This window comes from Phocoena phocoena, chromosome 1 (genome assembly GCF_963924675.1).
Source record: "Phocoena phocoena chromosome 1, mPhoPho1.1, whole genome shotgun sequence".
In the NCBI taxonomy this organism is placed as follows: Eukaryota; Metazoa; Chordata; class Mammalia; order Artiodactyla; family Phocoenidae; genus Phocoena; species Phocoena phocoena.
In genome coordinates, this window is record NC_089219.1 from 20450559 (window position 1) to 20516410 (window position 65852).

The 65852-nt window shown below is 49.8% G+C and overlaps 3 protein-coding genes across 4 annotated transcripts; 2 read left to right on the forward strand and 1 right to left on the reverse strand.

Annotated features, from left to right (window-relative positions):
- The first annotated feature begins 2926 nt into the window (after window positions 1-2926).
- CEP85 (centrosomal protein 85) lies at window positions 2927-28721 on the forward strand. Of its 2 annotated transcripts, none has more exons than XM_065886225.1 (13): window positions 2927-2981; window positions 6566-6718; window positions 13420-14111; window positions 14938-15071; window positions 15484-15601; window positions 16672-16857; window positions 21276-21428; window positions 21650-21804; window positions 22935-23049; window positions 23983-24033; window positions 26682-26789; window positions 27944-28169; window positions 28561-28721. In XM_065886225.1, exons 1-13 carry the CDS (start codon window positions 2927-2929, stop codon window positions 28719-28721), a joined length of 2307 nt encoding a protein of 768 aa, XP_065742297.1. The 2 variants fall into 2 exon arrangements, with proteins under 2 accessions (XP_065742297.1, XP_065742303.1); XM_065886231.1 differs by having other exon boundaries at window positions 14944-15071.
- A 2751-nt stretch (window positions 28722-31472) lies between these two features.
- SH3BGRL3 (SH3 domain binding glutamate rich protein like 3) lies at window positions 31473-32965 on the forward strand. Its single transcript, XM_065890398.1, has 3 exons — window positions 31473-31654; window positions 32241-32408; window positions 32522-32965. The coding sequence occupies exons 1-3, from the start codon at window positions 31487-31489 to the stop codon at window positions 32585-32587; spliced, it is 402 nt and encodes a 133-aa protein (XP_065746470.1). The 5' UTR covers window positions 31473-31486; the 3' UTR covers window positions 32588-32965.
- Window positions 32966-33631: 666 nt separating this feature from the next.
- UBXN11 (UBX domain protein 11) lies at window positions 33632-55769 on the reverse strand. Its single transcript, XM_065882930.1, has 15 exons — window positions 55726-55769; window positions 51464-51569; window positions 50689-50717; window positions 50016-50111; window positions 47481-47581; window positions 46979-47033; window positions 46436-46512; window positions 44442-44550; window positions 37087-37301; window positions 36708-36785; window positions 35633-35750; window positions 35405-35508; window positions 34095-34168; window positions 33880-34020; window positions 33632-33799 (listed from the first exon to the last, which is right to left on the reverse strand). The coding sequence occupies exons 2-15, from the start codon at window positions 51532-51534 to the stop codon at window positions 33643-33645; spliced, it is 1425 nt and encodes a 474-aa protein (XP_065739002.1). The 5' UTR covers window positions 51535-51569; window positions 55726-55769; the 3' UTR covers window positions 33632-33642.
- Window positions 55770-65852: the final 10083 nt, after the last annotated feature.

Consider the following 65852-nt stretch of genomic DNA (forward strand, 5'->3'; position numbering starts at 1 on the left):
TTAAAATTATTTATTCTGTACTGTTTTACTCCTTGGAGTTCTTTTTTTTAAAATTAAGGTATAATTCACATACTATAAAATTCAATTTTATGTATGTCCAATTCAGAGGTTTTAGTATATTCACAAGCCATCATCACTATCTAATCTCAGAACACTTTGATCACCCTAGTAAGAAACCCCATACCATTAGCAGTTGCTCCCCATTTCCCCCTCTCCCTGCCCTCCTCTTAGTCCCTGAGAACCACTAATCTGCTGTCACTATGAATATGCCAATCCTGGACATTTCGTATAAATGGAATTATACAACATGTAGCCTTTGGTGTTTGTCCTCCTTCACTTACTATAATGTTTTCAGTAGCAGGTATCAGTGCTTCATTCCTTTTTGTTGCCTAAGTACTTCGTTCCTTTTTGTTGCCTAATAATATTCCATTGTGTGGATGTACCACATTTTATTTATCCATCAGCTAATGGACATTTGAGTTCTTTCTATTTTTTGGCTATTATAAATAATGCTACTATGAAGATTCATGTACAAGATTTTGTGTTGACATATGTTTTTATTTCTCTTGAATATATACCCAGGAGTGGAACTAGAGTCATAGGATAACTCCATCTTTAACTGAGAGTTCTTTTGTCATCCCATTTTCAACCCCTCTGAACTTGGAAAGGTCTCAGAATCCAATGGGCCTACCATTTTGTTATATTTTAAAGAAAGGGGGACTTCCTTGGTAGTCCAGTGGTTAAGACTCCGCTCTCCCAATGCAGGGGGCATGGGTTCGATCCCTGGTGGGGGAACTAAGATCCCACATGCTGCAGCCAGACCAAAATAAAATAAAAGATCCTTAATTTAATCACATCTGGAGGAAAAAACCCTTTAGAAAAAACAGAAAGGGATTAAAAACAGCATTTTGATATTGACGATTCGGTATGACTAGCAGTAGGGCATCCTTCTGTGTCACGAATAAAACACTGAATAATACTAGCCATAAATGGAATCTTTTTTTTTTTTTTTTTTTTTTTGCGGTACGCTGGCCTCTCACTGTTGTGGCCTCTCCTGTTGCGGAGCACAGGCTCTGGACGTGCAGGCTCAGCGGCCATAGCTAACGGGCCTAGCCCCTCCACAGCATGTGGGATCTTCCCGGACCAGGGCACGAACCCGTGTCCCCTGCATCGGCAGGCGGACTCTCAACCACTGCGCCACCAGGGAAGCCCCTGGAATCTTTTTTTAACTGAACAAAGTTTCTCTTACCCAGTATGTAGAGACCTGGGATTTCAGGGGTTGGTACAATTTCTGTTGTAGATACAGTGAATTAGTGAGGGTTTGTGTTGTTGTTACTAAGAGGAGACTATAGAGGTCAGTAAAGCACATCAGAGAAATAGTACCATATAGCTTTTTTTTCCCGCCCCCCCCCCCACCAAAGTTAAATTTCACCTGTCAGAATTGTGTTCTGTTGACAGGGTTTATCCCAAATTCTTCTGGGGCTCTTATAAATTCAGAGTTTCTAAATTCGTACTTTATCTTCTGAGGACTGTACTGTGTCACTTTTTATTAACATAAACTGTTAATATGCCAAGTATAACAAAAACATTAATTAAGCACTTAATATGTGTCAGGCACCATTGTAAGTTAATTATAAATGAATTAGAATGAATTAGGTCCTGGCTTTATCCTCATTTTTATATGAAGGAACTGAGGCACAAAGATATTAAGAAATTTACCCAAGGTTACACAGCTAATATGTTGCTCGTGTCGGGCTTCAAACCCGAACTGTCTGATCAAGAGTCGATACTCTGGGGACTTCCCTGGTGGCACAGTGGTTAGGAATCCGCCTGCCAACACAGGGGACATGGGCTCAAGCCCTGGTCCGGGAAGATCCCACACGCCGCGGAGGAACTAAGCCCTTGTGCCACAACTACTGAGCCTGCGCTCTACAGCCCGCATGCCACAACTTCTGAGCCCGCATGCCACAGCTACTGCAGCCTGCATGCCTACAGCCTGTGCTCCACAACAAAGAGAAGCCACCACAATGAGAAGACTACACACTGCAACAAAGAGTAGCCCCTGCTCGCCGCAACTGGAGAAAGCCCGTGCGCGGCAATGAAGACCCAAAGCAGCCAATAAATAAATAAATAAATTTATAATTAAAAAAAAGTCAATACTCTGAACTACTTCTCTTACTCTGTACTGCCTCTCAGTTACTGTTCATTTACAAGATATTATTTGCTATTATTAGTTACAGTTAATTAAAGCTTTTGTTTACATAGATAGTAATCAGACTTATGCTGAATTCTCAGAACCTACCATTAGAATAAATATAAATGTTTTAAGGAATGGGGTAATGGGAAAAACCTCATGTTCCCAGCTGAGTATTGAGGTTCTGCTTATGACCAAAAAATCTATCTTTGTACATCATATGACTAACTTTCAATACTGGAAGGAATCGGGGAATTCATTTTACGTTAATCATAATTGAAGTTATAATACTTCACTGTTGGTTTGGTTATTTAGTTTTTTTCCCACCTCACTCTTCCATCCTGTTCCCAGGTTATTTAGTTTTTTTCCCACCTCACTCTTCCATCCTGTCCCCATGGGTAAGTAGATCCATGGCAATGTTTGTTAATTAAAAATAACATTATTTAAAATTTTTGCAACGATTGGATGGGCTCTAGACCTAATAGGATCAGTATTGGGAATCTCTATTTGGTTCTAGGTTTTTTCTTCTTGCTTCAGGAGAAGTAGAGTGGAATATTGGGAGTTGCTTTGCCTTAAAAAAACATCCTCAGGAGTAAAACATGTGGAAGAATACTTGAATACTCTGTGTGTTTTTGACAGTTTCAGCTGAATGAGAACAAGTTACAGGGAATTAAAAGATAGTGGCGAGTCTGACTGGTTCCTTCATTCTACAGCTGGCTCAAATAACTGTTGATGGCCATGCAGGAGAAATACCCAAGTGAGCGGTTCTCTCATGCCACATCACCAGGTGAGTAGTCAAAGTTTTCTGGGTTAAATTATGACCTTTGATCTATTATTTTATAACAGAAATTTCCTTAAAAGGAAATACTGAACAAACAAGCATTCACTGAAAGGCTGACGCTTAAAGAACAAAAATGACATGGGGCTACATTGAATAGAAAAATAGGTCTCTCTGAGAGAACAACTATTTATCTCTGGTCCTGTGTAGCTTCCAACAAGACCACGTGATTGATTGGGAGAGGAGGACACATAAAGGATTGGAACAAAGTGACTTTGGAAGATAGTTCCATTTGAAATCAGAAAAACACAGCATAAATTACTGTGTTCTATGTTGTCTTTGTAGTCCTGTGGGTGGGTCAGTCATCTGTTAGCCCACAAAGATTGGAATTCTTCTTGGATGCCAACAGTCTCACTTGTGTTGTCACTAGAGACTCAGGAATTTATCTCTAGAATGGATTTACAGGGTTTTGAAAGCTCAGTAGATATCCTAAGTTGATATGTTAAAAGTTTGTGTATGTATTTAATATATATATTAAAACATGTAAATATATACATATACTCAATAGACAATATTAAGTAGATATGGTATATTCAAATAGGAAGTAGCATTTTAGAAAAATAACTTTTGAATTTGGGGGGATTTATGAAGAAAGAGTACATTTGATGGAACTAATGGTATGTTTTCTTTAACTTGAAAAATCCCACAGTGCCTTATAGCAGACATTTGGTAGATATGTTCTCCTAGGCATACTGCCTTGCATATAATAAGCACTTCTAAAAGCATTTGTTGAATCAATTCAAGGTTCATTCAGCAAATATTTATTGAACATTGCTATGTGCCACGCACTGTCTTAGGATTGAATTATACAATTTCTTATGACACTTATGTGTATAGTGCACCTTCTTGGAATGTAGAAATTCCTAACAAAGCTCACTGCTTTTCTGATGGCTTTGTTTTCAGTAGTCTCTCATTTCCTACTTTTTTTTTTTTGCCGTACGCGGGCCTCTCACTGTTGTGGACTCTCCCATTGCGGAGCACAGGCTCCGGACGCGCAGGCTCAGCGGCCATGGCTCACGGGCCCAGCCGCTCCACGGCATGTGGGATCTTCCCGGACCGGGGCACAAACCCGTGTCCCCTGCATCAGCAGGCGGACTCTCAACCACTGCACCACCAGGGAAGCCCAGTAGTCTCTCATTTGATTGATAATGGTCTTAATATTTGATAAGGATGCTGCTGATATGATGTGATACCAGCTTTCAGACTTGAATTTTGAAATAATCAGTCTCTATAACTACACCAAAACATTTTTATTTTAGCAAATATCACTTTTAGAATTGATGTTTGGAGTGGGTGAACAGAAAAGTGGTAGTGGTGAAGAAGATTAGTAGTAGTAACAGGGAGTGATTTCCAGTAGGAGGCCAGGAACATGGTAATTGAGACCCTCCATTGATTTTCACTATTTCAAAAGACCTGACAAATTGTACACTGACTAGAGAGATAATGCCATATAGACTCACCACAAGGTCAAATTTCTTTGCTTCTGGCTAGAATTATGTTAATTTAGTATAGTAACACTGGCTAATCTTATGCTGATCAGATGCTCTGATTTTTGGCTGTGTTTTCTATTAAAGATTGTTACAGGGACTTCTGTGGCAGTCCACCTGTTAAGACTCTAGGTTTCCAATGCAGGGGATGCGGGTTCGATCCCTGGTGGGGAAACTGTGATCCCACGTGTCACGCGGCACAGCCAAAAAATTTAATTAAAAAAAGAAATTGTTACCAATTACTGTGTGTATATAGATTCTTTCAAATCAGGCAGTCCACTGAGACCCAAAGAATAAAAGGAGTTCTTGGGGAAAGTGAGGTTGTCTTCAGTAGAAAGCAGAAGTAAGAGTAGCAAAAAAAGGGAGCAACTGTAGAAGAAAGTAGGTTCAAAAGATGGGAGAAGGGCTTCCCTGGTGGTGCAGTGGTTGAGAGTCTGCCTGCCGATACAGGGGACGCAGGTTCGTGCCCCGGTCTGAGAAGATCCCACATGCCGCGGAGCGGCTGGGCCCGTGAGCCGTGGCCGCGGAGCCTGCGCATCCGGAGCCTGTGCTCCGCAATGGGAGAGGCCACAACAGTGAGAGGCTCGCGTACCACAAAAAAAAAAAAAAAAAAAAAAGATAAGCACTAAATTCAAATATCATTTGCTTCCCGCTAAACCATAGAGTCTGTAGAACCACATTTTCTGATTTCAGCTCAAACTCTGACACTTTAAATGGATAAGTAGCTACCATTACCTGTTTGTTTGTTTACATGGATCATCAGGTAAAGTTTAGAAAAATTACAGTGGTTTTTAAAAAATAATTTAATTCTTTGCCTAGTGTATTAGTAAACCAAGTATTTATTGAACACTTCGTATCTCCCAGCCCTCAAACAGCAGGCTGATAAAGTCAAATAAATCTCATCAGTCTTGTTTCATCTTATCTGCTCAGAAACTTTAGTAGTTTCTTTGCATTGCCCTGCCCCACAAACTCTTCAGATTAACTTATAAGACTCATCTTGATCTGGATTTACCTTAACCACAAGGGTACGCTGATGCAGTCAAAGCAGTGGTTTTCAGCAGGGGACTGGATTGCCTGTTACCTTGCAGAGCATTTGGGAACATATGGGATGTTTTCAGGTTTTATAGTGATGGTGGGATGGAGTGAGAGCTGCTGCTGGCATTTAGTTGACGGGGAGGGACTAGGAATGCTTAACCATCCTGTAATATGTAGACTATACATTGAAGAATTGTCAGGCCCAGAATGCCAAAAGCACCTGTAGGAAATCCTGTAGGAAAGAATGTGGGTATTGGAATCAGAACAACCTGGGTTCAAATCTCAGCTCTATCCTCTGCCAAATAGGGGTTATAATACTTTTCAGTGAGTAGGTAGATGAGATCATGTTTGTAAAGTGCTGTGGCTTCTAGATTGCAAAGAATGGAGCTGCTATTAACTATTACTGTCCCAGTACCCCGGATTCTTGGTAGTTTTTATTTCTGTCTTTGAACATTCTCACCTCTTATGCTATTTCCATTTAAAATTAACTGGGCTTCCCTGGTGGCACAGTAGTTAAGAATCCGCCTGCCAATGCAGGGGACACGGGTTCGAGCCTTGGTCCAGGAAGATCTCACATGCCGCAGAGCAATTAAGGCCGTGCGCCACAACTACTGAGCCTGCGCTCTAGAGGCTGCAAGCCACAACTACTGAGCCTGCCTGCCACAACTGTGGAAGCCCGTGCACCTAGAGCCCATGCTCTGCAACAAGAGAAGCCACTGCAATGAGAAGCCCACGCACTGCAGTGAAGAGTAGTCCCTGCTCGCCGCAACTAGAGAAAAGCCCGTGCGCAGCAACGAAGACTCAATGCAGCCATAAATAAATAAATAAATAAATTTATTTTTAAAAAAAAAACTCCCTAAAATTAACTAATTCAGAGTAGCTGAAATAGGCACAGGAGAAAGAAAGGTGTGGGGTGCCACTATTCTCTAATAGGTTTAAGCGATTTTTAAAAGTCTTGTGGGGTTACCTGAGCAGGTTCACACTAAAGGTGGGAAATGCCACTTGTTTCAGGTTCCAATGTGATTCAGAGGGGTGGTTCCCTGGGGACTGAATGGCAGACCCCAGTTATCTCGGAGGCCTTTCGGAGCCGCTTCAGCCGCTGTTCAAGTATAGCCGACAGTGGGGACACAGCCATTGGCACATCATGCTCAGACATTGCGGAGGGTAAGTTTGGATTAATGATTTGATTACCAAAATGTGTTGTCAATTTCAAATTGTATTCCACATATATTGTCATTTCCAGAGTATTCATAAGTCAATCCATTCAGTCAAGGAGTCTTCTTGATTCTTCTTATCCTATGCTCCTCACAGCCGGTCCCTTTCTCTCAACTTCTACTGTTTGTCCTGTCTGAAACAACTTTCTAATAGGTTTCTTGGCATCAGGTCTTTCCCTCTCCTACCAGATTAATCTTTCTAAAAGCCTGATTTCATAGTTTCCCTTTCCTGCAAATCCTCAGTTGTTTATTTTACTTGGAGGATAAAGGTCAGAGTCCCCAATTCTGTGATATGGCCCTATCCCATTAAAACATATTTCTTACTGTCACCAGGTATGTTGTCTTAACTATGCTACGTGCAGAACCTTTTTTTGTTGCTGTTGCTTGAGCTCTTTCCTTCTTTAATCTGGGCCCCTTTGTGCTGTTCTCATCTCTTGCCCCTCCCAGCTATGCTTATCTTATCTTATGATTTAATGACACGTCTGAAAAAGCTTTTCCAATTTCTTCCTCCCATTACTGATCTTCCTTTTTGCAATTTTATATCCTTATTTTTTTCTGTCACTTGTTTTTGCACTTAAGTATTAACTGTCAGGCTGTACTTTACAAGAGTATTTTGTTTCTTCATTTAGATGCTGGGTTCCTAGGAGGGCAGAAAACCTAATGATAATAATTAATTACTGTTTATCAAATACTTTATGATGCATACTGTGCTAAATTTTTTTCTACATTTTTTCATTAATACCTTTAAGAACTCTATGAAATATTTTATTTCCAATCTACAAATGAGAGAGCTGAATTTCAAAATGATTAAATGAGTTGATTAAAGTCACAAAACTAATTACCTTGGTACTTGGTGCATCTGATAAGATGTCACACCCACTAGGATGGCTATAATCAAAAAGATAATAACAATCGTTGGTGAGAATGTAGAGAAACTGGAACCTTTGTACATTGCTGGTGAGAATGTAAAATGTTGTAGCTGCTTTGGAAAGCAGTTTGGCAGTTCCTTAAAAGGTTAAACATGGAGTTGCCTTATGACTCAGCAAATAGGTATATATACGCAAGAGAATTGATGAAACCATACACCCACACAAAAACTTGTACACGAATGTTCATAACAGTGCTATTCTTCATAGCCAAAAATTGGAAACAACCCCATGTCTATCAGTTGACAAACAGATGAGTAAAATGTGGTATATCCATATGATAGAATATTATTCAGCTGTAAAAAGAAATGAAGTACCAATACCCCCCACAAACTGGATTAACTTTAAAAACATCTATGCTAAGTAAAAAAGCCAGGCGCCAGACCACATATTGTGTGAAATATCCATAATAGGCCAATCTGTAGGGAGATAGAAAATAGATTTAGTGGTTGCCTAAGGCTAGGGAAGTTAGAGTAAATGCAGCATGACTGCTAAAGGGTAAAAAGGTTTCTTTGGGGGGTGATGAAAATGTTCTAAAATTGATTGTAGTGATGGGTACATAATTCTGTGAATGTACTAAAAACCATTGAATTGTATGTTTCAAGTGGGTGAAAGTTGTACAGTATGTGAACTGTATCTCAGTAAAGCATTTAAAAAAAAAGAAATGTTTGGAAAAAATAAAAGAAAAATGAAAAGGAGAAAAACAAACGTATCAACTACATCTACTACTAGTACTGACTCCTGGACACCTGGCATTTAATTTTTTTTTTTTTTTTTCCACACCACGTGGCATGGGGGATCTTAGTTCCCCGACCAGGGATGGAACCCACGCCCCCTGCCGTGGAAGTGGGGAGTCTTAACCACTGGACCACCAGGGAAGTCCCTGGGATTTAATTTTAATAGTTTGACAGCTGTGTGTGTATGGGCCCAGTGTCAATAAATATTGAGTTAATGGAATCATAGACTTTAAGGTAGACAGAACTTTAAAAATCACTTAATCCAGTTTTTTGCAGGTGAGTAGCAAAAATTCCCTGAGGGGCTAAGTAACTTGCCTGATGTCACACAGCTAGTTATCAGATTCAGATCTCCCACCTGTATTGTTCTTTCCATCACTTGTGTAATCAAAAGTGTTAACTGTCAATGCAGTTGTGACTTGTTAAGGTTTTGTCTACATGTACAGTCATGGGACCTTTTTCATTCTGACTAAATAATAGGACTTACAAAAATCAAACAATGGGGGATTTTTTCCCCCCATTGAATTGACTGGCTATATCTCATTCAGTCAAATTGTTACACAGATTGTGTGTGACTCGATGTGTGCTTTTTATTCCTTTGGGGAAATATATATATTAATTGCATAGTACATTCTTTTTTTTTTTTACGGTACGCGGGCCTCTCACTGCTGTGGCCTCTCCTGCTGCGGAGCACAGGCTCCGGACGTGCAGGTTCAGCGGCCATGGCTCATGGGCCCAGCCGCTCTGTGGCTTGTGGAATCCTCCCGGACCGGGGCACGAACCCGCGTCCCCTGCATCGGCAGGCAGACCCTCAACCACTGCGCCACCAGGGAAGCCATTCTATTTTTTTTTTTAATAAATTTATTTATTTTCATTTTTGTCTGTGTTGTGTCTTCATTGCTGTGCAGGGGCTTTCTCTAGAGAGCGGGGGCTACTCTTCACTGTGGTGTGTGGGCTTCTCATTGCAGTGGCTTCTCTTGTTGCGGAGCACGGGCTCTAGTCACATGGGCTTCAGTAGTTGTGGCACGCCAGCTCAGTAGTTGTGGCTTGTGGGTTCTAGAGCACAGGCTCAGTAGTTGTGGCGCATGGGCTTAGTTGCTCTGCGGCATGTGGGATCTTCCCAGACCAGGGCTGGAACCTGTGTCCCCTGCATTAGCAGGTGGATTCTTAACCACTGCACCACCAGGGAAGCCCATCTTTTTTTTTTGGCTGTGTGACACGGCTTGCAGGATCTTAGTTCCCCAACCAGGGATTGAACCTGGGCCCCTGGCAATGAAAGTGCCTGGTCCTAACCACTGGACCGCCAGGGAATTCCTGGTAGTGTGTTCTTTTTAAATTGTAGTAGCCTTGACGTAGTGGCCAAAGCCATCGGTCTAGAAGTTTCTTTTAAAAGAGTGTAAGGTGTCTTTTCTGCTGTGTTTGATATATACCGTGATCTTAATCTTATTTCTTGCTCACTTTGTTCATGAATGTAGCTTGGTTTATTTGGAGTGCAGTTGACAAGAACACTTATGACTGGTATAAAATATAGTTCGTTGGGTTTTTTTTTCTTTTTTTAAAAATTTTATTATATTGGAATATAGTTGATTTACTGTTAGTTTCAGGTGTACAGCAAAGTGATTCAGTTATACATATATCTATTCTTTTTCAAATTCTTTCCCATTTAGGTTATTACAGAATATTGAGTAGGGTTCCCTGTGCTATATAGTAGGTTCTTATTAATTATCTTTTTTTTTTTTTTTTTTTTTTGCGGTACGCGGGCCTCTCACTGTTGTGGCCTCTCCCGTTGCGGAGCACAGGCTCCGGACGCGCAGGCTCAGCGGCCATGGCTTACGGGCCCAGCCGCTCCGTGGCATGTGGGATCTTCCCGGACCGGGACACGAACTCGCGTCCCCTGCATCGGCAGGCGGACTCTCAACCACTGCGCCACCAGGGAAGCCCATTAATTATCTATAGTAGAGTGTATATGTTAATGCCAAACTCCTAATTTCCCTTCCCCATCACACCTTTCCCTTTTGGTAACCATAAGTTTGTTTTCTAAATCTGTGAGTCTGTTTTCTGTTTCGTAAATAAGTTCACTTGTAACATTTTTTTAGATTCCACATATAAGTGATATCACGTGATATTTGTCTTTCTCTGTCTGACTTACTTCGCTTAGTATTATAATCTCTAGGTCCATCCATGTTGCTGCAAAAGGCATTATTGCATTCTTTTTATGGGTGAGTAATAATCCATTGTGTATAGGTACCACATCTTCTTTTTTTTTTTTTGGTACCACATCTTCTTTATCCACTCATTTGTCAATGGACATTTAGGGGTTTATTTTTTTTCTGGCTTCACTGTGCAGCTTGTGGGATCTTAGTTCCCTGACCAGGGATTGAACCCAGTCCACGGTAGTGAAAGTTTAAAGTCCTAGCCACTGGACCACCAGGGAATTCCTCATTTAGGCTTTTGATTCTACCCTTCTCTAAGGTGTTTTACCTTGAAGATTCTCAAGGGACAGGATAGAGGTGGGTACTGGAGAGCTCAGAAGGCTTTCAGTTTTTTGATAAAGACTGAAATTGTCACTGGCTTAATTCAGACTACCATACTTCATAAACCAGTAAGTGATGTAGGCAGAAGTGATCAAAATTTAGCAATAGCTAAGTCTACCTCTTACCAAGGAAGGGAGGTTGCTAGAAAGAACAAATTGCTTTTGGCAGGGATGGGGGTTGAGGGGCAGGGAGTGTGTTTGAGGAAAGGAGAGATTTAGAAATATATCCTTGAAGTGGCAAAAACCCAGTGATTTGGGGAATTGTAAACTTCTCATAAAAATCATGTATCCCATACACTAAATTTGGAAAGCCTTTGAAAATTGTAGATGATAGTGACCCTTTTGAAAATGTGTTGCCATTTCGTTTCAGAATGCTCTAAAACACAAACCAGACTTAGCAAGTGTGATGTAACTTGACATTTTATAGCACTTTTTGAGGATTACAGTTTCCTAATATAAATAGATAAACCCAGTAGATAAGTGACAAATGCTGCCAAAGACCTCACTTCATCATCCGTAGGTGGACCACACTCACCAGAAAATTAGAAAAACCATATTCTCTTGGGCAGCTGGTACCTTTCTTCTTGGCTTTGTTTTTGCCATTACTGCTAGGCATTATGGACTCAAAACAATTTGGTGAGTCTTTAGAGAGAGTGGTGCTGTGGATGGAGAATGGAAGGAGGTGTTGCTGAGTTCAGCATAGTAGCAGCCCTCACAACCACAGTCTTACTGTCCTCTGTTCCATAATTATATTTTGGGAGTGGGGACACTTGGTGAGAGTGGATATTATGGTGCCATTATGGAAGATTTCAAATAGAGACCTTACTAGTCTTAGAAGTCTTCATCACCACCAGTCTACCTTAACCCTGTTGACTAGTTCTGTATTTAAGTTTTGGGACATCAAAAACTGTGTCCTTTGACTCTGAAATGTCGTTTCTTGGTCCTGAGAAACTGATACATGTCGTCAAAAATTACTGGTTGTTTTGTTTCTTGTTTGTTCTTAGTATGGCATTTTATATATCCCACGATCATCTGAGTAGAGGAAATTAGAGACTATGCATATATTATAAGGGATAATTTGGCTTGCCTGTCTTTTTTTTTTTTTTTGGCGGTACGCGGGCCTCTCCCGTCGCGGAGCACAGGCTCAGCGGCCATGGCTCACGGGCCCATGTGGGCTCCGCGGCATGTGGGATCCTCCCGGACCGGGGCACGAACCTGTGTCCCCTGCATCGGCAGGCGGACTCTCAGCCACTGCGCCACCAGGGAAGCTCTTGCCTGTGTTTTTAAAGAGCTGCTTACAAACCCATATGAGAAGATGATAGCTGATCTATACTCATATAATTCTGGAAAAGGTTAGTGTCTGTCCTCATTAGCTGAGTGTGTTCTGTGTTGGTTGATGGAAAATGAAAAGAAACAAATCGGAGGTCTACTCTTCTCCGTGGTAGACATGCTTAGTTTGGAAAAGAATACTAGACATAGTTGAAAAAGGAAGACGTTTATATTCCTTGTCCCCCTCACTCAGTTTTCTGCCTGCTGAAGGTAACGTGTGTGTTTCCTCATATTCCTGTATTGTTCTTCACTTGCAGCCCACTGTCCTGTGTTAATTCTGTGACCTTGTAGTCCTCTTCAGAGTAGCACTTGAAAGTTGGAAATATGTAGAAATATGAACCTTCTACAGCAGGGCCAATCAGCGAGTTGTTTCCCAAGACTAGGCAGGAGCTAAAGGAAACATAAGTCCAGTCTGAAGGAAAGTGAAAAATCACAGTTGTATACAAACAAGTGGGTAAATAAAAGGCAAAATATAAAAAAGAGGATTTCACTGTTTACCACTTGAGAGTGCTCACTGTGCTAGAATGAAACCTGAGAGTTACTAAGAATAACTTCACATATCCCGGCAGTCGGGTCTGGTGTGTGGGAGAGAGAACAGAATCCTGATTCAGATGCTGTGCTCCCTGCCCTAGATACAAAGCAGCACTATCCAGTTCGCCTTATTTTTCGGATAGTTTAGATTCATTGCTCACCTTCACAGGGGAGCTTTCGGAGATCACAGAGGATTCTGGCAGCCCTTGGAAAAGACATTTTTATTAGATTGGATTAGAGTTACCCAGCTCTTAGAAGAGTAGGATCTAATCCATTTCCCTTAAGTAAGTGATTTTTTTTTTTAAGTTCCATTTTCAGCTTTGTTGACTGGCAGGATTTTTTATTCAAATACAAAGGACAGAGTATAAGTTAAAAGTGAAGCCAGTGTTGCCTTTTGTTGGTTTGCCTTGTGAATGGCATTTGAGGTCCTAGAACACACATCTCCTGTTTAGGCTGCTGTGTTTTCTGCCTGATACTTGTGATGACAGTGCCCTTCCTGCGTGGTCTTAGGACAAGCAGAGAATGTCTGGCATAGCAGCCAAAGTCAAGAAAGCTTGCTGCCTCTATTTTGACTTACGGAAGACTGTTCTCTCCGCAGATTTTTGCAGCTCAAGTAGCAGTCCTTCTTTCCAGCCCATCAAAAGCCACGTAACCATTCCAACAGCCCATGTGATGCCTTCTACTTTGGGGACCTCTCCTGCCAAGCCAAATTCTCCTGCCGGACCCTCTTCTTCCAAACTTCCTTTGTCAGGGTTGACTGAAAGTGTGGGGATGACAAGAAATGGAGACCTTGGTGCAATGAAACGTTCTCCAGGCCTATCTAGAGATTTCATGTATCTTTGTGGTGCTGCCGGAGAGAATGGAGTTGAGCAGTCCTGGTTTCCAGCAGTGGGCCATGAAAGAGAAGAAGAGGCAAGGAAGTTTGATATTCCAAATATGGAGTCTACCCTCAATCAGTCGGCAGTGATGGAGACGCTTTATTCAGATCCCCACTACCGAGCCTCCTTCCACAACCCAAGAACCGACACAAACAAGGAGTTATACAGAGTGTTGCCTGAGACCAAGAAGGCACCAGGCAGTGGGGCGGTATGTGAGCGGAATGGACCACACCCTAGTGGCAGCGGGGTTCTTCCTTTGGGACTCCAGCCTGCTCCTGGGCTCTCCAAGCCTCTACCTTCTCAGGTGTGGCAACTGAATCCTGACCCTTGGCATCCCCGTGAGCGATCTTGTGAGCTCAGCACTTGTCAGCAGCAGCTGGATTTGATCCGTTTACAGATGGAACAAATGCAGGTAGAGACCCTTCTTCCCTTGGATTTTGCAGTTTCTGTGCTGATCATAGAACTGTATAGGTTTTGTCCTATAAGTTTTGACTCCAAAGAAAGCATTTGTAAAAAGGAGGAAAGATGTTTGTAGTTAGGAAATGAAGTCTTGTGAATGTCATCAAATCTGTTGGTGGTCTAATTAAACACCAGATAGTTTCTCCAAAGCAGAGGGTTATAAAGGGAAACCCAGAGTTAGGACACCAACACTGACTGTGTGTGTATGTATTTATGTACCAGTCACTAGGCTAGGTACTTTAACATACAGAATCTTATTTAATCCTTATAGCACTCTGATGAGGTAAATATAGAAATTTACCAGTTTCTTAGAATAAGTAATCTGTCCAGGGTCACAGAGCTGGTGAGTGGCAGAGTTCTAGGGTTCAAAAACTATCTTTGAATCCCAGGTTCTTTCCACTATAACACTTTTGGGTTAAAAAAAAAAAAAAAAAAGTCTTGTGCTGCTTAAGAATGGGAAGAAATGAAGCAGGACACATTCTCCTTTCCTGGTTGGTGAGGACATCTTAGCTCCTGTTTAGCTTTTGTTGCCAGATAATGAAAGACAACTGACCTTTTCTTAGAAACTGGAGCCTTTCTGAGCAGGGAGTGTCCAGCTGGCAGAAGTCTCCCTAGCAGGTTCTTTCCAGTCATACATCAGAGCTAAAATTATTTCATAAACAGTGGGCCTTCTCAGACTGAGCCAAAGTAAGCCTTGACTGCAGACCCAGCTGTAGCTCAGGTGTTTTCAGGTGCCTATAGGTCAAGATTAAGCTGCTCTGGGCCTGCTTGTCTTTCAGCTTCAGAATGGAGCCATCTGCCACCATCCTGCTGCTTTTTCTCCTTCATTGCCCACATTAGACCCAGCACAGTGGATCAGCATCTTGAACAGTAATGAAAACCTTCTGAAGGAAAAGGAGCTCCTTATTGACAAGTAAGGGGGCAAGGGGTGTCATAGGGCTAGCCTCTGCTGTCCTAGCCCCCACTAAGGAGGTCTTCCCAAGGGCAGTGCATCTTCCTCTGTTTAGGACCCTGCCTTGCCTCATGGTAGAGCTAGGTCAGTAAGCAGCCTAGTCCAGTATGTGAGTAATGTGATAGGCCAGTTGCATATCTCTGCAGGGGCTGTGGGGAGTGCCTAAAGGAGGCAGCTGACTCTTCGCAGCTGATCTTTCTTCATTTCCCCTGTCAGTTTTCTCATTTGCTCTTCCTCCTTCAGGAAACAGCACTGACCAGAATCCAAGGTCTTTGCTTACAAAGTGTGGTTTGTACGTAAGGAAAGTGGGGGCTCATATTGCAAGTGGATTTGTGTCAGGACCCTGGACCTCATTCTATTCCGGTTTTTGCAGGCAGAGGAAACATATCTCTCAGCTGGAGCAGAAAGTGCGAGAGAGCGAACTACAAGTCCACAGTGCTCTTTTGGGCCGCCCTGCCCCCTTTGGGGATGTCTGCTTGCTGAGGCTGCAGGTAAGCCTTGGCAGCCAGGATGGCATTCTGCTTGTCATAACCCAGTATCTTCCCTGTGCTTGGCACTGTTAGGCATCCAGGAGATAGAAAATGAACCAAGTGATATAAGGTGTCCCTGCCCTCAAAGAATAAACATCTTAAAGTATCTCCTGTTCTGCCCTTGTGGGGGCAGAAAAGGCTTGAGGGTAGATAAAGTGGAAGTCCAGTTGCCTTGGTATCAGGACATACTTGGGAGAAAAGGAAGGCAGAGCAAGGTACGTAGTAAGACCCTAGAACTGAGTGATGCTTTGAGAAGTCTTAATATACCAGCCCTGGCCAAATGGAGGGGGAAGCAGAGGTAATGCAGGATTTAGAGCCATTCCCACTTTATTCTTCCATGTCTAGGAGCAACTGAAGGAAACCATGCTCTCACTTAGGTCAGTAGCCCTAAAAGAAGTTGGCCAAGCTTCTTCTGTAATTTGGGCTTTTGAGTGATGTCTGTTAGACAGATTATAGTACTGTACTGGCTTTGCCACCTAGTGGGCCTGTTAAGATAGTGTTCCATCTTGTAGAATCAGAATGTTAGTGTGAGAAGGGCCGTTAGATAAAATCTAGTTCGGTCCTCTAATTTACTGATGAGAAAATTGAGGCCCGAGAAGGAGGAAGAATTTGCCTGAAGTCATACAGAGAATGAGTGGAGGAGAACCAGGCCTTGAGCCCAGGTCTTCTGATACAGTGTCCTGTATTCCTTTGTTATACTACAACTCATCAAGTATTGCTTTAAGCCAGTGGTTCTGAAATTTGAGTATGCATCTGAATCATCTGGAGGGCTTGTTAAAACACAGATTATTGAGACCCATCCCCAGAGTTTCTGATTCACTGGGCCTGGGAGTTGGGCTTAAGAATTTGCATTTCTAACAAATTCCCAGGTGGTGCTGAAGCTGTTAGTTCTAGGACCACACTTTGAGAAGCACTGCTTAAAGAAATTCTTAGAGAAAGGTGATATTTGACCACAAAGTATACTAGGTATAAGTAACGTGTATGGGACTGTCAGGGTAATGAACAGTTATATATTGAGAATCTCTCTGCAGGAATTGCAGCGAGAGAACACTTTCTTACGTGCACAGTTTGCACAGAAGACAGAAGCCTTGAGCAAAGAAAAGATGGAGCTTGAAAAGAAACTCTCTGCTTCAGAAGTTGAAGTCCAGCTCATCAGAGAGTCACTCAAAGTGGCATTGCAGAAGCATTCAGAGGAGGGGAAGAAACAGGAAGAAAGGGTGAGCTAAGGAGCTGTTGGCTTTCTAATTCACAAAGGAGTTGGCAGTCAGCCCTCTCCTGCCAGACCCTAAACTGTTTCTGGCCCCTATTCTTGGAACCTGGAGGAGCCAATTGGGTGAAACCCCCTACATTGACTTCTTATGCAGGATTGGTCTGTTAGAAATGGAACCCCTCCTTTCTGCTTCATCTGCACAAAACTACCACAGAGAGGGAAAGCCGTATAATCCCTCACTGTCCCAGGTTGTGATGGGCTACCAGCTGGCCTGGGTGGAAAATCAGCCTGGGCAGTCATACGAGATTGTGCTGTGGCAAGATGTACCTGTGGTACATCATTCAGCCTGGTTTCTCCTCACTCTACCTAAAAAGTAGGTGAAGAATCCCATATATGCAGATATTTTGGGAGTTTTAACATTTTTGCCAGTGCTCTTAGAATTGCTTAGGGTGAGATTGGTTATCATAGAAGGAGCTAAATCTTTTGGTTCTGTTCACAGGTTGCACTAATGCAGACATTCTTGGGGGACCAGTTAATAATGTTTAGTTCTGGACCACTTGCATCAAAGTCAGCTAAAGCAGTGTTTCTTAAACTTTAATGTGCTTAAGAATCATTTGGAGATCATGATAAAAATACAGATACAGATTCAGTAGTTGTGGGAGGGAAGGGGGCCCTGAGATCCTGCATTTCTAATAAGCTCCCAGGTGATGTTGGTGCCATTGGTACAGCATAGACTTAGAGGCTTGTTAAAAAAGAAACTTTTAATCAAAATAATACATGTATCTAAGTTAAATAACCAACATGTTATCAAATATCAAGATATTTATAGTAAAAATTAGTGGTTCTGTGCCTAGCCCCACTCCACAGAATTATCTGTCCTCAACTCTTTTCTTTCTTTCTCCTGATATATACCTCTATATTTCTGAATAGTATTCTTTTTTTTTTTTTTTTTTGCGGTATGCGGGCCTCTCACTGCCTCTCACTGTTGTGGCCTCTCCCGTTGCGGCACGCAGGCTCAGCGGCCATGGCTTACGGGCCCAGCCGCTCCGTGGCATGTGGGATCTTCTCGGACCGGGGCACGAACCCGTGTCCCCTGCATCGGCAGGAGGACTCTCAACCACTGTGCCACCAGGGAAGCCCTGAATAGTATTCTTTTATTGAATTTTTTGCTGTTTTTGTTTCATGAATGCAATATCTTTTCTCTGATGATATTGATTATACCTTTTGGGATATCTGCATCTGCTCATAGTGTTGTTTCTTGTTTCCTTCAGGTCTTTTTATTTTGGTGTCTTTCATGTTAGAGGCTTGGTGATCCTTGAATGAAAGAGTGCTCATATTTAAGAATGTAGTATTTTAGGGACTTCCCTGGCGGTCCAGTGCTTAAGACTCCACGCTTCCACTACAAGGGGTACAGGTTCAGTCCCTGGTTGGGGAACTAAGATCTCACATGCCATGCGCTGCAGCCAGAAAAGAAAAAAACAAAAAAACCCCCACAACGTATCAGTAGTATTTTGAAGCTCTGGGTTCATGGTTGTTGCCCGGTGGGCTTCCCTGTGGGATGATCAGACTTAGTCTGCCCTTTGCACTTGGGAACCCTCAAATATCAGTATCTGAATGTCTCATCTCACTCTGTCTAGGAAAGAATCTTCAGCCTGCTGCCTGGTGGGGAGACTGGGGACAGGAATGATTTTGGCCTTTGGGTTCTCAACACTGAGAAGGAGATTAGGTTTAAAGTCCCACAGTTCTATACATAGATTTTTACTTATACTTATTTTCAACACAGTGCTTCACACACTCCCTCTCTCTGTCTCTCTCTCTCTCTCTCTGCTGTGACTGATATCCCTGAGCTTGACTCTCTCTCAGTTGCTTTCTCCGGAAAATAAATCTCCAGTCTCCTTTTGGGGAAACCTAGGGTGAGAATGGTATCCAGCTAACCTGAATATAGACTTCTAGTGAATCCCCCTATTTTTCAGGTCTATGGCTGATACATACCTCCCTCAGGTATCTGGTGCTTCAAGTACAGGGGTTCTTGCTGGTTGTGAAGGGCACATTGTTTTCCAAGTTGTCTGTAACTCCTACTGCAGATTATAACTCCTTTGCTCCAAGTCATTTATCCCCCCATTTACTTTTATCTTCTGAAAACATGTTGAAATATCTTGTATACTTTTGTCTCCTCTTTTGACTTTTAAAAATCAGTACTTTATTTTTCTCCTGTTGTTTAGATGTTTTGGAAGAGAGAAAAGATAAACATCTCTGGCCAGTCTACCATTTTTTTAATTCACAGTTGTTTATCAGCATTTTTAATAAGCTTCTCAGGTGATTCTGATGCATATTAAAATGTGAGGGGCTTCCCTGGTGGCGCAGTGGTTGAGCGTCCGCCTGCCGATGCAGGAGACACGGGTTCGTGCCCCGGTCCGGGAAGATCCCACATGCCGCGGAGTGGCTGGGCCCGTGAACCATGGCTGCTGAGCCTGCGTGTCTGGAGCCTGTGCTCTGCAACCGGAGAGGCCACAACAGTGAGAGGCCCACATACCGCAAAAAAAAAAAAAAAAAAAAAAAAAAAAAAAAAAAAAAATGTGAGAATCTGGAGAATCACATGGAGCTTAAAGATTGTACCTGGGGTAAAGGTTTTGACTGATTTTCAGGGATCCCTCTTAGTACTGTGTTATCTTTGGATTAAATTAGGCCTGTGCCTCTTTGGCATCAGTAGATCTGCCTTACCTTTTCTCTGCTTTCTCTTACTTCCTCCAGCTTCCTTTTTCATGAGCCAAAGAAAAAGCCATAATAGTGAAGAAAAAGTTTCCATTCAACAAATCTTTTTTTTTTTAATTTATTAATTTTTGGCTGTGTTGGGTCTTTGTTGCTGCGTGTGGGCTTTCTCTAGTTGCGGTGAAAGGGGGGCTACTCTTCGTTGCAGTACACGGGCTTCTCATTGCAGTGGCTTTTTTTGTTGCAGAGCATGGGCTCTAGGCGTGTGGGCTTCAGTAGTTGTGGCACGCGGGCTCAGTAGTTGTGGCACATGGGCGTAGTTGCTCCACGGCATGTGAGATCTTCCCAGACCAGGGCTCGAACCCGTGTCCCCTGCATTGGCAGGCGGATTCTTAACTACTGCGCCATGAGGGAAGCCCCATTCAACAAATCTTAATTGATTGCCTGCTCAGTGCCAAGCATTGTGCTGTGTGTTGGGGATATGATAGTAAGCAAAATGGACACAGCCCCTCCTCTCAAGGAGTTTAGAGTCTCATTAGCTCTTCCAGATGATTGCTTAGCTTTATATCCTATGTGGTGCTTAGGGAATAATGCATTACCTATCTCAACAGAACAGAACAGACCGGCTGTATGTCTGCTGTATATACAGTTATATTTACTTTTGCAGTTCAGTTCTGATGCAGACCACTTAGAGTTAGCATCAGATTCCACAGGTTTAAGGGCATGGTCCCCCAAAAGACTATGCTTATTTGTTACTTCTGATGCCAGCTGCAAGTTTTGGGTTCCCTAGACTGCCTATATACTTCTGACCACCTGGCTATAAATCCAGGGGTTCCCATGACCCCTTCAGGTTCAGTAATTCACCAGAGCAACTCAGAACTCAGGATTACAGTTTTATTATAAAAATACAAATCAGGACAAGCCAAATAAAGAGACAAATAGGATGAGGTCTGGGAAAGTCCTCAAAGCAGGGCTTCTATACCTTTTCTCCCTCGGAATCAGAGCATATCATCCTCCTAGCACATCCATGTGTTCACCAGCCAGGAAGCTCCACTGAGCTTCGGTGTCCAGAATTTTTAATTGGGGTTTTATTATGTAGGCATGATTGAACTCAATCTCCTGTCTTTGTCCCCTCTTCACAGGGAGTTGGGCTCAACTCCATCGGTCTTTATAGTGACCAGCCTGCATTCTGGGTCATCTCATTAGCATAAATGCATTTATGGTGGGCTCTGGTCCACTAAGAAAAACAAAGATACTCCTTTTCTATTATTTGGGGTATTCTAAGAGTTTAGAAGTTACCTCCCAGGAAGCTGGACAAAGACCAGACAAATTTTTTTTGGCTGCGCTGTGCAGCATGTGGAATTTTTCCAGCCAGGGATCCAGGGATTGAACTCAAGCCCCCTGCAGTGGAAGTACAGAGTCTTAACCACTGGCCTATCAGGGAAGTCCCAGATTCCTTATTATACGGTAGAGCTACCAATTTTTGAAAACTGCCAAAGGAGCCCCCCTTCCTTGCCCTTGATTAGAAAGTTCTTGTGTGTTAACTCTGCATTTTATGCCCTAATCTAAAATGGCAAAATTTTATCAGCTTCCTGCATTCATTGTAGTGGAAAACATTTATAGCCCTAAGGGCAAAGACATCACTTCAAAAAAAGTTGATGTTTAGGGTTGTAGAGGAGTCAATGGAGACAGATTCTCGACATTTCTTCCCAATAGGTCAAGGGTCGTGATAAACATATCAATAATTTGAAAAAGAAATGTCAGAAGGAATCAGAGCAGAACCGGGAGAAGCAGCAGCGTATTGAGACCTTGGAACGCTACCTGGCTGACCTGCCCACCTTGGAAGACCATCAGAAGCAGAGCCAGCAGGTAGCAGCAATGTCTGGGCATACCTGGGGCAAGAAGGGAGTGGCCAAGCAGGGGGGCTTTCTCAGCCTCTGCTGCATGCAGTTACCTTGTGGCTTCCTGAAAGGAAGATCCCAATGGAGTCATGTCCACACTCATATCACAACTGAACTGCAAATTTTTTGAGATACCCAGACAGAGTCTTCCTTGGCCTGTTGACCTAAGCATGGAATCCTGTCTTTCAGCTTAAGGATTCTGAGTTGAAGAGCACAGAGCTGCAGGAGAGAGTGACTGAGCTGGAGAGTTTGCTGGAGGAGACCCAGGCAGCCTGCAGAGAGAAGGAGGTTCAACTGGAAAGCCTGAGACAGAGGGAAGCAGAATTCTCCTCCACCAGACATAGGTAAATACCCCTGTGGGGTTGAGGAAAGGAGTGGAGAGCTATGTTCTGGTCTACCCCACTCATTACCTGTGTGACTTTGGGCAAATCACTTCACTTCTCTGAGCTTCATTTTCTTTGGATTGTAAGTAATAGGAAAGCTGTTTATGGACAAGGGCTATGTCTTTGAGATGGAATGTGGGGGGTATAGTGGTGCAGTGGGGTGGGATTTGTCACTGTATCCTTTGAAAGGTTCCAATCCAGTACCTGGCATAATACTACTAGATAATAATCCTTGAATATGTATGTATTGAATGAACGGGAGCACTTCATAAACTGGAAAATGAGTATCTCTATATTTGCAAAAGTAGATCCTGGTGCTGAGGACTGGAGGTTATCCACATTTTGAATCTTGCAAGGTAAAGCCTACCAGGAGCATCTGTTTCTTCTCCTTAGCCCTAGGGATTGCTCTCGATTGCCACAGCAGGTTCTGAGAACAAAACAGGATGCCGTAATGTACTCTCAGGGTGTCTTGGGAGCCTCCTCCATGTTAATAGAAGTTTCTGAAAATGTAGTGGCTGTGTCTCAGCAGCCTCTTGGACCAAATCCAGCTGCTAATGGGATGGATTGGATTTCTCATCCCATATTCAACCACAGTGACCCTGTTGTTTATTTCAGCAGATGGGCCATGATGAAAGTGATTGTGGGGATCCATGGGAGGAGACCACTGGTTGGAGTCAGAAGCGAGGTTAGGGGACATAGCTGGGTCTGCCCCAGACTGTATGTGCAAAGAAAAAAGATTTTTTTGGTATTTTCTAAAATTTCTGCATTGTATACGTGTGACTTTTATAATTTAAATACAGGTGATGAATGTTTACTTTTAAATATCAAAACAAAGAATAAAAAAACCTTGGGCAGGTAGAGAATTGGTAGCACATTGTATAGATGCTGACCTCTAGGGAATGGAACTAGCATAGACTGAGCAAGCAGCTTCTGTGTGGCACTCCCTACGTTATACAGACCTAAGACATTATCCCCACCTATGGCTTGGAAGGGTGTAAATGTCTTGCCCCAAAACATACAGTAAATAGAATCAGGAATCAAAGCCACATCCCTCTAACTTCAGAGTTCTTTAAGAGGCCACTGTTTTTCAGCCTGCAAGATAAGCAGTGTGTGGAGGCGGCCAGTGGAGAAGATACAGCTCAATGGGGAGAAGGTCCCCAAGTGGAAATGGAGTCCTGGCAGAAGGAATGTGATTCCCTTCGAAAGGTGACTGAGGGTGTCCAGGCTGTAAGGGGGTAGGCTTAGGAAAGAAAAGATTGGGTATTGGTAGGGAACCATGAATTTCTGACCCTGAACCCTCTAGGATCTGCTGCTGCCCAGAGTTTTTCTCTCTTTCTGAGAAGTCATCCCTGCATAATAAATTTACATTTTAGATATTCATCCTTATGACTGGCAAGCAACGTTAGGGAAGGACATGCCTCTGAACATCCAAATTTATATGATCCAAAATAGTACACTGAAGCTTGGTGCACTTCATTCATGGCTCAGGCCCTATTCAGAACCTCTTGCACTGGGCAAAGTTCTACCCAGTGAGGGGGCTCTAATTCAGCAGAGAAGAAGGAGCTCGGGGCCTAGCAGTGAGACTGGTTGAAGGTCAGCAAAAAAAAAGACCCAGAAATGGTTCAGAGAGTACCTGAGGTCTCAAAGGACAGGAAACTAGGCCTGTTTAGGTTCTCTCCTCGAACAGTCAGTGTGACCAAAGCTATAAGTAATGATAACTGTCATAGCCCTGGATAGGACAAGCTTCATTAAACTGAATTTTCAGTCATGTCCTTTACCAAAGAACCAGAATATACACTGGCTGTATATGAAGTTGATTCTACTGGCCTACAATCATCAGGGTGAGGGTGTCTCTCTCCACCCGACTTCCCCATGGTGGTCATAGATCCACACTACATTCCTCTTTGTTTAAGTCTCTTCGTGACTAGAGCACAGGAGTGTGAAGCTAGTTAGCCAGGATAGGGAGTCTGGGTTATTTTTCTGTAGGTAGAGCTAACTTGTCTTCACTCTGTTCTCACTATTGACTGGCTGTAGCCAGTTGGGCTAAGAGCCAGACCACAGATCCTAGTACAGCCTCTTGCCCTCTGACCTCACTATCAGCATGTGCTTACAGCCTTCCTGGATAACTTTGCCTTTCAGATTGTGGAGAAGCAACAGCAGAAGATTGATCAGTTGCGTTCACAAGTACAGGTGAGCTGGAGTCCTTGGGACATGGTGGGCAGGACTTAATGATGGAATTTCTAGAATTCAACCAACACTATTCTCTGCCATGCAATTTACTCGGTGTTAGGAGCACAAGAATGAGACCCAGTCAGTGCTTTTAGCCTACATTCTTGTTGGGAAGGGGTTTTAGCACAGTACTGTTAGAGCATCCATATTATCCTGGGGGAGCATAGAAGAGTCAGTGGAAGTAGGGAGGTCAAGGAAGGGTTTCTGGAGATCGTGAGCCTTCTTTTTTTTAAAAATTAAGTAATTAATTTTTGGTTGCATTGGGTCTTCGTTGCTGCACACGGGCTTTCTCTACTCGGGCCAAGCGGGGGCTACTCTTCGTTGCAGTGTGCAGGCTTCTCATTGCAGTGACTTCTCTTGTTGCGGAGCACAGGCTCTAGGCACGCGGGCTTCAGTAGTTGCAGCACACGGGCTTAGTAATTGTGGCACGTGGGCACAGTCGTTGTGGCTCGCGGGCTCTGGAGCGCAGGCTCAGTAGTTGGGGCGCATGGGCTTAGTTGCTCCGCGGCATGTGGGATCTTCCCGGCCCATGGCTTGAACCCATGTCCCCTGCATTGGCAGGTGGATTCTTAACCACTGCGCCACCAGGGAAGCCCTCATGAGCCTTCTTGAAGGAGGAGGAAGGGTTAGCCAGTCGATGAGGAGGCACAGGATAGGATGGTATTTCCTGATAGAAGGAACAGCATGGGTAGGAACATGAAGGCATGAAACAGCAGGGTTTGCACATGGAGCTGCAAGCAGTTTGATATTGTTGAAGTAAGGTGGTAAATGGAGAACTGGGCTATGGGAGGGCTGGGACTGTTCAACTAAGTTAGCTTTTATTCTTTAGGTAGGTGATGGGAATCTACTATAGTATTTAATTGGGGCGTGATGTGGTCAGGTTTGCAACTCAGGCTTGAGTGTGGAAGAATATTGGTACTTGGAGAGTTACAAGGCTGGAGGCCAGTGGACTGTAGCAGAAATCCTAGTGAGAGATGATGAAGGATGATGCCTAAGGCAGCATTGCAAGATGGAGTTGTGAGGGGACAAATTTAAATGAATTTTAGGAGGTAAAATTGAGAGGAATCAGTGACTGATAGAATGTAGGAGGTGGAAGAATAAGGAAAAATCAAAGACAACTCCTGGTTTCTATTTTGGGCCAGAGTAGGAGTGTCCTTAATTGGGTTCTCCAAGAAATCCTAGGTACAGATTCTCTTTGGACTCTAATAGAGGTTTTCACACCAAACAGGAGAGATGCACGTCCACTGAGGAAGAACTGAAAGCTGCAGTCCTACCCTTGCCATTATGTGGGTCTATTTAGTTCACATATTTCAAGTTCTGTAAGGAGATAGTCAGCCTAGTGAGTGTTTACATCCATTTATTATGATGATGATGATGATCAGCTGCGCTGCTCGGCTTGCGGGATCTTAGTTCCCCGATCAGGGATTGAACCCAGGCCCTCGGCAGTGAAAGTGAAGAGTCCTAACCACTGGACTGCCGGGGAATTCCCTACATCCATTTAAAATCCCAGGATTTTAGTAGTTTTTAGTGGATCTCAAAGTGTGTTTCTTGGAACTCTGAGGTTGCACAGCATTTAAAATAGTATATTTACCCATGATGAGACTTTGGTGGAATTAGGTGGATTCAAAATGGTCACCTTGGGTGTTTCATAGTGGTGAGACGTTTTCCTTGGCTGCTAAATTTTTTATTAATGCAAAATGGAAAAGTTCAGAAATATTATTTATACTTTATTTGTTCAAGTCAGTTTCAAAACTGGGGGGAAATTGGAATGAACCAGAATGAGAGGCAGAAGATAACAAATATAAATACCTCCCTCTCTTGACCCTGACTACCCCTACACACAAACGCACGCACGCACGCATTATAACTAGATTAGGTGCCCGAGAGAGTGCTCTCTCTACCCCTTCTCATCTCTGTCAAAAACATTTAATATACAATATTGTCAAGGGCATTTGGCTGTGAGCTTCTCAAAGACAGGGATTGTTTGGTATTCTTTTTAGTATCCCCAGTGCCTGTCAACAGTAATTGCTCGATAAATAATTGAACTCAACTCAATGGACGTTCCTTGCCCTCAAGAAAGTTATGGTCTAGTGGAGGGAGGAATCATGTGCACAGCCAACAGATGTACTCATGAGCCATGATGGAGGTATATGAGTAGCAGGGCAACATTATGATTAATTGGATCTAATTTGCAGATTAAGGAAGGTTCTGGCAGAGCAGAGGGGCATTCTGGGCAAAGGGGAAAGAGGAGTGAGCAACAGTATTGGAACTGTAACCTTTGGGGATGAAGGCCAGTTAGTCGTTCAGTGTGACTGGAGTAGAGGCTGTGTGGAGGGTAGAAAGAGATAAAGATAGAAAAGTAAGTAAGGGCCAGACTGGCCTAGAATGCCCTGCTGAGGAGCTGGCCTCTATTGCTGCATGGTCAAGGGCTAGAGAAGGGTTTTGATGCGAAGTCACAGATCAGGGCTGTTGTAAAATAATCTCTTAGCAGCAGTGTGTGGGCAGGGTGGAGCTTTACTATGTATATAGTCCAGACCAGAGGCGATATGGTCTGAAGTAGACTTGTTACCCCTGATGTGTTCTCCCACCCTCCTTGCCATGGGATGCAGAGCCTAGAGCAGGAAGTGGCTCAAGAAGAAGGAACAAGCCAGGCCCTGAAAGAGGAGGCCCAAAGGAGGGAGACAGCCCTGCAGCAGCTGCGCACAGCTGTGAAAGAGGTGAGCAGCAACAGCTAGGCCTCTTGGTACTGTCTTTACAAACCTGATTTCTCTGTATCCTCCTGATCCCTTCTCCCACAGGAGCCCCCACGTTTGGGAGGTCCCTGCTAAGCTTTTTTGGCAGAGGAGTAAGAAGGGACATTGCATCATCCTTTATATTAAAGGTCCTAAGCCTTTGAGTGGCCATAATTACCCAGGAATGCTTTTTGGATATGGACGATCACTCTCTCTTATTTTGTATTCCCACAGCCACAGGTTTGTGGGGTTGGGGATGAAGGGTTCAAGAAGATTGAAGGTATGGTGATCCTCATGGAGTAAACAGAGTTGTTGGCAGGGGGCGGCCAAGGTCACTGCCCAAGTGCTGAGGAAGGAGTCTCCCAGAACTAGGATTGTCTTATGGCCCAGTGTGGGTGAAGGGTGGGGACTGGAGGAGAAAGTCTATTCAGTGTCTTTAAAACAGAATAGAGGTAGGAAGGGAAGGAGTGTGCATTAAGCTGTTCTGGGAAAGGGAGGGAAAGAGACACAGATAGACGTGAATACCTGGTCTCTGTAGTGAAGCCTGACTCCACTGAGGTGAAGGATTGAAAAGGCAGGACACGTTTCAGCACTATGTCCTCCAGGTCCTCAGCTTCTTCAGCCCCGCCTCGTCCCTACCCACCCAGTGGCCACTAGCTGTCTTGTTGTCTTTCTTGCCTGCTTTATTCCTCTGACACACTCTGATCCGGCTGGCTGGTGGCCACTTTTGTCAGGGTGGCAGGGAGAGATTGAAACCAGTGTCTCCTCAGATTTCACAGTTCACGTTAAACCTTCTCTGATAGCCTGGCTAACAGAGTTGGCTGAGGGACTGGCTTCAGATAGAGTTCCGAGGGGCGGGAGTATCTTCTCTGGTTCCTGAACAGAAACCTGGAGGCTGCTGACTCAGTCTGCTGGGGTGCAGTTTCCCCTCCAATGCTGCAGCCCTGTGGGCCCAACCTGCCTGCAGGAGGAACTAGGCCTGATATTGAGGGGGAAGAGGGGAGTGCAAGGAGGGGGGACATCGCCTTTGACTCATAGCTTCCCCTCCACACACATATATACATATATCCACACTCATGCACAGATACTCTGCTTTTCCCTGGGCCTGGGTTAATGTGCTCGCTTCTCTGTCTGCTCAGCTTTCAGTACAGAACCAGGACCTCATTGAGAAGAATCTGACGCTCCAAGAACACCTGCGCCAGGCCCAATCAGGGTCCCCATCTTCATCAGACACGGCCCAGCTGGCATTTGAGCTGCATCAGGAGTTGGCCCGTTGCCTTCAAGATCTGCAGGCTGTCTGTAGCATTGTGACCCAGAGGGCCCAGGGTCATGACCCCAGTCTCTCCCTGCTCCTGGGCATTCACTGTGAGTCCTCAGGCCAGTCTGGGACCCAGGAAAGAGTGGCTTTCATTCTCCTCTCACCCCTATCCACCTTTCCCATCATTACTGGTAATGTGTGAACTGGGCTCCGTAGACCTGGTCACCACCCTCTGGGAGCTTATGTGTTTTGCAAAGTAGACGTTCAGTAAATCTGTTTTGGAAACAGGCATCCTTATGGGGTACCTGGGTGAAGGACAAACACAAACGTGGCCCTTAGGCAGCAAGATTTCAGCCCATTATTCCTAGGTGCTTTTTAAAAAGTGCCATGTTCCAAGACCACAGGCCTTATGGCACTGCATATCCATACTGCACTTTCCACAGGAAAGTGTCTCCTGAGTGATTTACTAATAATCTCTCGAAATGCTCTCCTCCCCAGCTACACAGCACGCAGGGACTCAGCTAGATTTTCAGAAGCCGGATGTGATCAGGAGGAAACTAGAAGAGGTTCAACAGCTACGCCGTGACATCGAGGACTTAAGGACCACCATGTCAGACAGATACGCCCAGGACATGGGAGAAAACTGTGTCACACAGTGAGGAATGCTGGGGGTGGGACAGGCTGTATTCCCCAAGGGAGAATCTGGTCTGCTGAGAGCCCGGTCCAGCAGGTCCTGCCCTGACAATCTCTTGCCTCCTGTCTGCTGCTATTCCCAGAGAGAAGGGATGGAGGGGAGGTATGAGCTGCATCTGGGGCCAAGGGCTGATTAGAGAATTTTGTTTGCCCTGCCCCACTCTGGCTTTGCCTTGTTGGATTGCATTTGTCCTGTCATCCTGATTCACCCTTTGAGGGTGAGTTAATAATTAACTTTTGCAGGTAGACTGGGAAGTCCTCACAGACTGTTCCCAGTTGCAGGCTGACGTCAAAGGCAAGCAGGCTGCTTACCTCCTTTCTCCATCCTTTGGGATGGCTCCGCATTCATTCCCACTCCATACCTTGGTCGTGCTGATGCCCAGAGTTCCTTAGAGGGGCTAGGAAAGGCTGAGTACCAGTAACAATGGCCATTTGAGAATTCTCAGGCCCCATGTGCCAGCCTTCCTGGGACCTGAGCTGGCTCTGGGTTTTCCTAGGCCCAGTCCCACTGCTTCTTCCTCAGGGCTCTTGTTCTCATAGATGCCTCAGGGTGATCTATTCCTTAGCAAAGTACTAACTAGAATTGGGAGCCCAGGGATTATAACCAGGGCTTCTTCATCTGTGCTACCATGCCCGTTTACAGGAGACCCCACTCTAGTTGCCCTGTGCCCTTGGGGCCCTGGTCGTGTGGTTAGCACAGCCCTTTCTCCTTTGTTCTCAGGCTGGCCAGGTAGCCCCCTTGAGTGCAAACTCACTCCTCTATGGTTCTGGGTTTGGGCAGGATTTTCCCCCAGGATACCACAGGGCAACTATCAAGCTGCTCACCCCCTTCCCCCCGGGGCTGGGGCCAGTGCTTGGCCTTCTGATTTGTGCCTCTCCTGTGTTTGGGATTGGGGGTCCTTTCCCTTTCCTGCTCTGGGCTCCTTGAGAGTTCAGAGTACCCAGTACAGGTCAGCTTTAAGGTACAACTTTCAGTGTTTTTCGTTGTTTCTCCGGGGCCTTTGGACCCTCTGCTTTCTGGTTTCTCTTGCCTCCTCGTTGAGGGAGCATCTCGTAGTTGTTTGTATCTGGTTGTTGGGCCAGCCCCGGGCCTCCTCTAGATCTGGAGCCAGGCCAAGCCAGGCTGTGTGTGGGGAAGGGGGAGCACCGAGTAGTTCAGGAGTCCAGAGCCAGCCATTGGGAGATTCTTGCTAAGCTTTGGGCTGGCAGGGCAGCATCCTGGACCTCACTCCTGGCCTGAATGAGACTCCTTCATAAGTGTTTTTACAAGTTTGTGTTTTATTTATGGAGTGACTTATCCCTTCCATTCAGAGCAGCCCCACCCAGCCATCCCCTCAGCCTCTGGGCTCCTGCCTCCTAAAGGCAGAGCTGCCTGGTTGGTCTCCACCCTGTATTGGCAGCCCAGCCACCATGCTCACGGGTATTTTTCCTCATAAAGTTTATAAGCAGTTATTTATATGAATCCTTGTTATGTCAACTGGTTTGTATTGCCTATTTTGATTACAAAATAAAAATTTAACCGACTCCTTGGTTTACCATTGCTTTCCATCACCATCAGCTCGTACTCCACCCCTCACTTTGGCTTGTTGGAGCCAAAGCCTGGGTGTTTAGCCAAGTTCTCCAAACAGCAGCAAGGAGGGAACTTTGGCAGGTCCAGCCTCAAGTCTGTTTCTACCACTTCTGCTCCTCTGTCTTTCTGTGGGGACAGATAAGATCTCTTCCCACAGCACTTTCTGTTGGGTGAAGCTGCCCTGAGTCACAGAGCAAGTTTGTCATTGAGTTTCAGTAGTCCTCTGAGGAGGAAGTCTTTGCCTGTGGGTTGCTATAAGGAAGTGGCTTCCCCAGGGCAAGGCAGGACTCTGTGTTTGCCTCCAGGAGCTAGGGTTGTCTTCCTGGGCTGTTCTCGGAGCCCTGGACCTGGGAGGACTAATGAGGGGTGTCATGTCCAACCCCAGACAGATGGCTGGGGGTCCAATGTTGGGCTGGTTGCTTCCTCTGCACCCTGTGCCATCTTCTGCGAGGAGTTGGGGTGGGGCTGGGGCCACCCCAAGACCAGCAGTGTATCTTTAACAAGGGCCCAGACTCTCAGGAGTCCTGACACCAACCTCTACCTCCACCCAGTCCAGAACTAGCAACCTCTTTCATACCTTGGCCTCCATCTGGCTCTGTGGGGGTGTGGCCCCGTCTCCTGCTACCACCCTCACTTGTCTAAACCTGCCGATCTGAGCGGAGATGAACTCGGGAAATCTCTAATCAGAGGCCCTCCGTGCTGTGGTGTGCCGCGGGGTTAGCTATGTGTGGGTGGCCCCCGGGGCAGTGTGTGCGTGTTGTGGTCGGGGGGCATCCCGTGAAGCGAAGCTCCCTAGCGGGGGAACTTCAGGTTTGAAAACAGCCCAAGACTTCAAAGCCCGGAGCGGAGCAGCGCTGTCGTGTGACCGGCGGTGGGCAGTTAGTTGGGTGCAGCAAACCCGCGCGAGGCTGAAGGGGAGGCCTCTGCCAAACCCTCACCCACGCCCTCCCCGGCCCTTCCTGCCGTCAGCTCGCGCCCCAGCCTCACACTGTCAGCCCCAGCTCGGAGGGCTGAAAAGGGCGGCCCTGCGTGGGACAGGGGTCCTCGGTGCGCCCGGTCCCCAAGGGGGGCGGGAGGGGGCCCGGCGCTGCGTGGGGCGGGGTCGCGCAGGCCCCGCCCCGGCCGCGCGCCTGTCCGTGCCGCCCATTGGTCCCGAGAGCTATGACTCGCGGGCTGAGCAGGAAGGAAACCGCTCCCGAGCGCGGCGGCCTCGTCTCCAGGCCGTGCAGCTGCTGCCACCGCTACCCCGTCTGCCTGTCGGCCCGTCGGCCCATCCGCAGCATGAGCGGCCTGCGCGTTTACAGCACGTCGGTCACCGGCTCCCGCGAAGTGAGTGCGCGCCCTGGGGTAGAGCGCTGGTGGTGGTCCTGTTGCTCTGGACCCGGCGCCTGGGACCCGCCCCCAGGGCGGGGGCGGCGAGGTGCTGGACACGGCCTCCTGAGTTGGGTGGGGGCAGGCTCCTTGGCCCCATCCTAAACACCTCCTTCGGGCATCCTGGGTCGTCTGCACACCCACTACCAGGCTGAGCCTCGACCATGTCCTTATCTTGCCCTTCTTCTCTTCCACTGTGTGTGTTTGTGTGTGTGTACCTGGGGGCGGAGGTGGCGCCTTACCCGTCTCCACCCAGGCCTGCCCTGCTTTCTCTTTGCCGAGCTCCTGGCTCTCCCCACCCTTAATTTATCTCACTTATGTTCACTCTGACTCCCCTCCTCATGGTTGGTGGTCCCGCTCTCCTTCCACACCACCACAATCCTGACTCCTCCTCCCAACTCCTAGTGGCCAGAACCCTCCCCTAGGGCGTGGAGCGGGACAGGGGGACAAAAGCTCCTGCCCACACTCCCTTTTTCTCTGCCCAGGGTTCCTTCCATAAACCCTCCAGTCTGCTCACTAACCCCTGCCCGCCCTTTGCCCCCAGATCAAGTCCCAGCAGAGCGAGGTGACCCGCATCCTGGATGGGAAGCGCATCCAGTACCAGCTAGTGGACATCTCCCAAGACAACGCCCTGCGGGATGAGATGCGAGCCCTGGCGGGCAACCCCAAGGCCACCCCACCCCAGATTGTCAACGGGGACCAGTACTGTGGGGTATGGGCCTGGGGGTTGGGGATGGAGGGAGTGTTGTAGGAGGATACCAGCCAGAGTCAGACCTGAGACAAAGCACCAGCACTCAGGTGACCACCTCTTGTCCCCTCCCCCAGGACTATGAGCTCTTCGTGGAGGCTGTGGAGCAAAACACACTGCAGGAGTTCCTGAAACTGGCCTGAGCCGAGTCAGCCCCCTGGACTCCGTCACCACGTTCCCCCCGGCCATCACCCATGAAGGACCTTGTGACAACTCCGTTATTCCTAACCTTCCGACCTTGGAGCCCCTCCCCCCAACCCAAGACCTACGGCCTCCCCTCTCTAACTGTAGCTCCCTCTCCTCTATTCAAAAGCAACATTCCTTACCCACTAGTCTCAGAAATTGTCTTAAGCAACAGCCCAAGTGCTGGTTGTCCTCAGCCTGGCCCTGAGGCTGCCACCCTGCCTGGCACTGGCTGATAGGCACCTTTGTTGGTTCCATTAGCCAGGGCTCTGCCAAAGGCCCCGCAATCCCCATCCGGGAGCACCGCAGAAACAATTAAATGTTCCATTCCATTGGCATCGTGTCTTTGTCTGGTGTGGCATGCACATCCTGGGTCCCTGCTCTGAGCAAGTCTGGGAGATGCGATTGTGCTGAGGCTGTGCTCCCGTGCGGCACCTCTGCGTGCGACTGACAGTGCGTGTGTTTGGATATATGTCCAGCACACACGTACCTGTGTGGACCAGCGGTTTCTAGAGCGTGTGGGTGGGTCACCCTCCAGTGCACATGCACGTGATGGTGTCCATCACCCTGGTGTATACTGCACGTTTGCATGCCAGTCAGTAACGCGGCTGTGCCTCGTGGCCACCTGCCTGTGTCCCGACAGCTCGGCTAGGCGTGGGTGTGTCATGGAAGTGGGTGCCCAGATGCAGTTCTGTCAGCGTTGGGGCAGTGGCTTTGATGCATAGTGCTGAAGTGTCCCCACGTGCTTGTGGCCCTGCGCGTGTCTGTGCGCAGGGATCTGCACACTGGCACAAGAGGCGCTGGGCTGGGGCGGGCCCTCTCTCCCCTGGAGCAGCTTAGCCCTTCTGAGCAGAAAGAGGAACCTAGAGGACAAAGACCCAGCGGCCAGGCCCGCCAGCTGGGGCTCGAGTTACAGAGGGGCGGCTCGGCGCCGCCCCCTCCTCAGCGGAGCTAGTGCTGCTGGGCTGCCCTGCCAAGAGAGCCTCGCAGAGCAGCCGTTGTTGGGGTGGGTGCTTTATTCGGGGCCGGGGGCGGGCAGCGGAGCCCGGCGCGCCCGAAGCAGCAGCGTGGCGTTGGGCACCAGGCCCACGGCCTGCAGCGTGAGAGCGTCATTGTGGTAGACTGTGGGCGGGAACGTACTGAAGATCTCGAAGGTGGTGGCCTCCACGGCCCTGGGGACAGGGAAGAACGAATCAGGCCGGGTCGTGGGGCCAGAGCCCCGCTGCGGCCGCCAGCTGAGCCCCGCGCCCACCTGGCCTGTGCAAGCAGGGTGCGCACATCACCAACTGTGTCCTCCGGCCGCATCAGCAGCAGGAAGGCCTGCTCGCCATTCTCAGACTTGATGCGCAGCGTGGAGAGCGCGGGCACGGGTGACTCCGGAGACTCCTGGCTCCTGCGGGCCCAGAGGCCGTCAATACCCCCTGGTAGCCCAGTCCCAGGGTCCTCACCTCTCCACTCTGCCCTCACCTCTCACGCTCAGCAGCCAAGGCAGGCGTCTCCACCACGATCTCCTGGATCTGGACACGCAATGGGCAGCAGTTCTGGGAGGCATCGATGGAGTGGACAGAGCCCTGGGCCCTGCCAGTCACACTCTCCCCCCAACCCCTACAGGGGACTTCTCCTGACCAGGGATGGATGAGACCAGTGAGCCAAAGCGGGAGGGGGTATTCTGTGTAAATGGGGGCCCAAGGAGAGGAAACAGAAGGGAAGCTTTGGGAGGTAGCCCCATCGTTCCCTTCCCTCATTCTAGTGGGGGAGACAGAACCCCACACAGAGACCAGGCTGGGTGCCTAACCTAGCATGGGTCAGGGAAGGCTTCCCTGGGGAAATGACACCCGAGATGTGACTGAAGGATGAAGAGGAGTCCTTAGAAATGGGATGGGGGGCAAGGATATTCCAGAGAGCATAGGTCAGGGAAGACTTCTGAGAAGAGGTGATGTATTTGAGAAAGTGTCAGCATTCATGTGGCTGAAGCTGGGAATCAGGTTGGACTGGAAAAAAGAAAAGGTTAGAGGTGGGAAGAGGACCAGAAAGGAATGACAGGCCTTACCTAAGAACCACTGAAGGGTTTCAACAGGGAAGAGCCAAGATCCAATTTGCATTTTTAAGAGAGCACAGAGGCTGCTGGGGGAGGATGGCTGGCAGGGCGGGAGTGGAAGTGGGAGGCCAGTGAGGGGCCACTGCAGTTGTCTGGGAGACACTCTGGAGCCTAGGCTAGGATGGTGGGCGGGGGGAATGGAGAGAAGAGATGGATTCGGGAGCAGTTCTGGGGATAGACAGATCTGACGGGACTTGGCCACGTGTGGTGAAGGCAGAGTCCTGGGAAAGGGGTTTGGTATCTTTCACAGGTGGAGACGAGGGAGGAGTAGCAGGATAGTAAGGAGAGAGGATGATGAGTCCTGTGAAGGCCAGGAAGGTGTATTTTGGTCTGGACCTCAAGAGGGTGGCCTGAACTTGGGCTCACCCCCAACCTAGACTCCCCTGACTTTCCCACTCTTACAGCCACACACTCCTGCGTTGGCCAGTTGCTCTCTGGTCCCAGCTCAGAGAGACCAGGAGACAGTCCTGAGAGCTCACCAGCTCCATCGTTTCCAGGAGACAGGGGAACAGCTCTGAGGAACTCATCTCTCCATCCAGGCCATCCTCAGGGGCCCTCAAGCCTGAGCCTCCAGGTAAGCCGCTGCTCCGGTAGGCTGGGCCAGGGTTGATGGTAAAGCCGCCCCCCCCCCGCCCCCCTCCCCCGCCAATAAGGCTGGGGGAGCCAGGGCTGGCCTCACCTTCAGGGTGTCCCGGATGGGGCCTCGAATGTCAATCACCTCGCCTTGTCGGATCACTAATTTGGGCAGCCTGTTCAGAAACTTCTCGGCGATCATCCTGGAGCCTGCAGAGAGGGCATTGGGAGCCTTGGCCGGGGCAGAGACTGTGTGTGATGGTGGAGGAGGCTACCTGGAGCTTGTCCTGCACAGTGCCCCCACCACCTGGCTCAGCCTCAGGGCCGAGCTCACCTGGGTGCTCCATCCTGTCCAAGGGCTTTCGAATCCTCTGCCAGCCTACCACTCGGCCCTCGCCTGGGAACGGGTCCAGCCCATTCTCTGGGTAGACCTGATTGCGCAGGTCACTCACCTGTCAAGAAGGAAGGGAAACAGCGGCTGGCACATCTCTTCAGCCCTGAGCTCCATGCCCACCCCCACTTGCCCAAACAGAGGCCCCAGGAATAGGCCCAAGGGATGGTCTGATGCAATCCACATTTTACAGATGAGGAAACCGAGGCCCTAGGAAAGAGCAGGAGAGCTGCAGTTCATGCTGCTCCCACCCACCTGAGCCCTGCTCTTCCTGCAAGCTCCCCTCATCACTCCAGCTGGAGCCACAGTACTGACATCCTCTTCAGAGTCCCTCTCGGGAGCAGACCAGGAGGGGAGGGATGAGGATGTTAGGAGAGGGCAAAGCCCTGCTTGGCATGAACTACCTCAAACACCCCTGGTCGTGACTCACGCTATTTTCCAAGCCATGGTGGCACACACCCCCTCACATGCTCTCACTGTGGAACTAACGCACCACCCTCTGGGACACAGCCTCATGTGCTCCCATCACAGCACCCTCATCTCACTGCCGACTGCCCCCACAGCAGGGGGCCGGCTCCATCTCAAGTCCTTTAGTCCCAACGTTTGCCCCCCAATGGCACTACCTTCCACCCCAACCAGGAGGCTCCAGGAGCCTCTGGGGGGAGCCAGGACAGTTTTGCGTGGACTCCTCACGTTCCCCAGGCTGTCCAGGTGTCCTGAATGCTGGGGAGGAGGGGCAGGGGTGCCACGCAGCTGAGGGCTCTGCTTTCAGGATGCCAGAAGGGGGCGCTGCCTGCTGTTCAGCTACATGCCTTCCCCACTGCTGATGCGGCAAGTATGGCCACGGCAGCCTTCCCGCTCCCTTCCCAGCCCCGTTTCAGGCTCACCCTCCTTCTGGAGGTCATCAGACTGGGGTCTCTGAGGTGGGGCAGTGCCCCTAGGTGATGCCTGAGGAAGCATTCCCACCCCCTCCAAAATCCCCACACTGGGAGTGAGTGGTTTAAGGAGAGCCCATCACCTTAAAGGGGACCCCGTCAGGGTACAGCCGCTGGAGCTCTGATGGGAAGAAGCCATCCAATATGTCTCGGAGGCAGCGCTGCAGGGGGAGAGGTAGGGTGAGGCCTGGCTGGACCTGTGCAGTGCCCTACACGCTGCTTCCTGTCTAGATGGCAGGCTCTGGGCCCCGGGATCATGGGGCCAGTTACTCTCTGGATCAGACTCTGGAAACAGAGTCCCAGGACATGGTTGGGGCGGAGAGGGCGGTTCTGGAGGTTCTGCATGAGCCTGGGTGCTGGGGGTGAGCTGGGCCCATCATCTCCAACTAATGGTGAGCAGGGGGTGGGCCACCACAGTGGCTTGAGGGTGCACAGGCCTGTCTCCCCCCCCGTCACTCCTACCTGTGTGGAGGGATCGTGGAAGGGCCGGAAGGGCCCATCGAACATCACGATGCCATTCCGGTAGAGCTCCAGTGGGATGGGCTCAAGGACACCGTGTGGCACTCTGCTGGGCATTGGTGATTGCTGGGTGTCACTGTCTACCGCCAGCTCACTGAGATCCTTCAGGCTAGCCAGCAGCCTGTCAAAGTCTACCTCGGGGGGTACCAGTGAGTCTCCTGGCAAAGAGGATTGACACCCATGAGCCTCTCTTCATGGCTGCTGTGCGCTCCAGATCCCTGGCTTCCACAGCCCCTTCCTATGCTGGGCAGGGGCCTTAGCATCTCTTTAAGTGACAACCTGGGGAGGAGGAAGGACAGCTAACACTAGATAATAATAATAGCTGTCTTTTAGTGAGCATTTACTTTGTGCTAGGGGTTTAACATCTATTATCCCATTCTTTCTTCATACCAACCCTATGCTGTAGGGACTATAAACATCCCCATTTTCCATATTAGGAAACTAAGGGTTAGAGGTTAATGGCTGGCCTAGGGACACACACAGTAAGTGGCAAGAGCGGGATCAGATCCCAGATCAGATGTGCCAGGCACTGTGTTAGCAGCTGACAGGCACAGTGCAGAGTTCCCAGCTGTCTGGGCTCAAATTCCAGCTCCTCCACTTCTACCTGTGTGACTTTGGTCAAGTCATTTAACGCTCCGCACCACAGCATTCTCTTCTAGAAGGTGACGATGATAGGATCAGGATGGCTGTGAGGGTCCAAGATGACCACGTAAGAATTCCAGCAAGCATCTGTCTGTGTTAGTTATCGTTGCCAGCTCTACCGTCCACAAATGGACCTCAGGCCAACCCAGAGGCCACGCAGCAGGGGTTATTTATCTCCATTTTACACATGAGGAAACAGGCCCAGAGATGAAAAATGATTTGCCTCAGGCCACTTGGCAAGTTAGAAGAGGGGATTGACCCTGGAGTCTGTTCTTTCCACCCATCTGCACCATCAGGAGAGAGAGGTGAGGGTCGGGACACCTGCTGGACAGGACATGGGAGACCTTGGGTTGCACATGTATTTGGCCTCCTCTTCTGACAAATGTGTTGTCCATAGAGCTGTTCATAAGGTTCACGGGGTGCAGGTGGGGTGATGAGGCAGCCAAGACAGATGCCAGAGCAGAAAGGATACAGGGCAGGTGGGGTGCTGCTGGGGGACAGGTCAGGAGCTTGTTCTCAGTCCTGAAGGGATCTTGCCCCGAACTAAGTCATCTACTAGGGTGTAACCCTATAAAACACTGGTGACTTTCTGGGCCTTCTTGGAAGCTGTTTTTCACCAGGACAGCCAGGCTGAGGCAGGATGTGGGTCAGGACTCTGGGGACCCAATTCCTTTCCCCACAGTGGTGCAGTGGCTGTACCGGGGAAGTACAGATGTGGGCGGCCCTGTTTCCTGTTGCCTTTGTGGCTGCTGAAACGGTAGGCCCCAGCTGGCCTTCCCTTCTCCCCTACATCTCCTACTGCTGCAGGGGCTGCACCTGCGCCCCCCTCTTCCTGGGGTCCTCTGGAGTCCCTGAGAGTCCCAAGAAAAACTCACAGAACATCCTGGATATCCCTGGTATGAGCCAGAACAATATCGAGACACTATTTTCCTTTAACAGCTAACTAAGTACTTTCAGAACACCCAGGTAAACCCGAAAATAACAGCAGAAAAGCTCATCACTGTCAACATCTGCCCCCACCCTATATTCTTACAGATGGAAAGTGAGGCCTAGAAAGTCACATGACTTGGCCAAGGCAGGCCACATAGCACGGCCAACAGGACGACTCAGATGCGCATGGACTGCTAATCCAGCTGCCTCCTGGGGCCTGGGCTTTTTCAGGGAGCTGAGGTGTCGACAGGGGAAGGGGCAGGTGGAAACCCAGGGGAGGATGCCAAGAAGCAATGAAAGAGAAAAGAAAAGTTGGCGGAGAAAATCAGCCCGGAAGGCTCTCAGCCAGGGCTCGGGGGTGGAGAAGTGAAAGCAGGGTGGGCCTGGCAGGTACCAGATGCAGCAGAACGGAGGTGACATAAGGGGCCCGGGAGAAGGAACCGCCGCTCTGGACAAACCAGGGCTACGAGAATAAGGCAGGAAGAGCCTGGCATCGCCACCTCACAGCCAGGAGTGCTCAACAGAAGCCTGGCCCCGTGCAGCCGCGTCACATGGGATGAGGCAGGTCAGAGGTCAAGTGAGGCATTTCCTCTCTGAGCCGCAGCTTTCTTTTCCAGGGAATGGGTAGATAATAGAAATCTTCATCCTGCCCGCAAGATCCAGGGGTGAACTGACTGTGATGATGACTCAGCGTTTACTATGCCAAGCATCAAGAGGCAGGTCTTCCTTCTCCCATTTTACAGATGAGGAAACTGGGCCTTGTAAGGTGACATGCCCCGGGTCACGCAGCTTGCAGGGCCCAGGTGACTCTAAGCCTCTGTCCTCAGTGACCACGCAGGCTTGCCTCTCAGTGTTGGCTCTTCAGATACTGCTCACTGGGGCTCCTTTCCAAGGAGGGGTACAGTGCAGGGAGATCATCTCTGAGGCCTCATCCAACTTTTGAGAGCCCATGATTTTACTTAAAAGGGGAGTGAACAGGCATGGAGATCAAGCTCCTTGGCCCAACTCCCAAGACCCTCAGAGCCCTGGCTCCCCAGCCTGCCCTCAACAAGCTCCCCCACTCACACTCTGAAGCCGTACAGCCCGGGCTACCACTTCCAAGCTGTGTGACCCCGGGCACATGGGCCAACATCTCTGGGCCTCAGCTTCCTCTTCTATAAAATGAAGATAATAACAGCCCCACTTTACAGGGTTGCTGTGAGGCTCACAGGAAGTGCCTGGCAGACAGAGCTGTTGTTGTCACTAACACCCCACCCTCTTGACCATCACAGGGCTCAGGTGCCCTCTCACCACCTCCGTGGAGAAGCCTTGCCCGGAGCCCCTGCCCCTGAGCCTGGGCCTCTGTTCCTCCTGGGTTTCTGGAGCCCTTGGGCCCACTCCTGGCCCTCATCACAGGCTGCTGTCATTTTGTTTGCTTATTGGTCTTTCCAGCTACACCGGTCACTCCTTGAACACAGGCAAGAGCAGCCAGCCCTGGGCCTGGCCCACAGTGGGTGCCCAAGACGAACTGGATCCGTCCCTCCACCCCACCACCCCGCCATCCAGCAAGTACGTCCGCAGCGCCCGTGCCCTGCCAGGCTCTGAGCAGCATGGCCACGCCCATGCCCAGAGTCCTGCCCTCCTCAGGCTCATACTTGAATGAAGGAGACAGGGTGACAAAGAGTGACAGTTGCATGTGTTAAGTGCCACTGTGGGGTCGCAGGGCCCAGAGGAGGGCCAGACCCTGCCCCTAGCGCAGCTGAGTGGTGAGCCTGCCCTGGGCTGGCCCCTCGCACCCTCACCGGGAGGACAGCCTGCTGCTGTGAAATCCTGGCAGTGTCCGACGTGCGCCAGCAGGCCCGTCCCAGCACCGCAGGCGAAGGCTGTTGAAAGGAAACAGACCCGCTATTTCCACCCACCTGCACGCCGGGCCCTGCTCTGGGGACTTCACCTACATTCACTCTGCTCTTCAGAGGAGCCGGCGGGGAGAAAACGGGCTCCGAGAGTCTGGTCACCGCCAGGGTGACCAAGGGGGGCCTTGTGACTCGGCAGGAGCTGACTTCTCTGGCCCTCGCTTTGATCATCGCGCTGCTTTTCCCCACCTCATCCTGTACAGAGGATCGTCCCGGCGGGCTCTGACCATCTAAGCCAAGGGCACCCAGGCAATGCCTGCGAATCACCTGCCTGTGCACGTGCCCTGGCCTTCGGGTCAAGCCCCGTGCTGGCACTCTGGAGCACAGCAGGGGCGGGGCAGTAGATGGACATGGTCATCATTCACTGACCGCACGTCCACCTGAGAGAACACTCCACGTACTCCACACTGTGGTATTCAGTGCTCTCAGTTCAGGGCCTAGGGGTCAATCGTACCATCTCCTCACCTCACAGATGAGGATGTGGACTCAGAGGTGAGGCAGGTTCCCCACACAGGGTACGATCTGACCCAGGCCCCCCTCTTCAGCCAGAGCCTTTAAGGCTTTCACTGCAACGCAGAGCCCCTAACTACGCGCCCGGGGCAGCTGCAGGGCGGCACAGCGCCTGGCGCCGAACAGGCATTCCACGCACATGTGCTAGAGCAGGTGGGGTTTGAGCTGAGCTTCACAGGAGGGGAGAAAAGGGGGCAAGGCACTTGGGGGACACAGCACAGGACCGAGCTAGTGGGAGGGTGGGTGGCAGGAGTCCAGCCTGCCTGGGGTCTAGGCCAGGCCAGTTCCAGGGGCCCAAGGGCAGCCCAGGGACAGCCCATGGAGGAGTCAGGCTGGCTTCCTGAGCAGGGGAGGGAAGAGGCTCCCACACAGATGCCAGAGCCTGGGCTTGGGGAAAAGGGTTGGGGAGGTGGGCGCTGGGAGTGGGAAGGGGAGATGTAGAGAGAGGGCAGGGACTTGATGGGGGGGGGGGTGAGGAGCTCAGAGGTGAAGGGTGGGGGGAGCTCAGGGTTGGCTGGAGCTCTCAGCCCTGAGGCTCAACACCTGACCCGAAGGTGGTAGGACCAGAGCCGGAACTGTCCCTTTCATGTCTCCGCATACCCTGAAGCACCTGGCACCGCATCCTGTTTGCTACTCAACATACTGGTGGGAAGGGGTGAATGATCTGGCCTGAGGCCAAGCCCTTGCAAGGCTTCCTCTCCCCTGAACCCCTTCATGGGCCCAACTGACCCTCCTCCCTAAGAGTCCCAGGCTCTAGAATGTTTGAATCAGCCCCAGTCTGCCTAATACAGATGCCCCAGCTCACCAATCCACTGGCCTGCTGCCCCAGGGCCTGTGGGGAGTGGTACCCAACAGAGGGAGATCCAGAGAAACAAGCCAGAGCATCAGGGTCAGCCAGAGGCTGGCTTCATGGACCCAAGGGCCCTTGGGGCAGGGGCAGGTTGGCACATGGGGACAAGGCCATAGGGAGAGGAAGGGAAAAAGCCAGGAAAGGGGGGTGGGCAGTCCCAGGAGGAAAAGCTGCTAGAAATGAAAAACATGTTGTTCATCTGTCAGAAGAGCTAAACTGAGCCTGCTCCATGTTGAAGAATCAAAAGGCAAAAGAAGAAAAAGACACAAATCAGGAATTGTGGCCAGGCTTTAGAACAAGTGGCTTGAGAACAGCCATACTCTGAGCAAAAAAAACAACACAGAGCAGTTGGGGGCTGCTCTCTTTTTGGGAGGAGAGGGTGGAATCCACAGAACCAGGTCCAGAAACCAGCTGTCTGGTCTCACCCCTTCCCCAAAGAAGCAGGAAGGGCCCCACTGGCCAGAAGGAAGTCTGCCCTCCAACTAGTCAGCAAGGCCACATGAGGCCTGAGCCCAGCTCACCACACAGGGGCAGTGTGTGTGTGTGTGAGTGCATGCGTGCGTGTGTGTGTCCGTAGTGCCGGCAGGCCTCTGGCCCTGGACCCCAGGAAGGGACATCCTTGCAGCTTCTGGCTGTTGCCTACCAGGGTCTCGCCTCTCACCCAGGGAGAACGTCCCGTAGCACTCAGCCCAGGGTTCAGCCCCTGGCATGGCCCAGCTGCCATACAGCTCCCCAGCTTTGCCGTGTCCTAAACGGGACATCTTCCCCGACAGCCGTGCTCCCCAGGGTCACCCCAGGTTCCTCCCACCCCCTCCCTAATGTTCGCGCAATTGCCAAGGCCATGGATGCCCCTCCTAAATCTCTCTGCTCTGCCCCTTCTCACCAGCCCCACCAGTATCACCCTTATGCTGGGCGTCATCTCATCTTTGGCCTGGATGACTGTAGCCGTCTCCCAGGGGGCTCCCAGCCTTAAGTCCTGCCCCCTTCACTCAAAAGACTGCTTCAGTGCCTCAGTTTCCCCATCTGTAAAATGGAATAACCCCCGGCCTGTGCCAAGGCCATTTGTGAAAATGCTTTAAAAGGGGCAAATATGGTGCAAATGGGAAGTGATGTTTTTGAAACAAGGGTGAGGGGGTTTTCCCCTGAGATTTAGGGGGATCTAGCCAATGTGCAGCAGGTGGGACTCTCATGTTTTCAGTCTGGGTTTTTACCCAGCAGGAAACTTATGAAATTAAGAAAGTACAGTTGTCTTCCAAACAGTCCCCTGGGAGCCAAGCTCATGTTCCCATGAGACTGCCACTGCCTTCTGACCGTGGAAAACAATGAGAGTTCCCATTTGTGGGGCTGATGACATGCGAGGTCAGTGCTAGGTGTTGCGTCCAACCCACTGACTCGTAGTAAATGGGAAAGAATACACACCCATCTACTGATGAGGAACTGAAGGCTCAGAGAACGGAACTCGAGTACCCAAGTCACACCTGGGTTAGGCGGTGGTGATGAGGACCCAGGTGTGACCAACAGAGCCTGGAGAACTACCTTCCAGGCAATGACCTCCATTCTTTGAAGAGAATGGACCCAGCTTTCAGAAGTGGCCAGTTCTGGGACTTCCCTGGTGGCGCAGTGGTTAAGAATCTGCCTGCCAATGCAGAGGACACGGGTTCGATCCCCGGTCTGGGAAGATCCCACGTGCCGCGGAGCAACTAAGCCCACGTGCCACAACTGAGCCTGCGCTCTAAAATCTGCGAGCCACAACTACTGAGCCCGCGAGCCACTACTGAAGCCCGCCCGCCACAGAGCCCGTGCTCCGCAACAAGAGAAGCCACCACAATCAGAAGCCCACGCACCACATCGAAGAGTAGCCCCTGCTCGCCACAACGCAACTAGAGAAAGCCCGCACACAGCAACGAAGACCCAATGCAGCCAAAAAAAAAAAAAAAAAGTATATATATAAAGGAAGTAGCCAGTTCTATGGCCCCAAATCTCTGGAGTGCATCCCTCGGGATATTAGCAGTTGAGTTAAAAATAAAACGTGGTGGAGGCCCAGAGATGCAGGTAGATTTCAACAGTTTGCTACAAATGAACCTGGAAAGGGAGTCCACAGAGGGGACCAAGCCCCTGGCCTGAGGGCCAGCTTCCAAAGCAGGGGGATTGCTTCTAAAGGCCACAGCTTTTAAATGGGTGACATTTTGTAAACTATGGTGCCTGAGACAAATGAGGTCTTGTTACGTTTTGTATCCCTGGGTCCCTGGAGCCTTAGAAAGATGAGCAAGCAGAGTCCAGGGTTAGGTGGTCAGGGATGGAGGCTGAAGCCTTTCCCTCCTGCTCCTGTGTCAGTGGCAAGCTGTGGGAGGCCTTGGGGCACCTTGTGCTGGGAGAAGGGGCATGAATGAGCTGGCCTCTGGACAGCTGTGGGCCATCGGGAGCTGTAGGGGAATTCCCTTTGCAGGAGGGCCCGGGGTGGACCCCGACTTTACCTGGCTTCCAGAACTTCTTGGCTGTCATCCAGTCCCTCTCGCCATCCTCCGAGTCCTCCTCATGCATGGGCTCACCCACCCACTGCAGGCCGTAGTCACCGAGGAACCGCTGTGGGGAGAGAAGAGGGAGATGTCGGGGGCACTGTCAGCTCAGCCCCTTCCAGGGGAAAAGGCGGCATCAGCCCAGCCCCCAGCCTCAGGCCTCCGCTCCCAGCCCACTGGATGGGGCGATGGGCCCGGGGGTCTTGGCCACTTCCTGGCTGTGGCCTTGGGAAGCCACCTCACCTCCCAGAGCCTCAGGCTTCTCCTTGTAAAATGAAGCTTGTGAGGACTCACTAAGGTAATTCACATAATGTCCTTAGCACAGGGCCTGGCACAAGTAGGAACTCGCATAAGTCAGCCATTATGGCGGCGGGGAGCCATGTGGGTCTGGCCCGAGGGGGAGGAGAGGAAGGGACACCTGCTCTGCAGGTCTGAGAGGACATGTGCCCCCACATGTCCCACATGTGGCCTCTCTAGGGCTGGCCGCCCAGCGCCTTTGCCACAGGAAAACTTCCGAGTTGTCTATGCTTCCTGTTGCTGCTTCCTCACCTTCACTCCTTCCCTCAACCCACTCCAGCCCGGCTTCCATCTCCACAACTGACTGCAACTGCTAACAAGCAGCCATCCGCAACCTGCCTGCTGCCTAACCCAGCGGGCACACTTCTGCCATCATCTCTTGCAACATATGTTCTTCTTTTTCAGTTTCAAATTTCTAGCCATCTACACTTAGATGTCCAACAGGCACCTCAAAATGAACTTGGCCCAAACAGTCATGCCTCCCTGCTCCCACCTCCCAAGGCGGGGAGTGGCCCATGTCCCAGCTAGTCTCTAATGTGTTACCCTTTTAAATATTTCACCATACTCCGTACTTGTGTCTCTTCCTGTGTACTTGTTTATGTGTGTCCCCTCTAGACTGTCAGTGCCATGAGGGCAGGGACCCTCTCTGCATCCCAGTGCCTGGCAGGGTGCTGGGCACACAGGAGATACTTTGTCTGAGTTTGCTAAATTAACGAAGCAATACACGTGTGAACAACGTGAACGTGGGAGCCCCAATGCCCTCTGCCCTGAGGGGGCAGTCCTGACTCCTGTGGCAGCTGCTCAGAGAAGCCCCACGGGCTCAGGGAGCAGCTGTTTACCCACAGCCCCGGGGTATGCACAGGCCTGGGTGGGAAGGGCCCTCAGCTGCAGCTGCTGCTTGGGGGTTTGCGTCTGTGGTCTTAAATTAGGTTGGGGCTTTGGAAAGCAACTCGGTGTGGAGAGGGAGAGGTTAGAACCCCAGAAGGAGCTTCTGGTGGGGCCGGTGAGGCAGTGGGGGGCCCTGACGATGTATGCATGCCTAGGACCCTCCCTTGAGCCTGGGGTCCCTCCAGCTCAAGCCTTGCTGTGTGAACGATGGCAACAAAGGTGACACTGGGTGAGTGAGATGCCACGTCCAGAGGCGGGGAATGGCCATGATCAACGCAGTAAACACGCACGGCCAGGCCCCTACCAGGTCCTGGGCGCGCAGCAACGAGCAGGAGAAAAGTGCTCCCTCCCTCGTTCCCTCGTGGGGTCCACGGTCCCCAGAGGAAGAGAGAGTGGAGTACCTGCCCTGGTCACAGGTGAAGGGGGTCCCCTGGGAAAGGGCTCCCACCTTGACTTGAGACTGAGGATCAATGAAAACTCGCCAGGGGAAGGTAGAAAAAAATTTCAGGTGGAAGGAACAACACGGACCAAGGTCCTGAGGTGGGAAAGAGCTTGATGTGGTCAAAGAAGCAGAGGCAGGTCCCCGTGGCTGGAGGGGAGAGTAGTTCAAGCTGACACTGAGGAAGGGGGAATGGCTAGCCCAAGCCTGAAATGGGATGGGGGGCGCCCCGGGCCCCTGTGTGGGATGTGCGGTGAGGAGACCCCAGAGAGGTGGGCTCTGACCCAGTCCCTGGGGGCAGACAGCCCTGGGCCGGCACCTCCCTCACCTCCATCTCCCCGACCTGCTGCTGCAGCTGCGCGCATGTGGTCTCCAGCTCCTCCTGCCGCTGCAGGGTCACTGTGCCTTCAGGAAAAGACGGGCAGGGGTTCCTGTGCCCGCCGCACGGAGGCTGCCAGGCCACTTCTGGCCATGACAAGAGCTTTGGCCTGAGGGTCATCTGGAGAAGCTGCTCCACGAGAACTCGAGGGATCCCCGGAGAAGCACCTCGTGGCCTCTCGCCCTGACCTTGAGAGGGGACGCCCTGACTCTCGGGAGGCTGCCAGCCCACCGAGCGAGGCTCCTGACGGGGCTGCCTTTCCTCCAGGCTTTGGCTGGCAGGCCCTGTGCTCAGGGCTGGGCTAGGGCTGCGCTCGGGGGACTCAGTCCCACACAGAAGGGCACCGCCCTGGGTGTCACTGCTCCTCTCTGGGCTCCATTGCCCGGACTCCACCACAGGACTCAGCTTGATGCTCTCGGAGCCCTGATACCCAGAGGTCGCTGGCCCAGGAGGTACAAAGGGGGGCCGACCAGCCCACAGAGGGCCTCTTACCCTGGTGCTCCTGGAGGGTCTCCACCAGCTCCTCCAAGGCCCGTATCTTCTGATCCTGCAGCAACGAGACAGGAGGGGAGCAGACCTGGTGGTTCCCAGAGCCCAAGGGAGCCCCTTCCAGATGGGAAGACCCGGCTTAAAGCCCCTGCCCCGCTCTGGCACTGCTCCGGTGCTCAGATGGCCCTTGTGGTCCCACTGAGGTGGGGGCAGGGGGTGGGCACCCCCAAGTGCCCAGCACTCAGCAGCCACTGCTGCCACCCAATCTGAGGTCTACGGGCCTTGCTCAGATGTGGAGAAGACCCCTAGCCTCTCTGCTCAGGTCACAGGGACCCAGGTCAGTCCCGGGCCAGATCTGGCCCTCGAGTTGGGCAGTTTGGTCAAGGAGATGGTTCTAGAACCCATCCACCATGGTCTATTGCAATAGTAGCCTCACTGGCCTCCCCAGCCCAGGCCCTTCCACCCCTCAGACCAGACCCTGGCCCTCTCCCCGCTGGGGCCCCACCTTGGAGAGCATCTCATCCGCCTGGGCCTTCACCTGCCGCTCCAGATCCCGCACTTTCCTCGCCATGGTGGCCATCAACTCCGAGTCGTGGTACACAGGGACTGCCAACCAGACAAAGTCCTAGAGCCTGGGCCTTGAGCTGAGGCTGAGGTATGGGGGTCCAGGGGAGGGGAGAGGTAGCGGGCTCCCCAGCAGCGGAAATAAGGGTGGTAACAACTGCCGCCACCAAGATAATGGGGATGGTTCTACACACTCTTCATATGCCAGCTCTTCTGAGGAAATGAACTGTTTTGGGAAACTGAGGCACAGAGATTCTGTAATGCACTGAAGATGTATATATGAGGGAGTGGTACAATATACGGGTTCCATCACCTTGAAACGCTGTCAAAAAGTTGTTCACCCTTAGAATAACTATACTCCAATAAATATTAAAAAAGAAAATGTTCACTCTCAGTTGAATCACTCCTCTAATCTCGCCCCTAATTCACAGGAAATACGGTGGATAGAGGAGCAAGTTAAACAGCACCGGACAAATCACTATGGGGGACATCCTGCGGGACAAGTAGCCCGGACGCTTCAAAAAGTGTCATTTTTTTAAAGAGGCAGGGATTCTGCTCTAAAGAAGTACAACCATCAAATGCAGTGCATGACCCTCAATTAGAACCTAAATCGGGGGCGGGGGCGGGGGGGAAGCTATGAGAGATATTTTGGAACACTGGGATGTTAGAGAGAGTTACTGGATTGTTCATATTCTTAGGTGAGATCACAGCATCGTGGTTATGTACTTCCTTACTCCTAGAAGATGCAAAGGGAAGTATTTAGAGCTGAAATGTCATGATATCTGCAACTGATTTCTAAATGGCTCATCCAAAAAATACATTTGTGTTCATAACATATGTGTATATGGATAGAAAGCAAATATGGCAAGATGTCACTAACTGTTGAACCTAGGCTGAGGACGTATGAGTGTTTGCTGTACTATTATTTCAACTTTGCTGTTTGCTGACAAATTTTCAAGCTAAAACATTTGTGAAAGAAAACAAGAGAGACACATGGGAAGAAACAGGCCCCCTTCTTCCCTTGGATGTTGTCTCTCTCTGTGTGAAGCCGGAAGTATTGCTGTAACCACGTGACCATGCGGAGCTGACAGGCCCAAGGATGGTTCAGTGCAAAGCTGGAGAAACCTGAACTTCTGACAATGTCTTTGAGCTGTTGTCTCCCTAGGACTTCTTGGTATGTGGGATAATAAAGCCCCCTGATGTTCCTTGGTTGAATCAGGGTTTTCGCTGACTTTAGTCAAAAGCTTCTTAACTGATATATAGACATTTGGCAACTGTCAGCACACGGATGACAGCACGTGTTTGAGGCAGAGTGGAGAGAGAGAGGAGACCCCAGGCAGGAGGAACATCACATGGAAAAGCTGGAGCTGGCAGGGAGCCGAGAGGGGAGAGCCTAGGAGGCAGGAGGATGGCAGGAAGGCTGTGTTATGGAGGCCAAGAGCCCGGGGTGTCCTGAGAAGAGGGATCAGGGAACTGTGTAGAATGTTTCCCTGCAGAGAAGTGAGACAGGACAGGCAAGCCCTTGACTGTGAGCTTGGCAAGGGCAGCCCCTGGCTGAGAGTGGGCTGAGGGGTGGTGGCAGGGGAGAGGCAGAGAGACCTGGGGAACAGCCAGTTTCTGTGGTTGCTGTTGAAAGCATCCCCCCTGGGGTGATGGAGATCCTGGCTTTGTGACCGAATGGCTGTGGGGCCAGGCTCTTCCGGTCTCCTTTTCCACCTCAACCCCTCCCTACCTGTACAGGAGAGGGGGCATTCGGTGGAGGATCAGAGACCGAGAGACAGAAACGGAGACAGAGAGACAGGAAGCTGCTTACCCAAGATATCACAGCTAGTGGAAAACTCTCACCTCATCCCCAGCTCCCCCAGACTCCCAGCTCAGACCCTGCCCCTGCCCAGTGCACCACACAGCTCACCCTGCCAGACCATGAGTCCCCTGTGCCCAGGACTGCTCAGTCCTACCTCCTCTGGGAAGCCGCCCCAGTGAGCCCCATCCTACTTTGGGCACCTCCACGATTGCAGTGTTGCCACAGCCCTTTGCGGATGGTGTGGGTCAGGCTAGGGGGACTGTCTAGGGGACTTTGGCCTTGTCCAGAGCCCTGCGGAAGCAGGAAGTAGATGCCCGGAGGCTGAGCTTCCCCCTCAGGCCCTTCATTCCTCTTGGACCCTGAATCCTAGAGCCACTGACATCACTCTTGATGGGGATTCCAGCCAGGTGTACTCCAGAGGTGCCAGCCACAGCCCGCCCTGGGGCTTTGCCAGACCTCCTGAGCTAACGGCCGGACCTGTGTGTGGCTTCACGCCAAGCCAGGCTCTGAACAGGTCTGGGGTGCAGGCCCAGGGCCACAGTCAGCCAGGAGTAGAAGCAGCTGCCTCTGACCCAGCAGGTGGGAGAAGGTGCCATGCCTCTCAGGGCCTCCCTTTCCCCGGGGCCTCTCCTGCTGCCAGGGACACAGACCCCTTCGGGCCTCTGCACTCACCTTGCCTAGTCACAGGGGCACCTATGCCACCATAGCAGGAAGGAACAGAGATCCTTTCTTCTGAGCCGTGCGCGTCATTCAGCATGTCCACCTCATCTTCTGCAGACAGGGATGCCCAGGTCACTGCTCTGGGGCTGAAGCCCAGGCGAAACGGGGGCCCTGGGCCCTGGTCAAGATGAAGTGGCCTGTTCTCTGTCCCCCCAGCATATGAGGATAGAAAACTTGGGACGCTGGAGAGCAAGGATCCAACCAGAACAGGCCTCTTCTTGGAGTTCTCCCAACCTGGCTCCCTGGGGGGACCTGGGTGGCCAATGCCGGCACCGCGGTGGGGGCTAAAGGAGGGCTGGGATGCAAAGGTCTGAGCCTGCGGGAGGCAGGGCAGCAACATGAGGACTGGGCTTCAGGGAGAAAAGGCTGTAACGGGCTGCAGGTGGCTGTCGGAGAAGGAGGGCTGGGGTCTGCCCCCCTCATGGCCCACCCCACGGTGAGTGGAGGGGTTCAAATATTAGTGATGACATCTCCACTAAGGGTGTGGGGTGTCCAAATCCGAGAGCTGCAGACAGCACTGCAGTTGGCCAGCCACTCTGGCTGACGGGAGTTCATCACGCTCTTTCTCTCCATCCGCCCAACTGCAAGGACATAAGGAGGACACGAGGGCAGAGCCCACACTTACCATTTCCGTACATTTTTATCCCTCGCCTCCTGGGAATGGGGCAGGAAGAAGAAGGAAGACAGACAAGTTAGGACCCCCTGGATTGCCTTCGGGGGAGGCTCTGGCACCAGGTCCCCCATCAATCCTAAAGAAAGTGTCTCCTGAGGACATCCACCCCCAAATCCCATCCCGGCCCAGGGGTGAGCCAAGGGGCAGGCTTCAGGGTGTCAGACTCCTCCCAACAAAGAAGGATGGTGAAGAGCTGAAGGGAAGAGCCTTGGAGAAAAGATTACAAGAGTCCCCAAGCCCAGGAGCCCAGCCCCAGCTCTGCCCTGAAATGGCTGCAGGACCCCAGGCCTGTCACTTAACCTCTCTGGACTTCCTTGGCCATGATGCAAATGACTCAAAGTGGGCTTCAGAAGAGCAAGGAGAGAGGTAAAAAATGCTTTGAAAAGATGAAACTGATAGATGAACAAACAGGATTCTCTTCACTGAGAGCCCAGCACGTGGTCGGGCCTGGAACAGGTGGGCCATCAGTGTTTGAAGAACTAATTCATGACCAATGAATAAACAGATGGATGCCGAGCCACCCCACTAAATGGCACAGCCCAGTGTGTGCTCAGACACATGGAGAGCCTCCCGGAAGAAGGTTCGAGAAAGATAAGGTGATCAGAGAGAGATACATAACTTCTTATCGTTTTCCTCAGGACACTAGGAGTCAATCTCCTAGTCCACGGGAGGGGCCGGGAGGAGGCAGGGGCATGGACACAAAGATCCCACGAGGCCAACTCCTTACTCCTGATTCACAGGCTCCGAATGCAGAGGCACTCGCCGGGTCTTGCCAAGGGAAGCCAAAGGTGAGCTCATAATTCTACTTCTAGTCTCTAGCTGTCAGGAACTCCCTGAGAAGAAAGAAGTCAGCCCTTGGGGACAGTCACTCAGGACCAGGGAGCGGCCTGAAACTTCCTCTGCCCTGGCTACTTTTCCCAGGAGGGAGCACTGTCCAGGGAGTGGCACCCCTCACTTCTTCCTACTGCCTCTGCAGAAGTTTCTGGAAGCGGCCTGGCCTCGGGATCCCTATGCTTGATGTCCACTGCTCCGCTGGATATCCAGCTCTCTGCTCTGCTCTTGGAGGTCTCTGACCTAGCAGTGCTTGGGAAAGGGCGATGGGGGTAGGATGGGGTGCAGAGGTGGGCCGGAAGCCTGGGACTTCCCCAGACTTCAAGCCCTGGCACAAGACTACCCAGCAGGCCTGGGGCTTCTGTCTATCTACCAAGGAGCTGGTCACCACGCCCAGGCGTCCCCTTCCCTCCTACCAGAACCAGGGGCCACCTCCAACTTCTCAGAGCCAGAGAGGGGCAACCCCAAGGCAGGATTCTACCAAGACACCACCTGCATGGCAGGGAGGTCAAGAGCCCAGACCCTGGATAGGTTCTGCCATTCCAGTATAGCCTGTGCCTCAGTTTCCTTTAGCGTGAAGTGGGGATGGTAATAGTACCAGCCAGGTAGGGGTAACACACATAAAGCACCTAGCCCAGTGAAACGCTCAAAGGAATTACTCAAAAATGTGAATTGTGGCTGCTGCTGTTATTGGCACATAGAAGGCCCTCATAAATGCTGATTTCCCTTCCTTTCCTCTTCCTTCTGGAAAGATGAATGAACATCAGGGATGCAGTTAACGGTCACTACTCTACTCAGTGAATTAAATATCACATGGCTAATGTCTAGAAATCGAAGAATCAAACGACCTCCATCAGGGCCTGAATCAAGTCTTCTGTTCCACTTTGGAGATGTGTGGCCCTGGCCTCCACCAGCCCCTGAATCTGCCCAGCAAGGGGACCTGCATCACCAGGAGGCAGCTCCCTTGGTCTTAATTCTGGAGTTTGGGACTCATGCCCCACCCCTTTCTCAGAGGTGCCCTCCAAGGACAAGGTCCAGAGTTTCCTGATCTCCATCATCCGGCATCCAGCCTCCCAAACCTGCCCCCAGCCTGCCTGGTTCCTGCCGTCTTGTCCGGGCATCCTCAGGGTATGTGTGGCCAAGTGTGACGGCCCCTGTGGCTCCCTTCACCAGTCTCCACACACTGCCAGAGGAATCTTCTTAAACCCAAAGCTGACATGTCACTTCCCTGCTCAATACTCCCAGTGGCTCCTTCTCACCCACAGAAAAAAAAATCAAAATTCCTTAACATGGATGATCTGGTCGCTGCCTGTGTCTCTGGACCTCACCCATCATCACCCACGGTCCCCCCGCATCCCACCCTCCACTTGAGCCACTCTGAACTGTCAGCCCTGAAATGCACCAGGGCTTTCTTTGCACACATGGCTCCTCAGGCCTGGAACCCGATCCCCCAAAATGGTCTCCCTACTCCTACCCACACCCTTCCCTTGGCTGGCTAACTCCTTTTCTTTTTCTTTTTTTTTTTTTTTTTTGCTTTTATTTAGTTATATTTTTAACTTTTTACTTTAAAATTATTATAGATTCACAGGTAATTAGGACAATAGTAGAGAGGTCTGGTGTATCCTTCACAGTTTTCCCCAACAGTCACATTTTACATGACTATTGTACACAGTATCAAAATCAGGAAATTGACATTGTATAATCTGTATGTGTCATTCTATGCCATTTCATCCCCTGTATAGACTCTGTGTAACCACCACTGCAATCAATATATGTACAGAGGACTTCCCTGGTGGTGCAGTGGTTAAGAATCTGCCTGCTAATGCAGGCGACACAGGTTCAAGCCCTGGTCTGGGAAGATCCCACATGCTGTGAAGCAAATAAGCCCATGCGCCACAACTACTGAGCCTGTGCTCTGGAGCCCGTGAGCCACAACTACTGAGCCCACGTGCCACAACTACTGAAGCCTGCGTGCCTAGAGCCCGTGCTCCACAACAAAGAGAAGCCACGGCAATGAGAAGCCCACGCGCCGCAACTAGAGAAAGCCCGCACACAGCAACAAAGACCCAACGCAGCCAAAAATAAATAAATTTATATTAAAAAACGATATGTACAGAACTATTCCATCACCACAAAGATCTCCCTTGTGCTACTCCTTTAACATCACACTCATCCTCTTCCTCACCACTGTTCCTAACCCCTGGCAACCACTACTCTGTTTCCCATCTCTATAATTTTCTTACTTCAAGAATGTTATATAAATGGAATCAAATAGCATGTGACCTTTTTTTAAAAAAAAAAACAGCTTTATTGAAGTATAATTCACACACTTAACTCTTTTAAAAGTACACAATTCACTGGTTCTTAGTATATTCATAAATTCAGAGTTATGAAACCACCATCACAATCAGTTTTGGAACATTTTCATCACACTAAAAAGCCCCAGGCACTGTGCCTTTAGTAGCAAAAACAACCCTGCATGAACTCCCACCAGACCTGATTATCCCTCCTTTCTCCAAATTCTCATCACCATAATGACCCCTCAAAAGAAACTGGTCAAAAAGACAGAAATTAATAAGCATTGGCAAGGAAGAGGGGAAACTGGAACCTTTGTTGGAATGTAAAATGGTGCTGCTGCTGTGGAAAACAGTCTAGCAGTACCTCTAAAGGTTAAACAGAGTTATCTTATGGCCTCCATGCCTAGTTATATACCCAAGAGAAACAAAAACTTACATCCACACAAAAATCTGTATATCTGTTCATAAGCAGCATTACTCATAATAGCCAAAAAATGGAAACAACCCAAATGTTCATCAACCAGTGAATGGATAAACAAATGTGGTATACCCTTACAATGGAATATTATTTGGCAACAAAAAAGGAATGAAATACATACTACAATGTGAATGGACCTTGAAAACATTATGCCAAGGGAAAGAAGTCAGTCACAAAAGACCACCAATTGTTATGACTCCATTTATATAAAATGTCCAGAATGGGCAAATCCATAGAGACAAAGTAGGTTAGTGGTTGCCTAGGGTAGGAGGTGCTAAAGGGAGACGGGGAGGGTGTGGGTGGACTGCTAAAGGGTATAAGGTTTCCTTTTGGGCTGATGAAAATGTTCTAAAACTGATTGTGGTGAGGGCTGGGCAACTCTATGAATATACTAAAAACAATTGAAATTTACATTTTAAAGGGGTGAAGTATATAGTATGTGAATTTTATCTCAATAAAGCTATCACAGGAAAGAAAAGGACCTGGTCTCCAAACCAAAACCAACATCTTCCCTCAAAATAAGCTCCTCCCACTTCCCCCTTCTTAATGGGACCCCATCATCCAAACACAAAAATTTTCCCTCCTTCTTTCCCTCTTAATCCCATCAGTTACCAAATCCTGCAGGTTAAACTCTGCAAGTCTCTCACACATAGCTCCTCCTCTCCATGACCACTGTTGGCCATCCTAGTGGGACTCTCACTGCCCTTCTTTGGGGCTGTCACAATGGCCCCAAACTGACTTCCCCATTCCAGTCTCTCCAGGCCAATCCAACACACTGTCTTCAGATCCATTTTCCCATGGATTATAGGAGACCCGTGAGGACGACGATTGTATCTTCCTATCAGCCTGGGGACTCCTGAGCGCAGGGCTGTGTCTCCTGCCTCAGACCGAGGACCCTGAGGACAAAGCCACGTCTACTCCCTTCACTTTGGGGTCCTCCTGGGAGGACTCTGTCTTCCCCCTCAAGCCGGAGGCGGCTAAAGGTTAGGCTGTCTGCCTCTTAAGACTCAAGTTTTGAGAGGAAAGTTCTGTCTTATGCCTCTACATCTTTGGGAGTCAAATTTATCCCCCCACAGGTCCCAGCGCTCGCCAGCGCCGACAAGGGCCAGCAGGCTGTACACCTTCAACCCCTAAATCCCCAGCTGGAAGCGCTCACCACGTGACTTCTACCACCAGTCCCGCCCTAGGAGCCGCGTCACCGCCTCCCTTCCTCCACGCGTAGCCATGGTAGGCGGGGGCCCGAATCTGCTGCCAGGGCGCGGGGGGGTCTTCTGGGGGAGCCGGGCCGCGGGTCTCGCGTGTCCTCGAGGTTCTCGGGGTGAGGGCCCCAGCCTGTGTGTGTGAGTGGCTCCATGGGCAGAAAGGTCTAGGGCTGTGACTCACCACGCAGGGATGCAGAGCCGCCCGCGGCGCCGCCATCTTGTTGTTACACGGTTTCCCAGGCGACCAGGATCCGTGCGCTTCTCATTGGCTAATTCGAGGGGTGTCCCTGAGCAACCAGCAGGCAGCGGAGGCGGGTACAGCCGTCTGTACTCGAATTCTATTGGCCCACGGAGTCTCAATTCATCGCTGGATACTGCAAATCCCAGAATCCACCGCTCTGAGCGGACTCGGGGACTGGAGAAATGGAGGGCCCGTTCATGTCAACCCAAGGCACAGAAAGCGGAGAACCTGGGATAAGATTCACGAAGCTGCTGGAAGCTTCTGGACCTGCACGTGTAATCCCGACAATGCCACTGTTTTGCTAGATTGATTTTGGGAGAAATTACATTTATCCCTCTGAGCCTGTTTTTTCATCTGATCGGTACAGTACTAAGGGGGCAGTTCTTTTAAGCATGAATGGAAATGATGCAAGTACTTAATAAATGTTTCTTAAATCTGAATTTCTCTGCTAACTTCTTGACCAAACGGCGCCCTGAAGGGACGCTCATATTCTGTTTCCTTTGTGTGAAAATTTGGGTGAGACTCCCCCTGCCTTTGGATAAGACACTTTGTGTGATTTTGGGTGAAACACTTCCCCTCCTGAGCCTCACATGAAAAAAAAAAAGGTGTTGGATTAAAGCAACTAGAGAGGGCTTCCCTGGTGGCGCAGCGGTTGAGAGTCCGCCTGCCGATGCAGGGGACACGGGTTCATGCCCCGGTCCGGGAAGATCCCACATGCCGTGGAGCGGCTGGGCCCGTGAGCCATGGCCGCTGAGCCTGTGCGTTCGGAGCCTCTGCGCCGCAACGGGAGAGGCCACAACAGTGAGAGGCCCGCGTACCGAAAAAAACAAAAAACCAAAAAACTAGAGACAGTTTAGTTAAGAGCATGGACTTAGCTAAGCCTCTGGAGTCGTGGATCCTGACTTGTGTGTCCTTGGGCAAGTTCCTCACCTTAATTTCTTCTGTAAAATGGGGATAATACCCATCCCCACAGAGTTGCCATGAGAATTAAATGAGATAATGCATACAGAGTACCTGTCACAATACCCATACAGAATAAGTTTTCAAAACATTTCCTGCTTTTAACTAGCATTATCATCTCAGTCTTCCAGCTGTGATCTGGGAGTCTATGATTTCTGGCACCCACTTCCTTATGCCTTGGCTTAACCACCAAAGCCCTTTCTCTGTGTGTCTCAAACTGCACTTACTAATATTTTCCATTTGACCTTCTCGTCTACTGCATTTAGGGGAGGGCAGGCTCCTTGAGGCATTCTTTACACACCAATTAAAGACTGAAGGAAGCTACCAATTAATGAGTGTCTTGCAAGTGCCAGATGCCAAAATTATGAGCTTTACAGATGAGAAAACTGAAGCTCAGAGAAGTAAAGTGACTTACTCAAGACTATGTAGGTAGAAAGCAGAAAAGTGGATTCAAACCCAGAACTGTCTGCCTCCAGAATCTGTGCTCTTTCCAGAAGCTCCCACTTTAGTAAAACAGGCAGGCAAAGGTAAGCCAAGGTGCAGGTGGTACAGGTCCACGGCCAAGGGAAGGGTTCAGGTGGAAAGTGTGACTGGAAGTTGGAGGTGGGAGAGCTCTCTTGCCACTAAGCTGCTCCCAGAAAGTTCTCAGAGGCTTGAGATAGATGAGAAAGTTCGAGGTCATGCTGGGGCCAAGTGTTTTGGGGGGTTGGAGCCACAGTCAGGGGACTAGCAACCTTTTACTGTCACCTTGCTCATGTTCCTTCTGCTCTTAAAGATAAGCAAGGACCAACAGCAATGGGAGGCAGGGGGCTCTGGCCTCATGGGTCCTGGTGTGCCCGCTGCCTCCCACCTCAGCAAGACTGGGGAGTGAACTGGCATTTACCCAAGCATCAGAGTTTACAACATACCTCCCTCCTACCCAGGGCCGGAAGCATGGCCTGAGACTCTGCAGTAGGCAGACATTCAGCAAATATCTCGTTCCTGTGAGGGAGGTGGGAGCCCTCTAACCTGGCGGGCAGTTTATTATTATATATATATATTTTTTTTTGGGCGGGGGAGGCTGCGTTAGGTCTTCATTGCTGCGCACGGGCTTTCTCTAGTTGCGGCGAACGGGGGCTACTCTTCGCTGCGGTGCATGGGCTTCTCATTGCAGTGGCTTCTCTTGCTGTGGAGCACGGGATCTAGGTGCCTGGGCTTCGGCACTTGCAGCACGCAGGCTCAGTAGTTGTGGCACACGGATCCCAGAGCACACGGGCTTTGTTAGTTGTGGCACGTGGGCTCAATAGTTGTGGCGCACGGGCTTAGTTGCTCCACGGCATGTGGGATCTTCCCGGACCAGGGATCGAACCTGTGTCCCCTGCATTGGCAGGCACATTCTTAACCACTGCACTACCAGGGAAGTCCCCAGTTTATTATTTTTTAAAACACATTTATTGGGGGAAGTCAGGGCCTTATTATAAAAGTATACATTTTCATCATAGAAACTTGGAAAATAGTGATGGCCATCATTTATTGAGGAAATATTAGGGGCCACCAATACTTAACAAGTCTACGGGACTGGGCTCTGTCACTTACTAGCTGGCTGTTTCTGCTCCAGCTACTCCACTGAGCCTCAGTTTCCATATCTGGAAAATAGAGATTCTAATAGAACCCACCTTGCATGATAACCCTTATCATGCAAATTAAATTTCTCATAATATTGTTATATTGTTTTTAAAAAGATGTTTTCCAAAAACAAAGTTATGAAAATGAAACAAGAGTCTAAGCTCGCCTAATAGTTATTTTTCTGACTTATATTTTTCTATCTCCCATCTTAGATGGTTCTGGAAATCTTTCCAAGGTCTCCAGACTTACATAAGATTTCAGTGTTAGGGATTTCCCTGGCCGTCCAGTGGTTAAGACTTTGCGCTTGTACTAGAGGGGCCACGGGTTTGATCCCTGGTCAGGGAACTAAGATCCCGCGTGCTGCCCAGTGCAGCCAAAAAAAAAAAAAAAAGATTTAAGTGTTAGAAGGACATTGGAGGAAAATTTGTCCAGCTTCCAAGCTCACCCAGGACTCCCTCTGGACTTCTGGGGTGGGGGCCACTTGGCCTCTTCTTGATTCCATCCTGGGGTGGATGCTCATTGCCTGACAATGGTGCAAAAGCCCTGGAATGGGAGGAGGGAGGCTCTTTCTGGGTCTGCTCCCCACCTGTGGGATGAGGAAGTAGAGGGTTACAGGGTTAGAGTGTTAGAGGGTTCTGGAGGCCTCTGTTCTTGAGAATAGAGTCCGCTTTGCTTCTAGGTCATTTCCTGAAAAACCCTTATCAGTTATGACCCCTTTGGGGCTAAAGAGTTTATCAACTCCTAGCAGCTCAGGAGGGAGAGGTAAATAATAATGGAGAAAGAGGTCCTCTCAGTTCAAGCATTCCTTCAGAATAAAAACCTGGCTATCTCTCCCACCTTCCCCCTCTTCTCCACCCACATCACAGGCGCCTTGGGTCAAGCCCTCCCTATATCCTGTTGACATTTAGGACCTTCATATTATGTGTCCTGCCCTTCACCCTTCTCAGTGTTCCAGAAACTGTCATGTTCTCTCCTATGTTGAGGCTTCTCCTTCCAATGGGAACATCCTCCTTTGCCTTTTTCCCCTGGGAAAATCCCCCTCCATCCTTCAAGAACTAGTTCAAATGTCCCCTCCTCCACGAATACCCCCACTCCCCCCAGATAGAATTACACTCTACATTCTAGTAGGCCTGCTGCCATTATAACATTCCTTATTCCTTTTTGTGATTTTTTTCTGTATGTGTCTCCTTCTTGGACTATGAACTCCTCAAGGGAAGGGATCTTTACTCATTCATCTTACCTGATACACAGTAGGTGTCAATAAATTGTCTGAAATGAATGGATGGGTGGATGGATGGATGAACAAACAGATGAAGATTTCCCTTGGAATGCTCTGTGGCGCTGTTGGATCACAGCCCTCTCTCAGTGGGGGTGAAAGCTGCAGGGCAGATCATACTGTAATATGTGCTGCAACCCCCTTCCTTTCTTCCCATCCTTGCTGTGTTCCATTCTGTCACTGAGCTCAAGTACATATTGAGCGCTTGCCCGGTGTGAGACTGTGCAAGGCCCTGGGAACAGTCATTAAAGAACACTGTGAAACTGGGACAGGGAGTGGTCTGAGGTGTTTTGCTCACCCAGGTCCCTCTCGTTCTGCACAAACATTCCCTTTGAGTGGTCTTCCCTGAACACTAACCTATAATATGTCCTCTTCCCATTTCTCTTTTCTCACACCACCCTTTTGACTTCCTCACAGCATTTACTGAAATCTTAAATTACCATAATTTTTAATGTTTTCCCCCATTCAAATGTCAGTTCCATAATAACAGGGATTATGTCCTTTTTTTTCACTTCTGTAGCCCCAGTGTGTGCAGTACCTGGCACACAGCAGATACTTAACAACTATATTATGCTGTAGTATTTTAGTATCATTTTCTACTTCTCTAATTCTCTCTTCGTTTGTGTCTAATCTGATGTTAAAACTATCCACTGAGTTCTTAATTTCTATTATTGTATCTTTTTAAATTTATTAATTTATTTTTGGCTGTGTTGGGTCTTCGTTTCTGCGCGAGGGCTTTCTCTAGTTGTGGCAAGCGGGGGCCACTCTTCATCGCGGTGCGCGGGCCTCTCACTATCGCAGCCTCTCTTGTTGCGGAGCACAGGCTCCCGATGCGCAGGCTCAGTAGTTGTGGCTCACGGGCCCAGCTGCTCCGTGGCATGTGGGATCCTCCCAGACCAGGACTCGAACCCGTTTCCCCTGCATTAGCAGGCAGATTCTCAACCACTGTGCCACCAGGGAAGCCCTCTATTATTGTATTTTTAAGTTCTAGAATTTCCATTTGGTTCTTTTTTTAAAAAATAAATTTATTTTATTTATTTTTGGCTGTGTTGGGTCTTCATTGCTTTGTGTGGGCTTTCTCTAGTTGCGGTGGGTGGGGGCTACTCTTTGTTGCAGTGCACAGGCTTCTCATTGCTGTGGCTTCTCATTGTGGAGCATGGGGTCTAGGTGTGTGGGCTTCAGTAGTTGTGGCACGCGGGCTCAGTAGTTGTGGCTCACGGGCTCTAGAGCACAGGCTCAATAGTTGAGGCACACGGGCTTAGTTGCTCCATGGCATGTGGGATCTTCCCAGACCAGAGATTGAACCCATGTCCCCTGCATTGGCAGGCGGATTCTCAACCACTGCGCCACCAGGGAAGCCCCTCCATTTGGTTCTTTTCTATAATTTCTAGTTTGTGGTCTTGTCTTATATGTCTTTGAATACACTAAGCATTGTTATTTAAAAGTTTGGTTGATAATGCCATTATCTGGATCTTCTGTGTAATTGTTTCTATTATCTGTTGTTCCTCTTTGTTTTTTTCGAGGTGTTTTTTGGTTTTTGATCACGTTGTCTTCAGTTTCTATGACGGGCTGGGCTGTTGTTTCCTGTTTACTCTTACTCCTCAGGTGTAACCTTTCATGGTCCCAACCCAAAGCCTAGTGGAGGGTGGGGGAGTTTACCAGGGCCCCCATTTCTTAGTAGGTCTTGAACTACAGTTTTTCTCCTCCAGCCCCATAAATCTGTAGAAAGCTCTGCTCAGTTTCTCAGCTGTCTCTTCTGGAAGTGGAAAATACTTTTAGGGGAAAAGCAGTCCCAAAGGGCTCACCTCTTTGTTCCCCTTAATTCTTTTCTTCGTTGGTAACTCCCCAGTACTTAGTCTGCTATTGCCCCATAATAAGCATTTATTGACTGCATGAATACAGGTATGCACGGCTTGGAGGTGGGAGTGATCACCTTATATTCACCCATTCATTCAGCTAGCCTAACTGCCATATTCTGTTTTTTTGTTTTTATTCATTTATTTATCTATTTTTGGCTGTGTTGGACTTTCTTTAGTTGCAGTGAGTGGGGGCTACTCTTCGTTGAGGTGCGCGGGCTTCTCATTGTGGTGGCTTCTCTTTCTTGCTGAGCATGGGCTCTAGGCGCACGGGCTTCAGTAGCTGTGCCATGCGGGTTCAGTAGTTGTGGCGTGAGGGCTCTAGAGCGCAGGCTCAGTAGTTGTGGCACACGGGCTTAGTTGCTCGGCGGCATGTGGGATCTTCCCAGACCAGGGCTCGAACCTGTGTTCCCTGCCTTGGCGGGCGGATCCTTAACCACCGCACCACCAGGGAAGTCCCATATTCTGTTTTCTGCTGAGTTAAAGAGGTGATGAGACCTAGAGGGACCTGGTGTTGGGTCAAACTACTAGACCATATTCTTAGCGGGCACAACCTTTAGTGCAGTGACCAAGAGAAGGAGCTCTTGGAACACTGAGGAACTCCCTCTCTTTGAAGGAGTTGTAGGGGGTGTGGATTGAGATTTCCCATCAAGTCAGGTTTGGAGAAGGTGTACAGTAGGACAGGGAAGTCAAGAAATAGACTAGGTTCTATCTCCAGCTCTGCCATTAACCTGCCCTTCTTGGGCCCTCAACTTTCCCATCTGTAAAATGGGGGTCTCTCTAAGCTCTTTAAGCTTTGCGACCAGGGTTCTGTCTATCCAGATGGTGTCAAGACAGAATCAAACTGCTCAGAGGGCAGGAGAGGAAAAGGTTTGAAGCCCCACTTCTCTCAGGTACTGACAGACTCCAGATATCCCTTCATGCCCCAAGTCCTGATGACCCTAAAAACCCTTCCAGCACCCAGGTCCCCCCACCACTAGCAGCTCAAGCTCAAATGACAGCAGAGACCCAGGACATGGAAAAGAAATTTCTCAGGTTTCTAAGAATATTTTTGCAAATATGAGCTTGGCATTTAAGTACCCTCACGAGAATCCACAGCATGGAGAAAGGGCATCCTGGCTGGCCCCAGGGTTTAGCCCACCTTAGCTGCCTCTTTGTAAGAAGGGAGAAGACTGCCCAGTATGATGGCGCAGAGCAATCTTGGACTTCAACATGGGCCTCTTGTCTCCTGGGCCAGTGCCCTTCTGGTATCCCTTCCTCACAGACTCTCATGAACCCCCAGAATCACCCACCCCAACAGGTGCACCAAAGGCAGCTGAGACTTGAACAAGAGGGTCAGGAAAGGCCTCTGGGGAAGGAGCTGATGGGGGTGGGCAGTGACAGGTAGTTGAGGGCTCCACCCACTTCCTTCCCTACCCACCTCCCCAGGGCGAGATTCCTACCCCTCTCTCGCCATTTCCTGGCTTTCTCTCTCCAGCCTTGACTTTCAGTTCTTTTCTGTTTCTTTTTAGCCAGGGCTGGAGGCCCTAAAGGCCCACACAGGTTTTTCTGAGGCTTGATACATGAGACACAAAAGCATAGAAGGGAAGTGAGAGGTTTTATTTTTCTCACTATCTGGCATGCAAATGAGACATAGAATAGACTAAGGAAGGGAGAGTAAGTGGGGCTGGAGCTGGGCTGTAGAGCTGATCCCTGGGTCCTCCAGGAGGGAGCCAGTCAGGGAACCAAGACTTAATTGGTGACTTCTAGGAAAGCCCCAGAGGTTACATACATGGCTGCAGCTTCAGACATACCTGGATTCAATTACACATGAAACTGGCTCCAACTTTTATTACCTTGGACAAGTCACTTAATATCCAAGCCTCAGTTTCTTCATCAGGAAAATGGGGATAATTATGAAACCTACTGCAGAACCCCACTGAGAGAATAAAATGTATAAAGAATGGAGCACTGTCCAGGCACCTTTGTGATTCACCTCATCCCCCACCCCTGGCTAGAACTTCACAGCCACCCCACCCCAAACCCCTTCCCCAGCAGTTTATTAACTTCTCGACCCTCCACTAGCCCTCCTCCTATCCATCTGAGATTGACATACACAATCTGTTATTTTCTTCATCCAAATCACAAGATGCTAGGTCTTAATAAACTTCAGAAATAATCCGCTTCAGTCTTCTCACTTGAAATGCGAAACCTGAGGCCCAGGGGGAATGGGCTTACCTAGAAGCTAGCTTTCTGGATTCCTAACACAGTGCTCCTTTGTTTTCACAGGAATCTCCTCCCCCACCACCCCAAATTTTCATGCTCCCCAATCCTTCATTCTGAACCTGTGGAACAGTCTACAACCTTATCCTGAAACCTAAATTTATCCCAGCCTTTTCTCTTTCAGCACCTATCCCCTGCCCCAATCTCCTTTTAATTATACTGTATTTAATTCTCTGGCAGCTCTTTTGTTAAAGGCTCAGAGACGGACAGTTTCTGGCCCAGGGTCTCGGAGTTGCTATGTGATTAAACCAAGATTCAATCCCCGCTATGCATGACTCCAAGCCCAGGGTTCTATTTACTGCCCCACAGGTGCCTCGTGGATGCCTACCTCCCATCCCCTGGGATGTGCCTCAGTCCCTCTCCAGAACCCGCCATCTGCCAGGGCTATAGAACCTAGGGCCTGGCACGCTCCACCCCAAGGTCTGTAGAAAAGCAGTAGCACCCCACCCCACCCTGTAGGCCCTCCTTCCTCTCCCTCCACCCCGCCTCCCTGCCTCCTTCTCGTTCAAAAGCAGCCAAGCCAAAAGAGGCCTGCAGACAGCCCTGCGTTCATCTCCAAAAGCTGCTACAAAGAGGGCCATTGAGAGACTCCCAAGATGAAAGGCTTCCTCTTCCTCCTATTCACCATCAGCCTCTTGATTATGACTCAGGTAAGAGCAGCACCCCAGAGCCCCCAGCACCATCACCCAGGACTCCCCAGATCTGCCCGGCATGGAGGAGAGGGCATGTAGGCTCCTGGGCACCCAGCCTTCTTCCATGGGAGCAGAGGCTCCAGCAGGGGAACCATGGGCTCAGGGGGCCTGACTCCCAGCCTTCAGTCCGTCTGGTTGGGATCAGCCCGTTTGAGGGCTGCCCCTGAGCAGGACTGTCTCCTGTACCCGAGGCTGGGGAGCACTTACAGGGTGCCAGGCATACTGAGGCACCCAAGGGGTGCTGTGGAATAACAGGGGATTAAGAGGCTTGGGAAGACAGCCCTGAGAGAGGATGGCATCAACCCACAGGGAACCTGGGGAAACGGTCCTATGGGAGGGGGCCGGGAAATGTTCAAATGGAGCCTGATCCGGTTCTGGAGGTGGCAGGAAACCCCCCGGGAGAGGCGCCCGCGCGTTTGGCAATGCTAAGATAGAAATCTCCCACTCCGGAAACAGGTAGAGTCTTGAGATCACCTGCTATTCCAAGAGGCAGCTTTGGTGGCATCTCACGTGTTAGTCGGTGTGGGACATGGGAACCGTCCAGTTTTCGATCAGGAACAGCTTGATCAAGCATCGAGAACAGCTTAATCTCCATGAGGGGCAGTTCTAGTTGCAGCCTGATCAAGCATTGAGAACAGCTTGATCACCACCTGCTACCTTCTCAGGGGAGAAGTCACACCCTCCCCACCCACCTACACTTTGCCAGGTGCCTTCTCACCAGCCCTGTCTCATGTGACCCCCATGACTGTGACGGGCTCTTCTCCCCATTCGCAAGATGAAGAAACTGAGGTTCAGGGAGGCTCAGGCCCTGGACGGTCAAGGGCTGGGGCCACAGGCTCCCCTATCTCCTACATGCTGGAGGAGCTGGTGGTCTGGGGGACGTGAAAGGAAGGTTCTGTGGGACGTGGACCGGTAACTGCCTCTGACCCTGCCTGTGTTGAGGCAGGAAGCAGCCAACCATCCCCACAGGACCTTGTGGTAGAAGTTGTGGTCACTGGGGCAGGGAACTGAGAACTACTTGGGGTGGGGGAACTGTCTCTAAGCAACAAACACGAACTTCAACCCCCCATGAACTTGCCGCACTTCTCTTGCAGATACAAACTGGAGTCTTGGGAAACCAGACCACCACCCAGAAACCCAGGAATGGGGCCCCAGCCCTCGGCAGCCTGGGCGGCGGCAGCACCCTTGTCTTCTTGACTAACATCCTCATCCAGCTCTTCCACCTCAGATGAGGTGACACGCCCCAGCCCAGCCCTAGCCCCGTGCCCCAAGGACAGCTGCCACCATCACTAGCAAGAGAAGCCCCTCCCTGCCCCATCCTGGGGAGGGGCTGATGCTAGAGGTGAGCAGGTTGTGGGAATTGACACGTAGAGCCTGGGGGGCCATGGCCGACACAGCGAGATACTGACACGGAGG

Bases quoted from the DNA above. Each gene is read 5' to 3' on its own strand.
- UBXN11 (XM_065882930.1), bottom strand. From the start codon at position 51,534: ATGAGCTCACCTTTGGCTTCCCTTGGCAAGACCCGGCGAGTGCCTCTG. The intron at 47,582-50,015 runs GTGAGTGCAGAG...TCTGGTTGGCAG, and splicing joins TGCCCCTGTGACTAGGCAAG to TCCCTGTGTACCACGACTCG. The intron at 33,800-33,879 runs GTGGGCGCGGGG...CCCTGTCCCCAG, and splicing joins ACCCTGCTTGCACAGGCCAG to GGCCGTGGAGGCCACCACCT.
- SH3BGRL3 (XM_065890398.1), top strand. From the start codon at position 31,487: ATGACTCGCGGGCTGAGCAGGAAGGAAACCGCTCCCGAGCGCGGCGGC. The intron at 31,655-32,240 runs GTGAGTGCGCGC...CTTTGCCCCCAG, and splicing joins CGGTCACCGGCTCCCGCGAA to ATCAAGTCCCAGCAGAGCGA. The intron at 32,409-32,521 runs GTATGGGCCTGG...CCCCTCCCCCAG, and splicing joins ACGGGGACCAGTACTGTGGG to GACTATGAGCTCTTCGTGGA.
- CEP85 (XM_065886225.1), top strand. From the start codon at position 2,927: ATGGCCATGCAGGAGAAATACCCAAGTGAGCGGTTCTCTCATGCCACA. The intron at 2,982-6,565 runs GTGAGTAGTCAA...CACTTGTTTCAG, and splicing joins CTCTCATGCCACATCACCAG to GTTCCAATGTGATTCAGAGG. The intron at 24,034-26,681 runs GTGAGCTGGAGT...CATGGGATGCAG, and splicing joins AGTTGCGTTCACAAGTACAG to AGCCTAGAGCAGGAAGTGGC.